Source organism: Somniosus microcephalus, chromosome 9 (genome assembly GCF_052327205.1).
Source record: "Somniosus microcephalus isolate GS21.2 chromosome 9, FLI_Smic_1.0, whole genome shotgun sequence".
Classification (NCBI taxonomy): Eukaryota; Metazoa; Chordata; class Chondrichthyes; order Squaliformes; family Somniosidae; genus Somniosus; species Somniosus microcephalus.
In genome coordinates, this window is record NC_140995.1 from 120,921,676 (window position 1) to 120,993,764 (window position 72,089).

Genomic DNA, 72,089 nt, shown 5'->3' on the forward strand with positions numbered 1-72,089 from the left:
TCTGATTAGCAAATAACCATGACACACTTATTTTTCAGGACAGTGAATTTGCTGTGACTCTCTTTGTCAGGCGCCCAATGTCACATATCCAAGCTCATTTGTTTGTTAAAGAGTGACTGCTGTTATTAAGTAATCTATTGAATTGCTGAGAGGCCATTTATGGCCTGAAGTTTCATTAGAATTGCAGCAGGTGTTTCAGGAATTTAAAAATCTCTGCATTATTCAATGAGAACCTTTGAAGGATGATTAAAGAGTCACCCTGATAGATGATGGAAGGTTGGAGAAGACAGCTTATAGAATACAAGAGATATAAAGGGTAGGCTTGTGTAATAAAGTACAGTACAAGAATCCATGTGTCAAAATGATTAAAGGCGAGAGATGGCTGAGAGACACAATTATACCTCAGACAAAGATTGGCTAAATGAGGAGACAAATTGAAGTCAGATATGGTAGGTGTTATGAATCATATGATCCATGAAGAAAGACTCATGAAATAACACTGGACGGCCAGCTGGTGGCGCCATCCAAGGAGTATAAATACTCGGGCGTGGGCGCAGCTTGCCCAGGACATTGTGTAAACAGGAACTAGTGAAAGATAACTAGACCTCCATGTTCTGAAACAAGTTGATTAAAGCATTGCTTTATACTCAAACCAAGTGCGTAGTGAGTTTTATTACGTCAGTAGGGGTAGAAAAAATACACACTTTAAAAATGCTACATTATGACTATACAAAATAAAACTGTTGTTTGTAGAACATGACCAGTACACTATGTACATAATTATAGAAACAAAACAAATCTGAAAAGTTCCCGCCAGAGAAAAGATTGAAGTATTGCACCAGATTGAAATTTATGTCCAACAATAAACATAGCGGGGGGAAAATTCAGTTGGTTAGTGCCTCCCGTTAGCGCCTGCAGCAGGCGCTAACGGGGCACTGATGCAGTAGCGCTGGGGTGAGGCAAATCCGGTGGTGCATGGCAAATCCAGAACCACCGTTGCACCGCCAGTACGAGGTACCACCGGGGATTTCAATGTCAGGCAGATCGTGACGACAGTGCAATGCTCACTGGGCACCTCATCTGCCAAATTCATTATGGACACTCACCTTTGTGCCTCAACCAGACAGCGACAGGAAGAGGAGGCACACAGCTGCAGGACGCCGACTCCAGGGACGTTATTTAAAGGCACCCGCATTAATCACTCCCAGCTGTCATGGCAGGTTAGTTTCTGTGGTCTCTTGTCAGTTTCAGCTAGTAGATGAGGTTCCATGAGTAATTTCATGGTTCTTTTTTAACAGCATTGTTCTGGCAAGTGCAACTGGCTACATTTGTTAAAGATTCAAACTGCTACACTTGGTAACATTAATGGGGGCAGTACCGGCTATTACGTCCGTGAATGATTGAGACACAGACAGCAGGAGTTGAACAAAACAAGTCTTTACTGATGGAAGTCAATAGTGAAACTGAAACAAGAGGCTCACTAGCGCCTTTTATACAGGGGTGGTCACTGCCGGTACTGCAGTCAGAGACCAGTTAATCTCTTAAAGGTACATACACAACAATTCCTCCCCTTTTAGATAAACAGTACATAACATTCATTTAACAACTAAATGATAACTAATTACAATCACAATTACGGTTGCTAGGTACATTGGTTAAGTTTAAGCAATTATAAGTTCAGTCTTTGAGGAGGCTTCCTGATTCTGTCTGGATAACGCCTCTTTGGGGTATCAGGTTCTTCTGGCAATGTTGAGTCGGGATCAATGTCGTTGTTTGGTTCATCTGCTTCCAATATTACTGGTTCTGCGGTAGCTGCAATTGGTACGTCGATTTCATTACCAGGTGTATCAGATCGTGGTGTGGAGTTGACGTTTTCCAGTGACTCTAGAATCTGGTCAGCATGGCGTCTTACAATGCTCTCTCCAACATCCACGGTATACATGAGAGGTCCTTGCTGTGTACAAATCGTTCCTGGCTGCCATTTCTCAGTGCGGTAGTCCCGGGCCAAAACTGGTTGACCTATCTTAAAACTCCTGGTCGGCCTTTCATTCATATTCTGAAACTGCCTGTTCTCCACATCTCATCGTAGACGTTTGGCTTAACCAAATACAAGCGGCATCGTAGTCTTCGATTGAAGAACATCATGGCTGGAGTTTGGTTGGTAACCGCATGTGTTGCATTCCGGTAGGCAAACAAGAAGTTGTCCACCTTGTGTTGTAGGGGTATATCTTCATTACACATTGCCTTGATAGCCTTCTTGAATGTTTGGACAAACCTCTCGGCCAATCCATTAGTGGCTGGATGATATGGGGCAGATGTGTAATGCTTAACACGATTGTTCTTTAAGAACCTCCGGAACTCTTCAGACACAAACTGTGGTCCATTGTCAGAGCAAATCTGTTCAGGCAGCCCATTCCTGGCGAATATGGTTCGTAAAACTGTGATAGTTTTTTCCGTGGTGGTTGAGGACATTTTTATTACCTCTGGCCACTTTGAATGTGCATCCACCGCAATTAAAAACATCGAGTCCATGAAGGGACCAGCAAAATCAATGTGCACCCTTTGCCATGGAGATGAGGGCCACTCCCATGGATGCAGAGGAGCTTGTGGTGGGGCGTTTTGGACCTTCTGGCATCCTGCACAGCTCTTGGTCATCTCTTCGATTTCTCTATCGATTCCCGGCCACCACACAAACGCTCTGGCAAAGTTCTTCATTTTTACCCTGTGGTAAACCACTGTTTGTATTCCACTGTGTACATGCCTGTACATGCCTCGGCTGACTCCTCCCACGAATCCAGGTATAAAGGTGACTGCTCCACAGCCCCTTTGTATTCTGGACCGGTCGACCACTCGAGGCACACCTTCATTCTCTTGTTAATAAAAGCCTGTTAATTACTCGCTTAATCTCAGTCTTTTGAGTTATTGATAGCGCATCAATTTTATTAACAAGATTTTTATAATGGAGAAGATCCTCACACCAGCATGCCTGGACTTAGATCATCGGGAGGCGGACTCATCCACCAAGTTTACTCACTGGCTTAGGTGTTTCGAAAAATTCCTGACCGCCTCCGCTGCAATCAAATCGGACGAGGACAAACTGGATGTCCTGACCTCCAAAGTGAACCACCGAGTGTACTCGGTCATCCAAGATGCGACCTCGTACGCGGATGCTATCAAGCTCCTCAAGGACCAGTACACGCGCCCAGTGAACGAAGTGTACGCCAGCCACCTTCTGGGGAGTCGTAAACAACAACCTGGGGAATCGACCGAGGAATACCTTCAGGCACTGTCTGTGCTTGGCCGGGCCTGTGGTTGTAAGGATGTAAAGGCCGCCGTGTACACAGAGGAACTTATCCGGGACGCTTTTGTAGTGGGCCACAGGTCCAATTACACCCGACAGCGACTGTTGGAGCAGAGTGACCTCGACCTCAACAAGGCCTCTGAACTCGCACTATCATTGGACGCAGCCGACCGGGGCATGGATGCCTACTCCTCTGCACCGTGGATGCTGCGGGGAACGACAGCCTGGGACACGGTAGGACCGTCTCATAGCGCCGTGCCACCCCAGCCACATCCCAGCAACGGCCCAACTACCGCAGCAGTGTCCCAAGGCCAGACAGCAGTGCCCCAAGGCCAGAAATGCTACTTCTGTGGCCAGGCCAAACACTCCAGAGCGCGCTGCCCGGCGAAAAATGCGATCTGCTCGGGCTGCGGGAAGAAGGGACACTATGCCAGCGTCTGCAGGGCCAAAGCCACCCCGAACCCCAGCAACGCCGCGTGTGGGCCGTGCGGGCCGCCATCTTGGGCCTCCCCAGCCATGTGCGAAACACCGGAACAGCAGCCATTTTGGACGCCTCCAGCCACATGGGGATCATGGACGCCGCCATCTTGGACGACAGCCGGGACGCAGCAGGCCCCCAACACCACCTCATCGGATACCCGCAGCGACACACCGACCCCTACGCTGGCCTCCATTACACTGGACCAAGCGAGACCGCACCAGCTGGCCAGTTCCACAATGGACATTAAGGTAAATGGTCACGAAACAATCTGCCTTTTTGACTCTGGGAGCACGGAGAGCTTCATCCACCCCGACACGGTGCGGCGTTGCTCTCTCCCAGTCCTGCCTGTGCACCAGCGGATTTCTATGGCCTCCGAGTCCCAGTCGGCGGACATTGGCGGCTACTGCGTGGTGACACTCGTAGTAGACGGGACTGTGTATGATAATTTTAAACTTCTGGTCCTGCCCGACCTCTGCGCTGCTGTTCTACTGGGGTTAGATTTTCAGTGCCACCTTAAAAGTGTTACGATGGCGTACGGTGGACCCCTCCCCCCACTCACAGTCCGCAGCCAGCAGCTTCCAAATTGCCCGCCGCGCACCAGGTGCAACCTCTCCACACTCAGAGTCACCCCCCCCCCCGCACTGTTTGCTAACCTCACCCCCGACTGCAAGCCCATCACCACAAAGAGCAGGCGATACAGTGCCGGGGACAGGGTTTTCATTAAAACCGAAGTGGAGCGGCCCCTGAAGGAAGGGATTATTGAGGGCAGCACCAGCCCCTGGCGAGCCCAGGTTGTGGTCGTTAAGACCGGCGAGAAGCAGCGCCTGGTCATCGACTACAGCCAGACAATAAATCGCTGCACCCTGCTGGACGCTTACCCACTCCCCCGCATAGCTGATATGGTCAACCAGATCGCGCAGTACCGCGTCTTCTCGACCATTGACCTGAAATCAGCATACCACCAGCTCCCTATCCGCCCCGAGGACCGCCAGTATACTGCCTTTGAGGCAAACGGCTGCCTCTATCACTTCCTTAGGGTTCCCTTTGGCGTCACCAACGGGGTCTCCGTCTTCCAAAGGGAGATGGACCGGATGGTCGATCAAAATGCGTTGCAGGCCACTTTCCCATATCTGGACAATGTGACCCTCTGCGGCCATGACTTGCAGGACCATGACGTAAACCTCAAAAAATTCCTCTGCACCGCCAAACTCCTCAACCTGACATATAACAAGGAGAAGTGTATATTCCGCACAACCCGCCTTGCCATCCTTGGCTGTGTTGTGGAACACGGAGTCATCGGGCCCGACCGCGACCGGATGCGTCCCCTTATGGAACTCCCACTGCCCCACTGCCTCAAGGCCGTGAAGAGGTGCCGAGGGTTTTTCTCTTATTACGCCCAGTGGGTCCCCTACTATGCGGACAAGGCCCGTCCGCTGATCAAGTCCACCTCTTTTCCCGTGACGGCAGAGGCCCGCTTAGCCTTCCACCGTATCAAGGAAGACATTGCCAAAGCCACCATGCACGCAGTGGACGAATCCATCCCCTTCCAGGTGGAAAGCGACGCGTCCGACTTTGCCCTGGCTGCTACCCTCAATCAGGCGGGGAGACCCGTGGCCTTCTTTTCACGAACCCTCCAGGGCCCGGAGACCAGACACTCCGCTGTTGAGAAGGAGGCCCAGGCTATTGTGGAGGCTGTGCGTCATTGGAGGCACTACCTGGCCGGAAAACGATTTACCCTGCTCACTGACCAGCGTTCAGTTGCTTTTATGTTTAACAACAAGCAGAGGGGCAAAATCAAAAACGACAAGATCTTGAGGTGGAGAATCGAACTTTCCACCTACAATTACGAGATCTTGTACCGGCCCGGGAAGCTCAATGAACCCCCGGATGCTCTATCGCGTGGCACCTGCGCCAGCGCGCAGATCGATAGACTGCGGGCCCTCCACAATGACCTCTGCCACCCGGGGGTCACCAGGTTCTTCCACTTCATCAAGGCCCGCAACCTGCCTTACTCCATTGAGGAGGTCAGGACCATGACCAGGAACTGCCAAGTCTGCGCTGAGTGCAAACCGCACTTTTATAGACCAGACAGGGCTCACCTGATAAAAGCCACTCACCCCTTCGAGTGCCTGAGCGTTTATTTTAAAGGGCCTCTCCCTTCCTCCAACCGCAATGTGTACTTCCTCAATATTATTGATGAGTACTCCCGTTTCCCGTTCGCCATCCCCTGCCCGGACATGACCAGTGCCACGGTCATTAAATGTCTAAACGACCTCTTCACCCTGTTCGGTTTCCCCAGCTATATCCATAGCGACCGGGGCTCATCGTTTATGAGCGACGAACTCCGCCAGTACCTGCTCGCTAGCGATATTGCCACAAGCAGGACCACCAGTTACAACCCCCGGGGGAACGGACAGGTGGAAAGAGAGAATGCGACAGTTTGGAAGGCCGCCCTGCTAGCCTTAAAGTCTAGGGGCCTTCCGACCTCCCGCTGGCAGGATGTGTTCCCCGATGCGCTCCACTCTATTCGGTCACTGCTCTGCACTGCCACTAACGCCACCCCTCATGAGAAAATGCTTGTCTTCCCAAGGAAGTCCACATCGGGGACATCGCTACCGCCATGGCTGACGTCCCCAGGGCCGGTCCTACTGAGAAGACACGTGAGGACCCATAAAATGGACCCCCTGGTCGAGAGGGTTGACATCCTCCACGCCAACCCCCAGTATGCTTACATTGCGTACCCGGACGGGCGGGAGGACACAGTCTCCATAAGAGACCTCGCACCCTCGGGGGCCGCAGTAACCCACTATCCACTACCACCCCCCCCCCACGATCTGATATCCAGCCCCAGCAGACGGCAGGCCTGGGCCCCGCGACCCGCTCGACATCTACGAGGACTACACACCAGTGCCCCAGCCTACGCGGGACTCGACGCCGGAAGCTTCACTACCCCTGCCGTCGCCACGTCGATCACAGCGGCAGACAAGACCTCCGGAGAGACTCCAATACACTAACTTTTAATACACTTCACCCCGCCGGACTCAATTTTAAACAAGGGGTGAATGTGGTAAACCACTGTTTGTATTCCACTGTGTACATGCCTCGGCTGACTCCACCCACGAATCCAGGTATAAAGGTGACTGCTCCACAGCCCCTTTGCATTCTGGACCGGTCGACCACTCGAGGCACACCTTCATTCTCTTGTTAATAAAAGCCTGTTAATTACTCGCTTAATCTCAGTCTTTTGAGTTATTGATAGCGCATCATACCCCACCCAGATGACCCTCATGAAGCTCATTGCGCACTCTATCCGTCAACATAGGTGGAATTACTACTCTGGATCCACACATCAAGGTTCCTCTGCACACTGACAGCTGTTCTCTTCTCGGTGAGAATGCTGGCAGCAGTGGTTCGCCATGTGCTGGCCATCCCTTCACCGTTAAATCATAGACCCGTGATAGCGTCGGGTCATTCCGTGTTTCCTTTTCTATGTTTGCATTCGTCACAGGGAGACATTCGACTATGGTCGAGTGGAATAACTCCATTGGATCCACTGCAAGGTCTTCTTCTTCCACCGTCGGCAACGGTAGGCGTGACAATCCATCAGCATTTCCATGCTGTTTAGTTCCTTTGTACTCGATGTCATATTGGTGTGCCCCTAGGAAAAGGGACCAGCTCTGCAGCTGTTGTGCTGTCATTATCGGTACGCCCTTCTGAGGGTTGAAAATGGAGACAAGAGGTTGATGATCGGTTAGTAGAGTAAATTTTTGACCGTGCAGATAGTGATTGAACTTCTTCACCCCCCACACTAGGCTGAGGGCCTCTCTGTCAATCTGGGCGTAGTTACGCTCGGCAGAAGTTAACGAGCGTGACGCAAAAGCTATCGGCCTCTCTAAACCATCAAGGAATTTATGTGTCAGTACCGCCCCAATGCCGTAGGGAGACGCATCACACGCCAGTCTGATCGGCAGTGCTGGGTTGTAGTGAGCCAATATTTCCCTTGAAGTGATTAAGTCCTTACTCTTCTGAAAGGCCCGCTTACAATCATCGCTCCATTTCCATGCTACCCCCATTCGTAGCAGGGCGTTCAGTGGGTGCAGAATTGTCGACAAATTCGGCAAAAACTTATGGTAGTAATTCACCAATCCGAGGAATGACCTCAGTTGCGACACATTTTCAGGCGCTGGGGCCTTAACAACCACTTCAATTTTGTCAGGGGACTTATGTAACCCCTCTTCATCAATCACGTGGCCACAATACGATATCTGTTTCTTAAAAAATTCGCACTTGGGGCGGTTGGCTCGCAGCCCATGTTCCCGTAGTCTAGTGAGCACCTGTTCTAGGTTGTTAAGGTGTTCACTGTCATCTTCACCTGTCACAAGGATGTCGTCCAAGTAACACTGAGTCCCCGGAATCCCTTGCAGGAGTTGTTCCATCGCTCTTTGCCATATCGCCGGAGCCGATGCTACTCCGAATACCAATCGATGATACTGGTAAAGACCTTTGTGAGTGTTTATCGTGAGATACTTCCTAAAGGATTCTTCAACCTCCATCTGCAAATATGCTTGTGCTAGGTCAATTTTTGTAAAATGCTTCCCTCCAGACAGTGAGGCGAAGATGTCTTCTATCCTTGGAAGAGGATATTGTACTGTGTGAAGGACTGGGTTCACCGTCACCTTGAAATCCCCACAGATGCGAATCTTCCTTGGCTCCCTGGACTTATTGCTTAACGTTTTCTTCATGACAGGAACGATGGGTGTCGCCCACTCGCTCCAGTCGACCTTAGACAACACGCCTGCCTTTTCCAGATTCTCCAGCTCTGCCTCGATGGCTGGGCGAGTTGCATGTGGTACCGGTCTTGCTTTGAAAAACTTGGGAACTGCATTCTTTTCTATTTTTATCGAGGCGGTTATGCCTTTAAGCGTACCCAGTTCTTGTTGAAATACCTCTTTGGCGTTAGCTAAGATTGTTGACAATCGTCCAGGAGTGACGTCTTCATCTTTTTTACCGTCCACCGTCATTGCATGAATGGAGTGCCAATCTAAGTTTATCTTCCTGATCCATTCCCATCCCAATAACGGTGGTCCAGCATTTGGCAGTATGTAGAGATACAATTTCCGTATTTTCTTGCCGTTGTATTTGACAGGCACCCTTATTTTTCCTCTGGGGTATACTTTTTGCCCCGTATACGTCGTCAAGATGATGGATGTCTCTCTCAAGGGTATGTGTGAAAATAGCCGCTCGTAGTCTCGTCGATTCATGACGGTTAGCGCTGATCCTGTATCCAGTTCCATTTTAACTTGGGACCCTGCTATCGTGAGGGTGACCCAAATGGTTCGGTGATCCTCTTTTGCGATTACATTGTCAAGTTTGAGACAGCTTAGTCTCCTGTTCCCGGATTCACTATCGTTCATCTGGTCTTCAGAACTACTGTCCGTCGTCTTTTGTACTTTCTTGTACAGTTCCTTAGTAGCCTTTTTGTTGCTGGTCTTCTTCCCAGACCTGCAAACTCGTGCAATGTGTCCCATCTTCCCGCATTGCCTGCATATTTTGTCTTTGGACCAGCAGTCCTTCTCGTCATGGTTAGTTCTGCCGCAGCGATAACATTTTGCAAATCCCCATGTCATTTCGTGGGTGCCGTATTCCTGTGGTTTTTGTTGAATTTCTGCAGCTCCCCTGGCTGCTGCTTCATACGATACTGCCATGCTGAAAGCCTTATCTAGCGTCAGCTCTTTCTCTGAGAGTAACTTCTTCTGTGTTCCTTCACTCAGGAGTCCACAGACAAATTTGTCCCGTAGGGTATCTGCCAGTCCTGCTCCGAACTGGCAGTGCTTTGATAGCTTGTGTAGTTCCGTAAGGTACTCAGCATTGCTCTCATCTTTGTGCTGAGTTCTCCTCTGGAATTTAAATCTTTCTGCTATCAACAGCGGTGCAGGGTTTAGGTGTTCCTGTAGGACAGCAACAATTTTGTTAAAACTCTTCGCCTTCGGTTTGGCTGGCGTAATCAGGTCCCGCAATAGGCCGTACGTTCTAGCGCCCATTAAGTTTAGCAATATCGATGCCTTTTTCTCCTCCGCTATTTCGTTTGCCTCGAAATATACCTCGACTCTTTCCACATACGTGGTCCAGTCCTCTATTGTATTATCAAAAGCAGTGATACAGCCAATCTTCGGCATTTTGCAAATCTAAAATGGCGCCTCCCGCGCTTTGCCTTCTTCCCCGATTTAACAAAATGGCACCTCCCGCGCTTTGCCTTCTTCCCCGCTGATTAAGATGGTGCCTCCCGCGCTTTGCCTTCTTCCCCACTGTTGTTAGCGCTGCTTTCCGCGGTTCCCGTTGCAACCTGCAGCTCCTCGCAGTTTCTTGCGCGTTTAATATTTCTTTTTTTTTAAATTATTTTCCCATCGTGGAATAACTCTGTGGGACTCTTGCCTCCCTCTTCGCGGGTCTATACGCAGCCCGGCGAGTGACTCACCTCCTGACTCCCCAAATGTTTCCACTGTCTACAAGGCACAATTCGGGAGTGTGCCTGGATGAGTGAGGCTCCAACAACATTCAAGAAGCTCGACACCATCCAGGACAAAGCAACCCGCTTGATTGGCACCCCATCCACCATCTTAAACATTCACTCCCTCCACCACCGGCATATCGTGGCTGCAGTGTGTACCATCTACAAAATGCACTGCAGCAACTTGCCAAGGCTTCTTTGACAGCAACTCCCAAGCCCATGAACTTTACCATCTACAAGGACAAGGGCAGCAGGCGCATGGGAACACCACCACCTGCAAGTTCCCCTCAAAGTCACACACCATCCTGACTTGGAAGTATATCGCCATTTCTTCATCGTCGCTGGATCAAAATCCTGGAACTCCCTCCCTAACAGCACTCTGGGAGCACCTTCACCATACGGACTGCAGAGGTTCAAGGCGGCGGCTCACCACCAACCTTCTCAAGGGCAATTAGAGATGGGCAATAAACGCTGGCCTTGCCAGCGATGCCCACATCTTAAAAATGAATTAAAAAAATTAGTGGCAAGGAACTTAATCATTCATCTTAGCTTATTAAAATGATATGTAGTGGTAGAAATTTTGTGAACAAGGCCTAGAAGCTTCACTGGCTAGGTGCATTTATATGGAAGTTGGTCACAGAGACTGGTAAGGCCCCCAGATTTGTAGGCAGAAAGTTCTGTTGGACCCACTGATCTTTGCCCCTGAATCCACGATGTATGCATCTGGTGAGTGAAGTTCCACACTGAAAGCACAAAGTCATAACATTTACCCTTACTGATCAGAATGATGTGTTGCATCTATTTTATGAGACAGAAAAGGATTTGCTGGGGATGAATAAAATCAAAATCCACTACCAATTAAACATGCACTATAAAAAGTTCATTTGTTGCAATGAAACCAATTAAATCTTGCTGCCGACTTTTTCACTGCAAAAGGGCTGTTAATTCTGCTATTACTCATTAAACTGATCCATTTCCTTTTAAAGGTTACACATGAGCTTTTTTCTGCAAACTGCCATTAATAGTTTATTTTGAGCTGTGACATCCACTGGATGCCAATATGACTGGAGTTTTTTCAGAAAGATGTGGCACTTCTGATCTGGTCCAGAGGAATCTGGATAGATTGGGAAGTTTGCCCGATAACTGTTGAATCAAATTCAATGTCAACAAATGTCGAGACTGAGGAAGAAGGAGAAACATTGGAAATATAAACTAAACAGTGTTAGTCTACAAGATACAGAACAAAAATGGACTTAGGGGTATTGGTGAACGGATTGTTCAAACTGTGCACAGTGTGGGCTAGTGATATCTAAAGCAAATAGGATCTTGTATATTGCATGCAATAGAACATAAACCACAACATATAAGGCTGAGCCCATACATGGCATTAGTCTGTCCCCAACTGGGAAACCCCATGCTGTTATGGTCACCATATTACAGGAAGGAGATCATGGCTCTAGAAGAGTGCAGCAAAGATCTCGCTGTCTGATACCTGGCATCAGACACCTTGGGGTACATTTTGACTTTGTGCGATTTGTGTAAAACGGGTGATAGCAAATCGGCAACCCGTTTTACATCTCTCCCCAGTTTTACTTCCATTGACACAAATTCAAAATCTATCCCCTTACCCACAAGGAGAGATTGCAGAAGTTGAGTTTGTTTACACTAGAGAAGACGGAGAGGGGATGTTACTGAGGCATCCTTAAGGCTATCGACACACACACTGATGTCAATAATTTTAAGAGAAAGCTGGGCAGACATCTGGCATGAAAATCAATTAAGGGATGAAGGATTTTGGACTTTTAATACTTGTCTTAAAGGAGTCTAAAATAATGGACTTGGAATGAAACCCTCACTTTTTTGGTTAGAACACAGCTGTCAGCTTGACCGAAGGTGCTGAGCAAGAGAAATGTATGTGTTCGCCAGGTAAATATGAGCATTTGTAGGATTATACCTGAAATAACCGATAAGAAGAAACAAAGCAGTCAGTTACAGAGACAAGGAAACAAGGCCTGCAAACTATTAAGAGATTTTTGATGTTTGATAATTATACAGCAGATTTTGGAAAGGAAACCATATAAAACAGCTCATTTTACCAGGGATTTCAGGAGAACCACGGACGACATCAGAACAAGATGCCATAGGAATGGAACCTTCTTTTTCTCCCGAAGACAAAGAATCTGATCAATTCTTTGTCTTGAGTTGTACTTGCTAGAAAGAAAAAGGTTGTATGAAAAGTTACTACTTTTGTTTTGGTACAAACTGTTGTGCTATATGTCACATTAATTTCTTTGAAGTTAGAAAATAACCACAGTGTCTCACTTGATTTCTTGGCCATTTGTATTCTGAACAAGGGAGAAAATAATTTTGCTGGGATTTAGTTGGTGAAATATGTGTTCTGTTTTTGCACTCTGGAATCGGCCATATGGATCTGTATATTTGTCTTTTTCTATGGCAAATATTTAACTAAACTTTAAAAGTGCTGATTGATCATCTACTGATTATGTGCTGCTGCACCCCAGTCCCAATGCACGTAAAGATAGCACTGGGCGAGACCCTGGTCCCTGGCAGCACTTGTAGGAAAAAAGAGTGGGCTTGAGAACAATAGAGTTTTGGCTCAAGACACTAGAGAGTCATTTGGACACTGGATGAAATAAAAGACTCCGTGTCCAGGGCGTAGCAAGAGCAAGAAAATCCAAAGAGTGCCTAAGAATGGGGCTTGAAGAGGTTGGGGAGGGATATTGAAGTGACTGGCAGGCATGACTAATGCTAACTAGAACTGAGGTCAACATGCTCACAGCAGTTAGGACACTGATGGTGTGCTTATGCATGGAGGCCCAAAAAATATCACGAGGAAAGACCAAGCTCTCAGAGCAGAGTAGAAGGCAATTCCAAGGCATTTGAGAGAGGAGGATTTTGGAGGGAAAAGGGTTTTTAGAAGAAGACATGAATAGGTTTATGGAAAGTTTTCTATTTTTTAAAGAATTGTTGAAATTCTTTACGTTTATTTTTCTGATAAATTTAATTTTATGGCACATGGCCCCACCCATCACTCGTCCGATATGGGCTTGAGATGAAAACCACCCCAAGGTGTTTTGAAGGTTTGCGGTGTAGGTTTGCGGAAGATGTATGGAGAAGGAAAGATATGTAGTGTGGGGAACTTGGAGATTAAAAGAACAAGAAAGGAAAGTGCAAAGAAATATTAGCCATAATAGTGTTGATAAAATAAAGACATGAAAGGTTGTACTAGGGACCAAAGTTGGACCTTAGATTCCCCATCAGATTTCAAGCATTTTCCAGTAGTGCAACAGAAGTGATAAAGAAGCCTTCCACACATGAAAGGATTATTCAAGTCTTGGATAGATTTGAGTTTTAGAAAGTGTTCAGAGTTAAGTTTAGAGTGTTGACACAAGAGAGAAAACCGAGCTTCATGGAGACAGTTTCAGTAATGGAGAAGATGTTGGGGTTCCACTTGTGGTCAGAGAAGATCATGAGGTAAAGAATGTCAACACACAAAGGACTAAAAGTGAAGTCAACAAAGGTATTTTCTTTCCAGTTTTGAAGAAGGGTTTCAACCCGAAACGTCAACTCAAATTTCTCTCCACGGATGTTACCTGACCTGCTGAGTTTTTCCAGCATTCTCTGTTGTTATTTTGGATTTCCAGCATCTGCAGTATTTTGCTATCATACTAGTGTTTGGTTCACTGCCACACCTCTTCTAGGAATGCCTACCTTGAAGAAGTTCTGCTCTTCTCTTCGACGGGATCTCCGTTTGGCTCTTCAACCTTGTTCATCTTCATTACTTTCAGTCTCCCTTCTCGTGTTTGATCAGGTATCTGCCAAGACTCGGTTTCTCATCTGGCTTCTAATACCTTTTATTGTCTCCTTTTCTTCTTTTCTTCGATCGCAGCTTTGCCTTTGATCTTTTTATTTTCTTTCCAGTTTTGAAGAAGGGTTTCAACTCGAAACGTCAACTCAAATTTCTCTCCACGGATGTTGCCTGACCTGCTGAGTTTTTCCAGCATTCTCTGTTGTTATAAAGGTAGTAGCTGCTGGTTAGACTTGCAGCAGATGTGAAGAAGCTATCTTTGAAGAACCAAAAGGAAGAAGACTTTCAATGTCCCACTAAAGGCAATAGAGGCCGAGAAATTCGACTTGCAGCAAAAACTGGTGTAAAATCGGCAGAGTGATGGCTCCAACACAGGTCTGTGCTGGCCCGAGACCTGAGTCAAATTTGTCTTCGGGCTTAATTTAAATGCTACCAGGAAGCTGCAGGTACCAAACGGGTGACCTGCTACAGCTCACCAATTGGGGCAGCCAGGAAATCGGCTAATTTTTGCACTGAGATGGGGAGATGTTCGAATGTGTCAGTGTTGTGACTAAGATTTTTCATGGACCAAGAGGAAAACTGTAAATTTCCTGAGCTATTTTTTGTGTGGCTTTCAGCAGTCCCTTTAAGGATCACTGGTTAGAGCGTTCAATGCCTAGTACAACTAGGCGAAGCATGCGCGGCACAAACTCCACCCATTTCTACCTGAATTTTGCAATCGACGTAGGACTCCAATTTGCATATTTAAGGAGCCTGGTGGGCGCTCTGGACAACTAAAACTTGCCTGAGGCAATATGGCATCTGGCACAATTCGGCATAACTTAGGAGATCTTACACCCATTTTACTCTTGGAAAAACAGATGGCCGTGAGCTGAATTTCTCCCCCAGTGTTTCAGTAAATGCACCATGAGATGTTGGGTAGTTGTGAGTGCTGAGGGTATGTAATTTAAAGCAAATCGATGATCGTAAAGTGAAATGATCAGCCAAATGTTGATAGCATTGAATAATGAGTGGAGAAGATCATTGATATGAAGCAGAGTGGAAGTGAGGGCAGATTTCAGGAAATCTCTGAATCAGTGGAAAAAATGTAAAGGAGGAGCCACTATCCTCAGCACTGACAGAATGATTTGGGAGGAAATTAGAGGAATGATTTTTCTGCTATGTGCTTCTGACAGGTGAGGTCCTGCTCTGGGAACATGCCTTTGGTAAATTGACCCTCAGATAGCAAACCATCCTGCCCCTCGCAGTGTCAGGTCAGGGAAATGTTATCTCCTGGGCCTCATTAATGGCTTCTGCCTGAATTTGGCAGGAATCGCTGGCAGGCCAATACCGGGAGTGGGAATTTGGAGGAGCAGGAGACCACAGCAAGGGAATGGTTCCCAGCATAAGGTAAGTGGTTGGAGTGGGGGCAGGGGTCCAGAGGCGATTGTGGTCGGGCGAAGGATGTATGAGAAAGGTGAGGCCCAAGGTTTCCTGGTATGGTTCAGAGGAGCACTTGTTCACAAAATAAAATTTTAAACTTACTTGGGCCTCTTCTGGCCATGATCCTGCTTTCTCTGGTGACCCCAGCACTGGGCGTCACTGCCACGATCAGCAATTAAAATCGCATCAGAGTCCAAATGATGTCATTGGACCCTGACAATTTAATGTTAATGAAGCCCCGATACTGCCAAAAACTCAGCAGTTCAAATGGCGGAGGGCGCAAATGTAGCGGGAACGCAGCTGGAAGCACCCAATCACCATTTTAATCATTTGCCTGCCCCATCCCGCTCACTGGGAAGGATTAAAATCGGGCCTAAAATCTTTCTTTAACAACTGTAAAAGTTTTTTTCATGCAGCAGTTACTTAACCCTACTCAAATGCAAATAACTTCCCCAAATACCTGGATTGACACATGAAATTATTTTATTAAGATTTTCAAATATCTACTCAAACAAAGTTTACTTACTTTTCATCCATAAAATATAAAACTCATGCTCTGATGTGTAAACTATTTTATGAAGTCCCTGGGAAAAAGTTACTGTTTTACTTTAGCAACACAAATGTGGTGTGAATGGTTTTATTTGGATCACATCAACCAATCCAAGCTTTAATTCTCTTGTGACTATTCATCTCACATCTTCCACTGTTTGCATTGTTTGGCTTGAATGAAAATGAACGTATGTGATTTATTAAATCTCATGTAAATTAGATCTGGCATCTGTCGTGTTTTCCTTACCACCTGTTTCATTTCTGTACTTTTCTATCCCTTTCCAGCAGTTTTGGATTAATTTCTATTTCTAACAGCTGCAGGAGGTGAAGAAGCAGGTTACTGGTAACTATTTTCATCAGAGTACGCAATTAGCCTCAGAATTATAGCTTCCTAAAATAGAAAGGGCCATCCCACCAAAGGAAAGAGGCCTGTAATCACATTAGCTTTGGCTGACAGAGTATGGAACTGGTGTGGAGCAAGTTAACAAAAGTATTAAAATATCTACTGGAATACAGTCCAGTACAACAAATGAAAATTTGGACCCTTTAAAAGAAAACCATAGCCTCGATTTTAACTCGGAGTGTGAACTGGGCGGGGTAGGGGGTGGGTAGGTGATGGTGAGAAACAAGCATACACAGTCATGCTGGCATGAAGCCTGGGCCATTTTAAACCCCGAACCTCACCACCATATTCCAGGAAGGACTTCTGCCTGAACCTGGTGGGAGTGACGAGGAGGCCGGTGGCCGGAAACGAGATTTCGGGCAGCAGGAGGCAGTCATTGGGGACCCAAGGGAACAGTCCCTGGCACTAAGGCTGGGTTGGGGGGTGTTCTGGACATTTTACATGCAGTAGCACCCTCTGGTGGTGGTTATTGTGTTAGCAGTGTGTTTGTATGAAACAGAGGTCATTTGACCTTTGTTCCTTTCTTCCTGTGTGAGGTAATTTGACCTTCGTACCTTTCTTCCTGTGAATCCCAGGAAGTAGAATTCCAGGAAGAACCTGGCAGTAATGGAGGATTGCATAAGGGTTTCACAATCCAATGTAATCTGATTTCATATGTTAGGCCAAGCGCAATATCTGTGAGTATCTTTGTTTCTTAGCATAATAGCAACGTTGTCAGAGTAGTATTTTGATAACACTATGTTTATAAAAGGTTAATATTTGATAGTTATAGAAGTTAGTCCAAATGTTATACAATTAGTCTATTCTACTGTTGTAAATATGTTTATATCTTATGTAATATCGAATGTATAGTACTCAGTTTATGTACAAAACATACTTTATCTTTGTTTACAGTTTCACAAATTTGTTCAAGTAAAGCTTCAAAACAGCAAACGGCTTCACGAAGAATTATTTTTGAATAAGTGTTTAACTTGCGGGATAACTAGATAGGAGCACGTCTAGCGTGGCCAGTACAGGGGGGGGGGGGTGGAATTGAGAGGTGATTGCGGTTGGAGGAACAGGCGAAGTCTGGGCTAGGAGTGTGAGTTTCAAGGTTTCAAAATGTAATTGTGGTCAATTACTAAAACAAAATGATATGAGAATGTTGCAGGAGAACCGGTACGCACAGCTTTGTGAGCACAAACCAAAATGATGGATGTGCTTAATAATTAACCTCGTGGTTCACAACTTCTTTACATATTGGGCGAAGCAATAACAAAAACGTTAGTGCCAACAAATGGGGATCCGTTTTCACATTAGAAAGAAGTTACAACACGGAAACAGGACATTTGGCCCAAGCAGTTTGTGTCGGTGTTTACCCTTCATGTGAACAACAATTCTAATCACATTTACCCACCTTGTTTCAATATCCCTTCATCTTCCTATCCAACCTAATCTTGAATCTTGACATTATTTCCGACTCAACTACTAACCCTGGATCTATACTAATCTATGGCCCCTTGTTCTAGATCCCTCAAACTACTGGAAACAGTCTGCTTCTATCTATCCCATCCTTTTATAATGAAAAACATATATCACCCCATAATCTGTGTTGTTCTAACGAAAAGTATTTCTTTCATTCCAAGCAGCATCCTAGTTAATGTGCATTATACCTTCTCTAAAGCAATATCCTGGCCAACGAACAATGGGCGAGGCTGTTACACACAGACAAAAGCTCTGGAAACATTCAAGAGACAGTTGAATGCTGTAATGGGAGGGATTATGGGTTTCTATGGAGGATGAAGTAGACAAGTCAAATGGCCTGCCTTACCTGTGCTTATCTTTGTGATCTGTAGGCCTGAACATTAGGATCACAAATTGATTGCCATTACTAAACAAAAAGGATATTGACATTGCACTATAATATTTGATAAGGTTCCATAAGAAAATGTATAACACAAAAAGAATTATGTTCTGGAACCAGAAGTGTGAGGGAGGGGAGCATCTTATCTACAAGCCATGCCTTCTTTCTGGTTTTCCTCTTAGTGGTGCAATCTCTGCTGAGACGGTGAATCCAGCAGCAGCAGCAACAGCAGCACTGCACCATTGGGTTTCTGTCAGCCGTTGACCAACTCTGGTCCGAGACAGCAACCTTCCCTCCCAACTTCTCTCCAGGCTCCCACTGCTGACTTAGATATAACTGGAGCCAATACAATGGGCCAGTAATTCTGTTCCCAACGCGTGAGTACGAACGGTGTACTCACGCGTGTGGCCGGAGGAATTGTCGGATTCCAGCATGCACAGCGCATGTGCGGGAAACCGGCATTTCCTCTCAATCGAACTAAGGGGTTAAGAGGTCCAATGCGTGCGCGCAGGACTCTGCGCGCACGCGTTGAACTTCCTTCGTTTTGACAGGTTTGCGCGTGTGCAAGGGCCTGGACATTTTGGAAATGAAAAAAGGAGGCGTAAGTAGTGGATTCTTGAAGGTAAGTGGTCTATTATTTAAAATTATTACATTTTTTCCACAGCTTCATTGTTTTTAAGGACTGTACAGTAAGGTAAGTTTATTTTTAGACCCGAATTCGTAAAAAATTAATTTTTCAAAAATTTTATTAATTGTTTTAAATAGTTTTTTTAAGTTATTTATAGTTTATTTAATTATTGGGATTTTTAAAAATTTTTAATTAAAGTTAAACTAGTCTTTTGGGCGCCCGTACTTTTCATGAGTTTGACAGTCTTTACTATCAAACTCATGAATGAGTTTCCCCTCCCCTGATTGGCTGCAGAGTGCTCACCTGATCCCAGCCGGCACATCGCACTAACTACGCCGCTGGATCAGGTAAGCACATCGCACCGGCATCTGAACCGGGCCAGTGACAGGAAATGCAAGCAGGCCCGGGCTTCAGATGTCAGCGCGCAGGGTGAGTGCACATCGGGGGCTTGCACGCGCGGCAAGCTCCCGATCCTAATTTCAGGGCCAATAGAATTGTTACAGGGAGAGCAGATTTTAAATAAGCAGCAAGAGCCAGGGCTGAAATGGGGAGGGAAATATCCATTTAAATATCACAGGCCTGGAGGAATGGGGCTCCACTGAATTGGAATGCTCCAACTGAACTAAGAAAAGTATAGAGAGAAAACGTATACATGGATGTAGCTTACATGAAAGTAAGGATTTTGGGAGCAGCTCCGTGAAAATTCCTGGCCATACATTCCTATAAGTTTACATTTCACTTTTTGTATGCCAATTGACTGCAACGTTGGTGTCTGTTCAGCTCAGTCCTCTCATACTTTTACAGCTCTGCTGTCAAGACAGCACGAATCAATTCAATGCAGTGAGGTTTAACTCCATTAAATTGTTGAATAGATTTTATTACTTTTAAAAGTAATGTTTTCTGGCAATTCCGACCCTTTAAAATCACCTTGTGAATAAATAAACCCACCGTTCAGCTATCATGACATCAATTATATTACATTAATCACTACACACTGTAACTTAAGCAGCAATACATCATTTTTATGTGTTACTGTTAAAGTAGAGTCATATGTGAAATATTGAAGCTGTTTCATGTATATATACACATATATATAGTACTGATTAATGGGCCATATATTACGATCCCTACGGGTGTGTACGCGCTGTGTACACATCTGTAGGGGCATTGGAAATGCCTGTTTCAGGCATGCCAAGCACATGCGCTGAAAACCAGAATTTCCGATCTGTCAAGGATGCCCTTGACAGATCGGATGCCTGCCCTGGAGAAAGGCCTCTGTGGGCGGATAGTTCTTCTTTCTGGAGAACCTCCGCCTGCAGAAAACACTTAGAAATCTTACGCCTGGTAAAAGCTTTTACCAGCATAAGAGTGAAAAAAAGTTAAAAAAACATTTTTTCCCACTCATTTATCATTTAAAAATACTTTTAAAAAAGGTAAGTTTATTTTTAGCCCTGTAAAAAACTTTAATTATTTTTTTCAGAAAATTTAATTTTTGTTTAAAATATTTAATTTATTATAATTTCAACTCATTTTAAAATTGTGATTTAAAAAAAATTTATTTAATGTTTTACAGTGTTTTTGGGGTGATCTCCATTCATATATTTGACAGGTCTATCTGTCAAGTGTATGAAGGGAGATTCCCTTCTCCTATTGGCTCCCCATGGCCCACGTAATCCCAGGGACGTTTGCGAACCGCATGCACCTCTGGGATACGTGGGCCCTGCGCATTTCAAATTGGAGAGGCCCAGGAGCGGAAGTATATGCACCTCGGGAGCACTCGGGTAAGTCCGTAGATTTTTTTCCAGATTGGAGGCCTCCGCACGGAGGAAGCCTCCAATCGGAAAATACGGCCCAATATCCATAGGCACAAAGCCTTCTTTCATTTATTCGGAGGCAGCTCTTGACACTTGGGAGTTAAACAAACAAAATTAAGTTTATTTTCAGATTGTTTGTATTTTCAGATTGTTTGTAATTTTACTATGTACTAACTACCAACAGAAAGAAACTGCTAAGGTTGCTGTTAGTGGTGTTAATGCTGTTCTATAATTTCTGATAAGTGTTTAATGCTGCGATAAACCTTAACAGCAGTGACCTAACCTCACCAGTTTAGCAAATTACAAGAGGAATGATCATATCAACTTTATTTAGTCTGCAAGCTTTTAATATTTTAATCTAATTGTACTATCAGTACTATGAGTCACAATCCAATTGGTTTTCATTACTTCAATCAGGAAATGATTCAATACAATTTTGTGTTATGACAGGATTTGCAATATAAAATGAGAGTTAAGGCATGTGATAGACCGTAAAATATAAGTAAAATTAAAAATAAGGTTAATGTTAATACTTAACGATCAATGGATGAGTTATCGCCTCTTCCATTATTGAGATCAGTGCGTCTGTAATTTTCCAATATTCGCTGGCGGCAGATGAGGTTCCCCACTGTCAGTGCGTACTGGGGAAACTGGCCCCATGGAGCAGACTTAGCAGCAGCAAATATCAGGCTGTTGTCTTAATTCTCAAGTCCTAGGATTCAATTAACTGAGACGTCTGATTCATAGATGCATAACACAGAACCAGTCATTAGAAGTCTAGAAATATCCATGCTAATGAATTGAGATGTTCAAATTCTGATTCATTCTGATGAATTTGCTAGTTTCCTGCTTTCAGGAGCCAGATTAAGGTCCTCACCCATTACTTGAATGGTTAAATCATTGTTGCACTATTTGTCACAAGCATTCTTGCTCCTCCTGGCCCCACAAGGAATGTAAAACACAGTGAAAACAATGTACCTGTTTGTGCCCCATCTAGCCCCAGATCCTTTTCCTGTTATTTTCACCTGGTGGGAAAGCCACAGCAGCTTCCCCACTCAGGCGACCAGGTAAAATTTAAGGAAGGGCCCTGTGGTTTTTGGAAGAAGAGCAGGCTAAAATTCAACACAGTGCCATCATTGAAGGACGTCAACAGGTAAGTCTCCAGGATGATTTTAACTGCCCACTCGTCCGGTTTCCATTGGGCGGGTAGGGTTAAAGTTGCCTCTATTTTAATATTAAGATTTGTTAATGGTTTGAGCTGATTTTTAATCATTCCCCTTTCAATAAGGAGCAAAGTATTTGCATGGCTTCCAGCTAGAGGTGTCCAAGATATGTGGAGACCAGGGGAGGTCCTGGAGTTTTCAGGCTGCCTCGTAAGGGGTAGAAGTTCTGTCTGCCACTTACAAAGCAAATGTTGGCTGGGGGCAGAGCATGGAATGGGCCAGCAATTAAAACTGGTATCTCACCGGGGACCTCAGGGAGAATAGAATGCATAGTGAATATTACCATCAACATACAAACTCACTTACCTCTTCCTGTCCATAGAGGTTGTGAAAGGTACCTGTAAATGCCAAACAAAAAAATATCTCCAAGGGATATAACCAGAGCATTAACACTAAAGTTGCTTCACACTTTTGATGGTGATGTTGGGTGCACTCATTTATTGCCTCTGGTTTCACTAAAGTTCAGGCTGCGATAGATGGTACTCGCGTTGAACTCCAACAGTCAACTCTTTGAACATTCTAAACACAAAGGGATACCACTTGTTTTAATGTGCAAGTAGTCTGTGACCAGCAATAAAAAACATTCTGCATGTTTATGTCAAATTTGCAGGCTGTTGTGATGATGCCGTGGTGCTCAGGAATTCCAGCCTCTTGGCCTATTCTGGGAAGAGAGCCAACTGTCCAGATGGCTTTTGGGAGATAAGGCTTACCCCTGGCATCCATGGATGATAACCCCTCTGAGTGGCAAGAACAGACGCTGAAGCACACGACAACAATGCCATTCCTCAACTCTACTGGTCATTGAGATTATTATACGGATCCTAAAGAGTAGGCCTAGTGGTTGGACAGATCAGGAGGGGCACTGCACTATCCCTCCATAGTGGTAACGTGCTGTGCCCTTCAAGACCTTGTTCATTCTGAAAGATCTGGACATGAAGCCTCCAGAGAAGGTGGCCCCGGCTACTTTGGAGGTAGAAGAGTATGGAATGGAGTCTCATGAGGAATGTTACTCAGAGAATTTGTCATTGTCAGCTGCAAAGAAGATCCATATGTGGATTATTAATAAATCCTCCACCATCAACATCCTGGGTGTGATGAAATATTCCATTCACCACTGCCTGTGACTGAGATCGGTTTCAGTGTCATTTCCCTTCCCCCAGTCCTCATTGTATTGTGTACTGGAATGTGCTGTATTGTATACTGGAATGTGCTGGAATGTGCTGTGTGTAGGGCTCCGCCCATACCTGGCCCCGTTTGTAAGCTAGCTTCAGTCTGGCCTCAGTCTCCAGAAGGAAGACATCTCTCTCTCTTACGTGTTACTTTCTAAGTTAATAAAAGCCTTGTTTTTGTTCTGCTAACTTCGAGTCTCAGAATTATTGAGGCACATCAATTTTATTAACTTATTTTTCAACACTATGGATCAACTCCTGAAACCCGAACGTTTGGATTTGGATCAACATGCTCCGGACGTATCAGCACGCTTCGGACACTGGTTTGAGTGTATGGAATTCTTCCTGGACAATTCCGCAGCCGTCAAAGATGCTACGGACGCTGCGAGGATGAGACTCGGAATTCTGCGGAATTGGGTAAGCCACCGGGTTTACCCCCTCATCCAAGACACCGAGACGTACCTGGCTGCCTGCGACATCTTAAAGGCGCATTACCAGCAGCCTACGAATGAGGTGTATGCTAGGCACCTGCTCGCTACCCGCGCACAGCGACCTGGGGAATCGGTGGAGGAGTTCCTAAGCACCCTGAAAATGCTTGGCAAAGACTGCAAGTGCCGAGATATAAAAGCCGCAGTGTACACTGACGAGCTTGTTCGCGATGCCTTCATCACAGGCCTCAGCTCCACTTACATCCGGCAAAGACTGCTGGAAAAAACGGGGTTGGACCTGAAACAGGCTGCGGACACCGCGCGATCCCTGGATGTGGCCCAGAGAAACTCGGACGCCTACTCTTCAGCCCGCGCCGTCCACGCCGCCACGTGTGCACCGAGGGCGCCGCCATCTTGGAAGGCATCTTCCCCGCCCGACAGCCCGACACCGGCTGGGCCCCGCTCTCCCCCCAGAAGCCCTACGACAGCCGCGACGCGTCAGGGACCCAACTGCTACTTCTGCGGGCAGCCAAAGCACACCAGAAACCTGTGCCCGGCGAAAGGCACCACCTGCTTTAAGTGCGGTAAGAAGGGGCACTTTGGGAAGGTGTGCAGAGGGAACCCCGCCGGAAAACCAACCGCCGGAAAACCCGCCACCGCCGCGCCATGGGAGCGGCCATCTTGGACGCCATCTTGCCCGACCTCGTGGGGTCCGCCATCTTGTGAGCAGACAGCGTGGACGCCATCTTGTATCGATCAGGGCCCTACAGTGGCATCGGTCACAGTGGACCAGACCAGGCCGCACCCGCTATCCAGATCAATGGTGGACATCGAGGTAAACGGGTGCCGGGTTAAATGCTTAATTGACAGTGGAAGCACGGAGAGCTTTATCCACCCAGAACTGGCACAACAACTCTCCCTAAAGGTGGTCCCTACTCAGGGTACCATCTCTATGGCTGATAAAACCCAGACATCGACCATTCTGGGTTACTGCACGGTACAATTGGGCGTTAACGGAACTGTATATGATAATTTTAAAGTATTAATCATGAAGAACCTATGTGCGAGCGTGATCTTGGGCCTGGATTTCCAGTGCAACCACCAAAGCATCACGCTCAAGTACGGTGGGTCCCAGCCGCCCCTCACAGTGTGCGGTCTGGCTACCCTGAAGGTAAAGCCGCCTTCGCTATTCGCGAACCTTACCCCTAACTGCTGGCCAATAGCGACCAAAAGCAGGAGGTACAGCTGGGAGGACAGGCGGTTTATCGCGACCGAGGTAGACAGGCTCCTGAAAGAGCGCATTATTGAACGCAGCAATAGCCCGTGGCGCGCCCAAGTGGTAGTGGTAAGGGGTAGCGAGAAGAAACGGATGGTGATCGACTATAGTCAAACGATCAACAGGTACACCCTACTAGACGCCTACCCGCTACCCCGCATATCAGAAATGGTGAACCAAATCGCCCAATACCGGGTGTTCTCCACCATCAACCTCAAGTCAGCGTACCACCAGCTCCCTATCAGACCAGAGGACCACCCGTACACCGCCTTCGAGGCGAACGGACGCCTCTACCAATTCCTCAGAGTCCCCTTTGGGGTGACGAATGGGGTCTCGGTCTTCCAGAGGGAGATGGACCGCATGGTCGATGACCACCACTTGCAGGCAACCTTCCCCAACCTCGACAACGTCACCATCTGCCGTCACAACCAGCAGGATCACGACTCGAACCTCGAGAGGTTCCTGAAAACCGCACAAAAACTCAACCTCACCTACAACGAGGACAAGTGCGTTTACAACACCACGCGCCTCTGCATACTAGGCAGCGTGGTGGAGAATGGGGAAATCGGGCCAGACCCCGACCGATTGCGCCCCCTACGGGAGCTGCCCCTGCCCAACACTCCCAAAGCCCTGAAAAGGTGCCTGGGGTTATTTTCTTATTATTCCCAATGGGTCCCCAACTACTCCGACAAAGCCCGCCCCCTCTTGAAAGCATCCTCTTTCCCACTCTCTGCTGAGGCCCACGCCGCCTTCAAAAGCATTAAGCAGGATATTGAGCGGGCCACGCTACAGGCAGTGGACGAGAACACTCCATTTCAAATGGAAAGTGATGCGTCTGACTTCGCCTTGGCGGCCACCCTCAACCAGGCGGGGCGGCCCGTAGCTTTCTTCTCGAGGACCCTCCAAGGGCCCGAGATCAGACACTCCTCCGTGGAAAAGGAGGCCCAAGCCATCGTGGAGGCAGTGCGCCACTGGCGCCACTACCTAGCCGGCAAACGCTTCACCCTACTTACCGACCAGCGGTCGGTAGCGTTTATGTTCAATAATAAACAGAGGGGGAAGATTAAAAATGATAAGATTCTTAGGTGGCGGATCGAGCTCTCCACCTTCGAGTACGACATCATTTACCGGCCAGGGGCCCTTAACGAATCCCCTGATGCCCTCTCACGAGGGATGTGTGCCAGCGCCACCGGGGATCGGCTACAGACCCTCCACAACGACCTCTGCCACCCAGGGGTCACGCGGCTGTTCCACTTCATAAAGTCCCGTAACTTACCCTACTCGATTGAGGAAGTTCGGTCCCTGACCAGGAACTGCCGCACTTGCGCTGAGTGCAAGCCTCGGTTCTACCGCCCAGATAGAGCCCACTTAATCAAAGCTACACGGCCCTTTGAGCGGCTCAGCTTAGATTTCAAGGGCCCCCTCCAGTCCGTCGACCGCAATGTTTACTTCCTGAACATTGTGGACGAATACTCCCGGTTCCCATTCGCCTTCCCCTGCCCAGACATGACCAGCGCCACGGTCATTAAATGCCTCAACAGCCTGTTCTGCCTGTTCGGTATGCCGAGCTACATCCATACGGATAGGGGGGCGTCCTTCATGAGTGAAGAGCTACGCCAGTACATGCTGTCCAAGGGGATCGTCACGAGCCGTACCACCAGCTACAACCCCCGGGGTAATGGCCAAGTGGAGCGAGAGAACGGGACAGTATGGAAAGCAGTCACTCTAGCTCTAAGGACCAAGGGCCTCCCTATCTCCCGCTGGCAGGAAGTCCTCTCGGATGTGCTCCATTCAATACGGTCGCTATTGTGTACGGCCACTAATACCACGCCTCATGAACGAATGTTTGTCTTTCCCTGGAAATCCACCTCAGGCGTATCCATGCCGTCATGGCTCTCCACCCCAGGTCCGGTACTCGTGCGAAGGCATGTGAGGGGCCACAAGACGGACCCTCTCATGGAGCCAGTACACCTACTCCACGCCAACCCCCAATACGCATATGTCCAGCACGCCGACGGAAGGGAGGACACCGTGTCCATAAAAGACGTCGCCCCAGCCGGCATCGACAACAACCACGGCAATAGTGGCAACGACGATCACAGCAACTCTTACCCACCCACTACTCTTTCATCACCCCCGGAAGAACACCGACCAACGGCACCCCCACCAACTACCCCTCCAACAACCCTGGCGGTACCCCCGGCAGAGACCCAGGAGGCTACCGGGGACACCCAGCCGACACCCGCGGCACCGCAACAGCCACGTCGGTCGCAGAGGACTATCAAACCCCCGAACAGACTAAATCTATAGAAGGGGTGAATGTGATGAAATATTCCATTCACCACTGCCTGTGACTGAGATCGGTTTCAGTGTCATTTCCCTTCCCCCAGACCTCATTGTATTGTGTACTGGAATGTGCTGTATTGTATACTGGAATGTGCTGTGTGTAGGGCTCCGCCCATACCTGGCCCCGTTTGTAAGCTAGCTTCAGTCTGGCCTCAGTCTCCAGAAGGAAGACATCTCTCTCTCTCTTACGTGTTACTTTCTAAGTTAATAAAAGCCTTGTTTTTGTTCTGCTAACTTCGAGTCTCGGAATTATTGAGGCACATCACTGGGTATTGTCATTGACCTGAAACGCAACAGGTCCAGCCACATAAGTGCCATGGCTACTAGAGCAGGTCAGAGGCTGGGTATTCTGCGGCAAGTGACTCACCTCCTGACTCCCCAAAGCCTCTCCACCACCGACAAGGCACAAGTCAGGAGTGTGGTGGAATACGATCCACTTGCCTGGATGAGTGCAGCTCCAACAACACTCAAGAAGGTCGACACCATCCAGGACAAAGCAATCTGCTTGATTGGCACCCCAGCCACCACCTCAAATATCCACTCCCTCCCCCACCGGCAAACCGTGGCTGCAGTGTATACTATCTATAAGATGGACTGCAGCAACTCTCCAAGACTTCTTCGACCGCACCTCCCAAACTGCCGACCTCTACCATCTCAAAGGACAAGGGCAGCGGGTGCATGGGAACACCATCACCTCTAGGTTTCCTCCCAAGTCACACACACCTGACTTGGATGTATATCACCATTCCTTCATCGTTACTGGGTAAAGATCTGGAACTCCCTACCTAACAGCACTATGGGAGTAACTGCAATGGTTCAAGAAGAAGGCTCACCACCACCTTCTTGGGGCAACTAGAGAGGGGCAATAAATGCTAGCCTTTTTAGCGATGCCCATAGCTCGAGAGGAAATATATTTCTTAAAAATGCACTGTTTAAGTATCTCCCTTTGTCACCACTGCCATTTCTTAATTTCTGCTGTGTTTAGGTTAAGTCCAAACCTTCAATGTAGAACAGAGCAAAGGCGGGTAAATGGAGTTAAGATACAGATCAACTATGCTGTAATTGAATGGCGGAACAAGTTCAATGGGCTGAATGGCCTACTCCTGTTCCTGTGTTCCTTAGAACCTTACTACAAATCATACCTCTTTTCCCATAATAGACCCTGCAAACCACTGTAAACGCTGAACACCTGCGCAACAAAAAAGTGAATCTCTTTTATTACAAAGTTTATAAGTATAAAAATTATACAGGCTACTCCTTCTTCACACTGTGTTTTCCCTGAATGTATCTCCTGTAAGACGTTCTGATTGTCTGACAGTTTATAGAGTTCAGACCCATGGAACAGACAACACAAAACCCAATGAATCTATGAAACTTCTTTTACTTAAAAATCAGCAAGAGGTTACAAGTAATTACCAGAATACAAACTGTACTCAATTCAAGTACTTATCACAAGCAAGCATCTAAAATCATTCACTTTAATCTCAGGTGATCTAAGCAAAACCACATATATGCTATTCACCAGATGAGAGGTCAATTCAATCATGACGAGACGTATGACTAACTTTAATTGGCAACTGACCAGGTCACCATCGGCTATAGCCCCGAATGTCAGTGTCCAATGACACTAGTATCCCAAAACTTGGTAACTCGCCCACAGCATTCATGTTTCACACTGTGGGTAATGTTGTTTTCCTCTCCCTCTCTCTCTCTCTGTTTTGACACAATTGTTCACCAAGGCCAGACTCCAAGGACTGGAGAGAGAGTCATTGGTCTCGATTTTCCAAGCCCCGAGGAGGCGGGCATGGAGGTGGGACAGCACGTAAAATCGGAGAAATTGGGGGCAGGTGGCAAACCCACCCCCATCCCGCCTCCGTGCCCTTTTGCTAGGAGGCAGGAAGATGTGTAGCTTCGGGTCCCGTCTCCTGGAGGTGGGAAGGGATTTTAATCCTTTTAACTGCCTGTTAACAGGTAGTTAACAGGCAGAAAAAGGGATTAGTGCCATTTTACCTTCACAGGTGAAGGCTTCCCGACCTCGGAGAACCCCGCTGGAGATGTGGAGGAGGTCTGCGGTGGTCGGAGGCACCTGGAAGTAAGGTGTAGAGGTGAGCGATGGGTGCAAGTGTGGAGTGGTAAGTATGCAAGGTGCGTGATAAGTTTAAAAAAGTGTTCACTTACCTTTTTTTACTTCTGTAGCCTTTAGCCGTGCTGGATCGGGAGAGCGGACATCCACCTTGTCAATTTCAGGTAATGGCTGATGGACCCTCCGATCCATCAGACATCTGAAATTTACTTATTTTCAATGTTTTTTCAGCCCTCACCACAAAAATGAATCAAACTCAAGAGAATGTCAGTGTTTGACAGCTTCACAGAGCTGTCAAACGCTCTCATTTCTTCTTTCAAGAAGTCGTGACAGATAGCACGTCTGACGTTGATGTGACCTGTCAGTGAATTCCCCCAAATTGGCCTGCTGAGCCTGCCGGGCGGGCTTAGCAAGCTCAATCAGGGGAAAATCCCTCTGAATGGTCAGGCGAGGATGGAGGCGGGACATTGACACGACAAGCAGCAGTCCCGCCTCCAAGTCGCCTCCATTGACAAAATCCAGCCCATTGTTTTCCACATCTGCAGGATTGTTGACTCGCGGTTCTCACAGAATTTTCAAGATCTTATCTTCTGAAGGAAAAGTACCAGCACATCACTTATTTTGCCCTCTTGCCCTCAAAGCTTGTCGGTACATTTGGTCACTTTTAGATTCAGTCAAATGGAAATTCAGTCAAGTTTACCATGACAGTGTTACACTCCTATTCTTGTGTTTCTTCTGGGTCAACCTAAGGCCTGTATCGAAGAGGTGGTCGACTTTATCTCTGGTGCAAAAGGCTAATGGGATTGGGGTGATTCTCCTTTTGTGACTGCTCAGTTCTGGAAACAACCTGTTGTTGGCTGCATCTCTTGGCCATCTGCCTTGGCAGCCTGGTGTTGCCTTCTTCATGCCAGTTGAGCAGAGCTCTGAGGTGATAGGCACGATACCTTGTATCTTCTGCAGCCTAGATAAACAGAAGGCTCATGCAAGTCAACTCCAAACATTGTCATTCTACTCATCTCTAGGTCAGTGTATACACTAAGCACAGGTTTTGTGCATTTCTTTCTGTCTCCTCACAGTCACAGAAATCACAGAAACCACACAGTGCAGATAGAGGCCATTTTGGCCCATCGAGCCTGCACCGACACATATCCCACCCGATCCCCGTAACCCCTACACCAACACATATCCCACCCTATCCCCATAACCCCACGTATTTAATCCCCCTAACACTAAGGGTCAATTTATCATAGCCAATCAACCTAACCCGCACATCTTTGGACTGTGGGAGGAAACCGGAGCACCCGGAGTAAACCCACGCAAACACGGGGAGAATGTGCAAACTCCACACAGACAGTCGCCCGAGGCTGGATTCGAACCCGGGTCCCTGGCGCTGTGAGGCAACAGTGCTAACCATTATGCCACAGTGGACCTTTCCTCTGGCTGCTCCTGCAGTTGAAGACATTCTTAAAAAAAATCATAGATATTCTCAGGTTAGATATCTATGGCTTTCAATCCAAGCTGCTAGTCTATTGCTGTTCTTCTCAGTGGCTGCATATTTCCAACACCACAAGCACAGCACTCCTGTTTTATACAGGACTGGTCCTGCCTCCACATCAGTGAGTATTTAAATTGGCTGACCCTGGGAATTATGATGGAAATCGGTGCTACATTGCATCAGCGGGCAGAAATGCTGCCTCTGGAGTGCAAAAACATCATAAATGACCCTGTGGATTTTTGGGACCTGTGTCTTTAGTTTATCGCTGTGCAGTATCAGAAATAATGAAAAGACTTCAGTGTGTTGTTTGACATATATGGGACTTTGGCAACTTGCATTTTCATTTATGCATCATTATTTTAATAAAAAGAAATGCTGAGAAACTAAAACCTCCCAGTGGATAATATGGCAGGAGGTGTCGATTCATCTGATGGATGATTATTGTTCATAACATTCTGATTGATTCAGAGTCCAACTACAGATTCTTAATCTGTATCATTGCAATTATGAACCGATCACAAACTCCCAACAAAGACAATCCATCAAGGGGATCATCAATAGTGCTTCTAGGACAAGGGAAACATTGCAGTTTCTCAACTAATTAGCAATTCAAAGTGGAATGATTGATGATCTTGGAAACTTTACAATACATAGTAAAATTAATGACAAACAAAAAAGCATTGCTGCTATATCTATCTACATCTATATATATAAATCAGTACTTCTGTCTGTCTGTCTGTCTGCCATTCTGTCTGTCATCGCCTGTGCGTCTGTCGGGCTATGCGCTCGAAAGTTACAGGGCGTACCTACGCGCACGTTACCTCCAAAGAAAGCTTACGCTTCTGAGACGGTTTTAAGCGTATTTACGTTTCGGCCGGGCTAAAATCCCACCCACGGTATCCCATAAACCTTCAACGTTCCACTCATTAGCATCTCATTATCCGCTCATTAGCGACAGAGTGACCTCGAGCTCGACCAATCGTACGCCGGGTTGCTGGCGTGTGCCGCCGGGCCAATCGGTCCGTGTGTGGCCGGGCCTCATCATTCTGAACCGAGGTGAGTCGCCACCATCTTGATTCCAAACTTTTCCTTTCTTTTTCCCGCTTTCTGCGTCTTAAAACAAAAACGTTGCTTTTAAAACACCTAGGGCTAGATTTTCAGTTGCTTGCGCCAGCAGTTAGCGCCTTAAGAGAAGTGATTTCCGGGCGCTATGCGTGTAGCGCCCGGGCGCAGCGCAGTTTGCGCCCCGCCCCAAATTAAGTTGCCCGTTAGCGCCGGCGCAAAGTTTAGCGCCCGCCCGGATGCGCGCGCAGAAAATGACGTCACATCCTCGTGCAACGCCCTTTGGCCGCCCCGATTCCAAACTTCAGTCGGACCGCCCCATTGTGCGGCGGGCGGCCGGAGCGTTTGGAAAAAGGAACGCAACACAACCAGCGCGGGCCCCGGGGGGCGCTAATTAAAGGGAACGTCCTCTCCAGTATAAAGGCCATCCTTTTTTCAGAAAACAGTCTTGTGCAACGCATTTCTGGAGACACAACAAGGAGGATAGCTAACTGGTTTCAAGCAGCAAGAGCCAGGTATTTTTGGACTCAGGCAACAGCGCTGCAAGTGGCCATTTGGAAATTAGAGTGTTTGCCAGGATTTGATGGGGGTTGCATGGGGTGCCAACGCGGAGCTGCAGCTCCATGTCCGTAGGGCTCGCAGACGCATTGTGAGAGGGGCAGCCCTGGCTAGAGGCAGAGGGGGCTACAGGCGTCGGCCACGCAGGCCTTACCCAGTCAGGCTATACCGCCAGCAGCGCTCCTACCTAAACATGAGTGCCGCGCGATGTGTTAAAAGGCTCCGATTCCGAAAGGGGGTGATTGCAGAGATCTGCCACCTGCTTCGCCGAGATCTGCGGCCAAAGCTCAGGTGCAGGACGTCTCTGTCGGTGGAAGTGAAGGTGACGGTGGCATTGAACTTCTATGCCACCGGCTCCTTCCAATACGCTGCTGGGGACATAGCAAACATCTCCCAGTACGGCGCGCATCGCTGCATCCGCCAGGTGACCGAAGCACTGTTCAGAAGGAGAAGCCAATTCATCTCCTTCCCCATGGCCCTGGAGAGCCAGCATCAGCGCGCATTGGGATTTTCCAGACTCGGGGAATTCCCCTTGGTGCAGGGCGCCATTGACTGTACGCATGTGGCTTTGCGGGCCCCTCTGGAGCATGGCGAGCAGTATCGCAACAGGAAGGGCTACCATTCTCTGAATGTGCAGCTGGTCTGTGACCACAAGCAGCGCATCATGGCAGTCAATGCCAGCTTCCCAGGCAGCAGCCACGATGCCTTTATCCTGCGGCAGAGTACTGTGCATGACATGTTCCAGGCACAGCCTCCCCCAAGAGGATGGCTACTCGGGGACAAAGGCTATCCTTTGTGCACCTGGCTCATGACCCCGCTCCGCGCGCCCAGGACCGCTGCTGAAGAGGCCTACAACGAGAGCCATCAAACCACCCGCAACATCATCGAGCTAACTATTGGGGTCCTCAAGCAGCGGTTCCGCTGCCTTGATCGCTCCGGAGGAGCTCTCCAGTATTCGCCGGACCGGGTCTCCCAATTTGTGGTGGTTTGCTGCATGCTACACAACCTGGCTATTCGCAGGACTCAGGCACTGCCACCTGACGTTGGACCAGCACCTCAGGAGGAGGAGCAGGAGGAGCATGAGGAGGAGGAGGAGGAGGAGGAGCAGGAGTACGTTCCCAGGAGGGAGCGACCAGGGCCAAGGGCCACACGACGCCACCTTATTACACGGTACTTCTAAGCCCCCTGTCAGGGAATGGCCAGGGGCCATGAGGGAAGATGAATGCAGCCGCTCCGCAAGCCCTCAGCCGGTGAAGCCAACAAACACTAAGAAGAACAACCATGGAGACTGCATGAATAAAGATAATTTTTTATTAAACAAAAATGAAAAGCCCTTCCCACATGAATCCCCAAAAACCATAAACGGGCCCCACAAAAAGCCCAACAAACGACTCACTCCCACAAACTGGGGAGGAGCCACTCCACCTTTATTGAAACCGGGCCTCAACGTCGGCCTAACGCAAAAAAAAAGCCCTCCAAAAGCACAACCATGGGCAAAATAAAGATGGCCACCGCCATATTAAAGGAAAGCTGGCCACACCCTCTACTGAGTGGCCCGCGAGGGCGAGACCTTGGCCAGCATTTTGCCTCCCCTGCCCTGCCTGCTGCTCCTTCGCAAGCTCTGCCCAGTGGCTGCTGCGAGGCTGGGGGAAGGCGCCTGAGGCTCAGATGCCCTTCCGCCAGATGCCGCTGGGGGGCGGCCTACACGGCGTTTGGGCCTCGAGGGGCCGTCTCCTGAGTGGCGCACCTGAGCCTGGCCACCATCAGCTGCAGCCGCTTGCCCTTGATGCCCCAGAGGGGGAATGGCGGCGACGGATGGCGCAATGTGGGCCAGCTGGCGTCTGGGATGCGCTGGCTGGTGCTGTGGCACGGTGGCACTCGGCCGGGCCCGCACTGCAGGATCCGCAGCAATCAGCCGACGGCCGGCTTGCTGGGATGGTCCAGCGCGGCGCCTGCCCTGGCGATGCCTGCCTGAGACAGCGCGTGTGGCAGCAGTGAGTGGCCCTGTGGTCCTGGTGTGCGCGCGCATCACATCCGCCAGGGTCTTGACGGCATCAGTTAGCATGCGGCCAGTCGCGGCAGTTGCTGCCCCGAACTCGCGCACACTGGTCGCCAGCGACTCGATGGCCTCAGGCATGCGCCCCACCACGCTCATGAGCTCCGTGTGGCGCCGGTCCGAGTCGTCGGCCATCTGATCGAGCTTCCGCACCTCCTCCGAAGTGAAGGTGTCCGGACTGGAGTCGCGACTCTCCCGCTGGGGAGGAGGGGGCCGAACTAGGGGACCCTTGCCGCGTTGGTGACGGCGAGTGTGCCGAGCAGCAGCACTCCCCTCTGATCCTTCCCCCCTTTGGGGGGAAGGCCGCGGGCCACGCGCACGGCTGCTGGGTGGCTGGACGCCACTGGTCCCAGAAGCTGCATTGCCCTGCGACAGTTCCTCCAGGCACTCGTCCAGTGAGGAGGTGTCGAGCATTTCCTCCTCTCCTGCGGGACGTGACTGTTCCCCCGAAGGTCCGGCTTGCTCCTCCTCCTCCTCCTGGTTGGAGGTGCTGTCACTGGCAGCCTCAGGGTCCTGGTCGTCACCAGCTGAAAGCAGGAATGCACAAGAGTAGCTTCAGAGTGAGGAGACGGCGTCAGCGAGGGAGTTAGGACTGGTGGGATTCAGCGCATTGGTGGGACAGTGGCAAAGGAGGTAGCTCGGATGGGCCAGTGCGACGCGAGAGGGCCAAAAGGCGAGGTCCTTACCATTGCCGGGCAGTGGAGGGTCGGATACACCGCACGCTGTGGGGACAATCACACGTGCTCCCATGAGCACACACACGCGCTCCTCCAGCCGAGTGAGCTTCTGCAGCTTGGCGCGGCCACCCCTGGCACGGGCCTGGCGATTAAACGCTACTTTAGCCTGCAAGAGAAAGGACGGGCTGTAAGTGCGCAGTGAAGCCCTGATGTAGTGTGCACTGCCTCCCATGGTGGAATAGCTTGGACAGAGTGAAGCCCTGATGTAGTGTGCACTGCCTCCCATGGTGGAATAGCTTGGACAGAGTGAAGCCCTGATGTAGTGTGCACTGCCTCCCATGGTGGAATAGCTTGGACAGAGTGAAGCCCTGATGTACTGTCCACTGCCTCCCATGGTGGAATAGCTGGGCCAAAGTGTAGAGTGCCGAATGGCCATTTGATGCTCATGACTGTCCCAATGCTGCTGGCTGAGGGCTGGCCAAAAGGACTTTCAGGTCCCTTTGCCCATCATGTCAGGTGTACATGCAAGAATGAGGAGGAGACTGGAAAGGCTACTCACCCTCACAATCCTGGTCAGATCGTTGTATTTCTTACGGCATTGTGTGTGGGTCCTGGGGGCCTCGCCGGTGAACGTCACCCTCTGGGCGATCTGCTTCCAGGCTTTGGTGTAGTCGTGGTGGGTTGGATTCCTCCCACTCTCTGGAAACAAGATCTTGCGCCTCACCTCCAGAGCTGTGACCATTATGTCCAGATCACCCTCTGAGAAGCGCAGGGCACGCTGACGGGCCTTCTCTGGCGTTGCCATGACTCCCTGGGGCTGAGCAGTAGTGTTGAGGCCTCTTTGCAAGGCTGCAGTGTGCAGGGCGTGGCAGCAGACCAATTCGTCCCTTCCCCCTTTAAGAGCTGGTCGGCACCACGGGGTCTGCTGTCAGTGCAAAAATGACCGCACCCGTGCTGCGCCCCGCCTGGGCGCTATCCCTCTGGACCGCCGGCTTAGCGCCTAAAGAGAGTAGTGGAACGCCTCTTTTAGCGCTCCACCAACCTCTTAGGGCGAAGCCACTGAATTCCCGGCAACGGGGCGCTACTTTGGGGCGGGCGCTAACTTCGGGCGGGCGCTAAGGTTAGCGCCCCAAAACTGCCTATACTGAAAATCTAGCCCATATTGTTTTAAAAAAAAATGATTTAGAAAGTAATTAACTTATCTAATCTCATTAATTTTCTTACCTTTCCCCGTTTTTCCAGGTAGGCCTAGAAGCCTCGGCGTCTCCTCCGCACCCACGCCCGAGCTAGGCACCTCCCGGCCCCACTCGAAGGCTGGAGGGCCGAGCCTCAGCCCAGCGCCGCTAGGGTGCGCGCGCAGCAGGAGCTGAGGCGCGCTGTCTCTCTCTGGCTCGGCCGGGGGGCGGGGCTTGCTGACCGTCAAGCGTTACCCTGGCAACCCCGGCCGGCCGTCTCGCACAGCCGCAATCGGCGGTCTTCGCCTCGGGGGGGGGGGGGGGGCCGCGACCCTCGGGGGGGGGGGCCGCGAGCGCAGCAGGAGCAGCTGAGACGCGGCGTCTCTCTCTCTCTCTCTGGCTCGGCCCGGGGGCGGGGCTTGGTCAGCGTCACGGTTACCCTGGCAACCGGGCCCGCCGGCCGAGCCAGAGAGAGACGCCGCGTCTCAGCTCCTGCTGCGCGCACAATCGGTGGTCTTCACTTCGGGGGGCGGGCTGCGACCCTGGGGGGCCCCTCCGCCCTCCCTCCCTTCCCCCCCACCCCCTTTTTCCCCCCTTTACCCCCTCCCCCTCCTCCCTCTCTTTCCCCTACCCTCCCCCCACCCCTCTCCTCCCTCTTTTCCCCCCACCCCCTCCTCCCCCCACCCCCTCCTCCCTCTCCTCCCCCCACCCCCTCCTCCCTCTCCTCCCCCCACCCCCTCCTCCCTCTCTTCCCCCCACCCCCTCCTCCCTCTCCTCCCTCTCTTCCCCCCACCCCCTCCTCCCTCTCCTCCCCCCACCCCCTCCTCCCTCTCCTCCCCCCACCCCCTCCTCCCTCTCTTCCCCCCACCCCCTCCTCCCTCTCTTCCCCCCAGTCGCTCTCTCTCTTCCCCCCAGTCGCTCTCTCTCTTCCCCCCAGTCGCTCTCTCTCTTCCCCCCAGTCGCTCTCTCTCTTCCCCCCAGTCGCTCTCTCTCTCTCTTCCAACAACAACATGCCCTCGAAAAAGCCTCGGCACCGCCGGGCACTTCAGCTAGTCTATATATATATAAATCGGTACATCTGTCTGTCTGTCATTCTGTCTGTCATCGCCTGTGCGTCTGTCGGGCTATGCGCTCGAAAGTTACAGGGCATACCTACGCGCGCGTTACCTCCAAAGAAAGCTTACGCTTCCGAGACGGTTTTAAGCGTGTTTACGTTTCGGCCGGGCTAAAATCGCGCCCGCGGTATCTGAAAAACCTTCAACGTTCCGCTCATTAGCATCTCATTATCCGCTCATTAGCGACAGAGTGACCTCGAGGTCGACCAATCGTACGGCGGCTTGCTGCCGCGTGCGGCCGGGCCCTCCTACGGTCGAGTGACGGGACGATTGACCAATCCTACGCTTTGGTCACCTGATGGTCGACCAATCGGTGCGTGTGTGGGCGGGCCTTATCGTTCTGAACTGAGGTGAGTAGCCGCCATCTTGCTTCCATTCTTTTTCCTGCTTTCTGTGTCTTTCTTTTCAAATATACATTTCCAGCAAAATAAAATTCAATTTATTAAATTCTTTTAAAATAAATCACTCATTTGTAAATATTTTATCTCACCTGAACATTCTTTTTCCTACCTTTGCCCATTTTTTTCTTAGGCCTGAAAGCCTGGGCTTTTCTTGCCCAGCCAGGCCCGAGCTAGGTAACTGGGCTGCTGCTAAGCTCCTCACCACCCCCCCGCCACATTACCCGGGGCTACGGCGTCAGCCATGAGGGTCAGGGTGCGCGCGCAGCAGGAGCAGGTGAGACTCTGTTCCGCGCTCGGCTCAGGCCTCGGAGAGCGCGGCTCTCGGCAGTGCGGGGCGGCAGTGTTACCGGGCATGGCCGTCTCTCTCTCTCTTTGTGTCTCTCTCTCTCTCTCTCTCTCTCTCCCCAACAACATGCCCTCGAAAAAGCCTCGGCACCGCCGGGCACTTCAGCTAGTGTCTGTCTGTCTGTCTATATATATATAAATCGGTACTTCGGTCCTTCTGTCTGTCATCGCCTGTCGGGCTATGCGCTTGAAAGTTACAGGGCGTAGCTACGCGCGCGTTACCTCCAAAGAAAGCTTACACTTCCGAGACGGTTTTAAGCGTATTTACTTTTCGGTTGGACGAAAGTTGTTCGCGCCTTATGCAAAAAACCTTCAAAATTAAACTCATTATCTGCTAGCATTGATTGACTGACGTCAAGGTTCCACCAATCCTGTTCCGTCACGATTAACCAATCCTACAGTACGGTCCCCTGATGGTTGGCCAATACCGGTGTGTGTGTGGGCGGGACTATTCGTTTTTATCTCAGGGATGTGGCAGCCATTGTTTCACTACCAGCTCTGTTCAGCTTCCAGCTCAAATGACTTCAGCTTCCAGCTAAAACTACTTTGAAAGTTAGTATCTCTTTTAAAAATAACACAAGATTTACCAAAAAACGTTTTATAAGTACTTTCACTTTCATTTTTCAAGCTTTTAAAAAGGTAGACAGACAGGGACACAGACAGGGCCCTAGACAGGGACACAGACAGGGCCCCAAAGCCTGGCACTCGATTTAAACCACCTGCCCCAAAACAGCCCTGGCAACGCCGGGCTCTCCAGCTAGTATAGTAATATGTTAACAAGAACATCTGCTCAAGATATTGGTTTAAAATTATTTAGCATATATACATTAAAATATTACAATAGTCTTAACTTGCACAAAGATGTGTTTTGATTGCTAAAATGTAATTTTGAATTCTATTTCTATTAGCATTTAACCAGTGCTGGGGAATCGGAGCTATTCTAAGTCACATAATCACAAGTTAGCTCCAATGAAGAAGACCCTACAGGGCATGTAAATTCATCCTTCCAGAATACCAGCTGTACAGTTTTCCCATTACAAGATCTAGCTGTTGATAAATTAATCCAGGATCCTGGATTCAACCACCTTTCCTAAAAATCCATTCTAGGTGTTGGTTACCCTCTGTGTAAAAAACAAACCTCCTGGCCTGTGTCCTAAACTTGCCCTTTTACCTTCTTATCCTGCTGCCCTGATATGTCTGAAAGTATTGTTCTGGGGTTAATTTCCTTATCCCATTAAATATTTATATACCTCTATAATGTGCTCTCAGAGACATCTCTTTTCAAGATTGAAGAGCCCTAGTTTATTCTATTGGCCCTCATAGGTCATCTCTCTGCAGCAGGAATCAACCCTTTGCTCTTCTGTGCACTGCTGCTAGGCCTAGATGGTACCCTTATTCCAAGCCAACCAATAATATACACAATATTCCAAGTGTGGCCTGACCTGGGAACTGTACAGTTTCAACATAACTATTAGCGATTTGAACTTAACTGATTTGGCAATATAACCCAGTAACCTACCTGCTTTTTTTATTGCCATCACCCACTGCTTGGACATGATGAGCAACTAATCAACTAACACGTAAGCCTCTTTCAACTTCCCCTTGAAATGCTTTATCATATCCATGGAGTATGCATATCTCTTATTTGAATTTGTCAGTTGTGAACTTCATTTACCACTTACCAGCCCAGTATATATACTGTCCAGCAATCTTGGTAAGATCTTGGTTGCCCCTTAGTTCACAGTCAGCCCTGGGAGATTTATTGGTTACTGCTCCCTCAGTTTATCTGGAACTTCTGTTTTGATAGTATCAAAATCTCAGAACACACATATGTTTGATGTTATATAGTTTGCAGTGTCTTTCCTAGTAAAAAAAAACTTTGAAGAAGTAGTCATTCAAGATGTATACTATATGTTGTTTATCCTCATGATCAATTTTATATGTATCCCTTAGGGTTTTAACTTATTTCTTGAATATCCACTTGCTGTTCTAGTATCTAAAGAATGTTTTGTATATTGTGCATCTGCTGCCACATCCCTTTCCACCTCTCTTGGCATCCCAATCTCTTTGACCTGCTTGAGTGTGTGATTGTCAGTCAGCAGGGTAGGGGGAACCAAGAGGACATAGCGAAGGAGGTCCCACAGACACTGGTCCTATCCAACAGCTACGATGTACTTGGTACCTGTGAGGATAAGGATGAAGGCTGCAGGGAGGATGCTAACCATGGCACCATAGAGTATGGGACAGTCCAAGGGGGGAGGATCATAATAGAATTGTTGTAGTTATAGGGGATTCTATATTTAGGGGGATAAATAGCATCCTCTGCAGTGCTGACCAAGAGTAGAGGAGGTTGTGTTGCAAGGGTAAAGCATATCACAGAGCAACTAGAGAGGAATTTGGAAAGGGAGAGGGACGGCCCAGTTTCCGTGGTCCCTGACAGGACCAATGACATAAGGAAGAACAAGGAAGAGGTCCAGCTAAGGGAATATCAGAGGTTAGGAACTAAATTAAAAAGCAGGACCTCACAGGTGGTAATCTCAGGATTACTATCTGAGCCACACGCTAATTGGCATAGAGACAGACAGATGAGGAATGCATGGCTGAAAGATGGTGTGGGAAGGAAGGATTCCATTTCATGGGACACTGGCACCAGTGCTGGGACAGAAAGGAGCTGTACCGTTGGGGCGGGCTCCACCTGAACTGGAAGGGGACCATAGTTCTAGTGAAAAGGCAAAATAGTGCTGTGGATAGGGCTTTAAACTAATAAGATTGGGGGAGGGATATGGTAGAAATAAGATAAGCCTCAAGATAAAAGAAACAGGAGATGATAGTAAAGGAATAAAGATAACATAAATGGTCAGGGAACAAATACAGTTATAGAAGAGAATTATAAAAAAGCTGTCAAAATTAAAGTGAGAGGAGTGACTAATAAAACAAATTAAATTACCTTTACAGGAATACACACAGAATCTGAAATAAAATGGGAGTACAGGAGGCAATAATTCGTACTGAAGAATTGATATTAGTAGGTATAAATGAAATGTGGCTAGACAAAGAACAGGACTGGCATTTAAATATTGCAAGTTATTGTAGTGTATGTACCTTTAAGGGGAGAACTACTTTTTACAGCTCCTGTATACTGTAGTACCGGCAGTGATCACACCTGTATATAAACCCTGAGTAGGGATCTGTATGTTTGGTTTTAGAGTAGCCCTCATCCAGTAAATATCTGTTGATTGTTCCCTGCAGTCTCGTGTCTAGTTATTGAAGGACACACAACATCAAAATACACAGATCTAACATTGGCGACGAGGCAGATTTGAACCTACCTGCAACTCTGCATTACCTCCCAGGGATTCGCTCCTAGAGAACAGTGGAAGAAAGTTGAGGCCAGAAGCACGGGCGTCGACCACGAGCAACCGCCCAGTCATCCAGCGGAGATTTGAGCATCGCAGGGGAGGCTGTTGAGAGCTGGGCTTGGTTCTCCAGTCACGGTGGTCCAGCGAAATGGGCTGGCAACAGGTACGGCGCAGACCCTACCCGGACAGCGGCGGCTAGAGCCGACCGACGGCACAGAAAAGGCCGAGCAGCGTCGATGGGAGAAGAGAGAGGGTAGAGCGCACAGGGCGCAGCCGGTGTTCAGGACCGAACGGCGTCGACGGGAGAAGAGAGAGAGGCGCAAAGGAAAACATGCAGAGCGCAGCCGGTGTTCAGGGGACGAGCAGAGTCAGCGGGGAAGAAAGGGAAATGTGCAGAGCGCAGCCGGTGTTCAAGGGCCGAGCAGCCGCAGCGGAGAAGAAGGGAGAGCGCAGGAAACGCCATTTTGAGCCACAGCAGAGAAGGGAGAGCGCGGAAAACGCCATTTTGAGCCGCAGCGGAGAAGAAGGGAGAGCGCGGGAAAACACCATTTTGAGCCGCAAGAAGAAGGGAAAGCATGGGAAAACACCATTTTGAGCCAGTCTAACCACACCCAAGGATGCCGAAGAGTGGCAGTATTACAGTGTTCGACAATGAAGTCGAAGATTGGACGACATATGTCGAATGCATAGAAGTGCACTGCAAGGCAAATGAAGTGCCAGATGAGAGGAAAGCGCTGGTATTGTTGAATTCCATGGGTGCAAAAACGTATGGCTTACTGCGAAACCTAGTATATGGGCGGATAAATGGCAGATGCACTATAATGTGGACAAGTGCGAAGTTATCCACCTTGGGTGCAGGAACGGGAGGGCAAATTATTATTTAAATGGCAATAGATTGGGAGAGGGGGAAGTACAGAGAGACCTGGGTGTTCTTGTACACCAGTCACTGAAGGCGAGCATGCAGGTGCAACAGGCGGTCAAGAAGGCAAACGGTATGCTGGCCTTCATAGCAAAAGGGTTAGAATACAGGAACAGGGATACCTTGCTGCAGCTGTACAGGGCACTGGTGAGACCACACCTCGAGTACTGTGTACAGTTTTGGTCGCCTCATCTGAGGAAGGATGTTCTTGCCATGGAGGGGGTGCAGCGGCGATTCACCAGGCTGATACCAGGAATGGCGGGAATGACCTATGAGGAGAGACTATGTAGTTTAGGGATGTACACACTGGAGTTTAGAAGATTGAGAGGGGACCTCATAGAAGTGTATAAAATTCTGACAGGTCTAGACAGACTGGATGCAGAAGGAATGTTTCCCTTGGCGGGTGAGAACAGAACTAGAGGACATAATTTAAGGATAAGGGCTAAACCATTTAGGACAGAGATGAGGGGGAATTTCTTCACTCAGAGAGTGGTGAACCTGTGGAACTCATTGCCACAGAGGGCAGTGTACGCCAGCTCATTAAATATATTTAAGAGGGAATTAGATATATTTCTACGGGCAAAAGGGGTTAAGGGTTACGGAGAGAAGGCGGGGACGGGATACTGAATTAAAGGATCAGCCATGATCTCATTAAATGGCGGAGCAGGCACGAAGGGCCGAATGGCCTACTCCTGCTCCTATCTTCTATGTATCTATGTATCTAGTAACCCCAGAGAAGCCAGTGGAAAAGGATTTTGGAAACATAGTGTCAATCCTACAGAACCACTTAAACCCCACACCACTGCTGATAGCAGAAAGATTTAAGTTTCACAAAAGGAACCAGCATAAAGATGAAAGTAATGCTGAGTATTTAATGGAACTGTGCAAGCTATCGAAACACTGCCAGTTTGGAATGGGACTAGCAGATAGGTTAAGGGACAAGTTTGTGTGTGGGCTTCAAAGTGAAGGAACCCAGAAATGGCTTCTATCAGAAAAGGATCTTACGCTGGACAAGGCTTTCAGCATGGCAGTATCACACGAAGCAGCCGCACAGGGCGCTGCAGAGATACAACGGAGACCGCAAGAATATGGCACAAATGAAATGTCATACGGAACAGTGAAGTGCTATCGCTGCGGCAGAACAACACACGACCATAATGATTGCTGGTTTAAGAACAAAGTGTGCAGACAGTGTGGAAAAGTAGGACACATAGCAAGAGTCTGCAGGTCGGGAAAGAAAACCAGCAGCAAGAAATCTCCACAGGAGAAGTACAAGAAGGTACATAAGGTGACGGAGAGTAGTTCAGATGAACAGAAAAGTGATACAGACTCCGGAAGCAAGGAGCTGGGTTGTCTGAAACTACATAAGGTGATCCAAACGGAGGATCACCAAACTATCTGGGTCACGCTCAAGATAGCTGGAATCCAAGTGAAAATGGAATTGGACACAGGACCAGCCCTAACAGTCATAAACCGAAGGGACTACAAGCGGCTATTCTCACATATACCCTTGAGAGATACAGAAATTGTCTTGAAGACGTACACGGGGCAAAAAGTCTACCCTAAAGGAAAAATAAGGGTGAACGTTGTATATAACGGTAAGGAAACACCAAAAATGGATCTATATGTATTGCCAGATGGAGGACCACCAATACTAGGACGTGAATGGATCCGGAAGATATAGCTAGTTTGGCATTCCATACAAGCACTGACTGTAGATGCCAAAAAGGATGACGATGCCACACCTGGACGACTGTCAAAAATGCTAACTGACGCACAAGAAGTGTTCCAGGAGGGACTTGGAACACTAAAAGGCATAACAGCGATGATCAAAATAGAGGAAAATGCAAGCCCAAAGTTTTTAAAGGCCAGACCGGTACCTTATGCGATCCGCCCAGCAGTCGAAGCAGAGCTGGAAGGCTTGGAATGTTCAGGAGTACTGTTCAAAGTGGACTGAAGCGAGTGGGCCACACCCATCGTTCCTGTAATGAAGAGGTTGTTGAGCAATACGCCTGGGGAACCAAAGAAAGTTTGCATCTGTGGGGACCTTAAGGTGACAGTGAACCCAGTCCTTCACACGGTACAATATCCGCTTCCGCAGATTGAAGATATTTTCGCCTCGCTATCTGGAGGGAAACGCTTCACTAAGATTGATCTGGCTCAGGCGTACCTGCAAATGGAGGTAGAAGAAGCCTCGAAACAGTACCTCATGATCAACACTCATAAAGGTCTCTACCAATACAACCGGCTGGTGTTCGGGGTAGCATCAGCTCCGGCTATTTGGCAAAGGGCAATGGATCAAGTCCTGCAAGGGATGCCAGGGACCCAGTGTTATTTGGACGACATCCTGGTCACGGGCGAAAAGGACAGTGCTCACCTTGCCAACCTGGAGCAGGTGCTCACTAGATTGAAGGAATATGGGCTCCGAGCAAATCGCCACAAATGCGAGTTTTTGCAGAAGCAGATCTCGTATTGTGGCCACGTTATTGATGAAGAGAGGTTACATAAGTCCCCTGAAAAGATTGAGGCAGTAGTCAAGGCTCCAGCACCGGAAAATGTGTCACAACTGAGGTCGTTTCTCGGGCTGGTGAACTACTACCATAAGTTCTTGCCGAATTTGTCCACAGTACTACACCCACTGAACACCCTACTGCAAACGGGGGTACCATGGAAGTGGAATGACGAATGTAAACGAGCTTTCCAGAAGTGCAAAGAATTGATCACATCAAAAGAGGTGTTGGCTCATTTCAACCCAGCACTACCAATTTGGTTGGCGTGTGATGCATCACCCTATGGCATTGGAGCGGTGCTGTCGCACAAGTTCCCGGACGGCTCGGAGAGGCCGGTAGCCTTTGCGTCTCGGTCACTAACCTCAGCCGAGCGTAACTACGCCCAGATTGACAGGGAGGCCCTCAGCCTAGTGTGGGGAGTGAAAAAGTTCAACCACTATCTGCACGGGCAGAAGTTCACCTTGCTGACTGACCACCAACCACTTGTCTCCATCTTTAATCCAAAGAAGGGCGTGCCGGTGATGACTGCGCAACGGCTACAAAGATGGTCCCTTTTTCTAGGGGCAAACCAGCATGAAATCGAGTATAAGGGCACGAAACAGCATGGAAACGCTGATGGGCTATCACGCCTGCCACTGCCTACTGCGGAGGAAGCACCAGCAATGGACCCCGTCGAAATATTTTATTCGACTATAATTGAACGCTTGCCAGTAACTAACGCTGATATAGAGAAAGAGACCCAAAATGACCCGACACTGTCTTGGGTATATGACTTGAGGGTGAAGGGATGGCCAACACATGGCGACTCACTGTTGCCAGCATTCTCATCCAGAAGAGAACAGCTGTCAGTATGCCGGGGACCTTGATATGTGGATCCCGAGTGGTAATTCCATCCAAGTTAAGGGAGAGTGCTAAATGAGCTTCACGAAGGCCATCTGAGGGGTGAAAATAAAAAGCCTTGCTAGGGCTTATGTGTGGTGGCCAGGGATCGATCAGCAAATTGAGGACCTGACAAAGAGCTGTTCAGGATGCCAGAAGGTCCAAAATGCACCACCACAGGCCCCTCTACACCCATGGGACTGGCTCTCATCTCCATGGCAACGGGTGCATATTGATTTTGCTGGTCCATTCATGGACTCAATGTTTCTAATAGCCGTAGATGCGCACTCGAAATGGCCTGAGGTGATCAAAATGTCGTCCACCACCATGGAGAAAACTATTGCAGTCCTACGGACCATATTTGCCAGGAACGGCTTGCCAGAGCAGATTTGCTCTGATAACGGACCACAGTTTTTGTCCGAAGAGTTTCGAAGATTCATGAAAAGGAATGGGGTAAGGCATTACACATCTGCCCCGTATCATCCAGCCACAAATGGATTGGCTGAGAGGTTCGTACAAACCTTTAAGAAAGCAGTAAGGGCCATGTGCAATGACGACATTCCACTGCAGCATAAGGTGGACAATTTCCTGTTAGCCTACAGAAATGCGACACATGCAGTCACCAACCAGACCCCAGCCATGATGTTCTTTAACCGAAGGTTGAGATCTTGCCTGGATTTGCTCAGACCAAATGTACGAAGAGATGTTGAGAATAAGCAATTCCAGCACATCAATGAGAAGCCAACAAGGAGCTTCAATGTAGGGCCACCAGTCTTGGCCCGCGACTACCGAACAGAGAAATGGCAACCAGGAACGATATGCACACGGCAGGGGCCACTAATGTACACAGTGGATGTTGGGGAGAACATTGTGAGACGCCATGTCGACCAGATCCTAGAGTCACAGGAACGAGTCAACCCCATGTCTCGCACACCTGGTGATGAACCCGACATACAGGTAGCATCTACCCCAGAAACAGTAGCATCGGAAGCTGCTGAACCAACTGACGACAGGGGGCCTCCGCACCAAGAACAAGACACTCAAGAAAGGCGCTATCCAGAAAGGATCAGGAAGCCGCCCCAAGACTGAATTTATAAATGGACTATTTGCAGTTAATGTGCATGTTAAAAGTGTTAATTGTTAAATGAATGTTATGGTACTGTCAATCTAAAAGGGGAGGAATTGTGGTGTATGTACCTTTAAGGGGAGAACTACTTTTTACAGCTCCTGTATACTGTAGTACCGGCAGTGACCACACCTGTATATAAACCCTGAGTAGGGATCTGTACGTTTAGTTTTAGAGTAACCCTCATCCAGTAAATACCTGTTGATTGTTCCCTGCAGTCTCGTGTCTAGTTATTGAAGGACACACAACATCAAAATACACGGATCTAACAGTTATAACCTATTCAGAAATGATAGGGAAGGAAGAGGGGTGCGGGTGCAGTAGCTGTACAAATTAGAGATAACATAATGGCAGTAGAAAAAAGGGACATAACTAACAGAAAAATTGAACAGAATCCATATGGATTGAGATAAAAGATAAGAAGGGATAGATCATGCTAATAGGGGTATTGAACAGACCACCTAAAAGTGGAAAGGAGGTGGAGGAAGAAATATGTAAGAAAGTCAATGAAATGAGTAAAAGACATTGAATAATTTCTTCTTATCGTGTCCACGGACAGTCTATACATAGCCCAGCCAGAACTGGACACATTTATGCGCCTTGTTGTTGGATTCGGCAAGATCTGCAACAGTGCAGGGTTCCTCTAGCAATGGGCATTGCAGGAGATGTTGCATAGTCTGTGCCTCAGTTCCACATTCACAAGTTGTCGGGCTGGTTGAATATCCCCATTTGCTTAGTGACACCTTTGAGCAACCTACACCGGTCCTAAGTCTGTTACGGCACTTCCAGATTGCCCAGTTGCAATTAGCTCCTGGGGGAAGGCTTTCATCAGGTAACATTTCCATCGCTGGGGGTTGTTCAAGACTGGCGAGCCGGTCTTTCCACAAGGCGATGCGGGCTTCAGATGAGGTTGATTGTAATGGAACAACACTGTTCATGAAGCTCTTCCTTGACTTTAGGCAGCTGGGTGTAGGTGTATGACAATGCAGAGCGTGCCTCTCATCTGATGTTTGACGGAGTCGCTCTTTCTTGCTGGATACCGTTCTTCTTATATCAGGGGGAGCGATACCCGCCAGGATATATAGGCTGTTGGTGTTTGTTGGTTTTAAGCAACCTGTGATAAATCGGCAGCTTGCATTCAGAACGGCATCCATCTTCTTGGCATGAGTAGACCTTTCCCATGCAGGGCAGGCGTATTCAGCAGTGGAATAGCAAAGAGCAAGTGCACTGGTTCGCAATGTTTTCGGGCTTGCTCCCCATCTTGTGTTAGGTGAGCTTATTCAGGATGTTGTTTCGTGCGCTCACTTTTGCCTTTGTCTTCTCGATGTGGTTCTTGAAGGTGAGGCATCGGTCAAGGGTGACTCCTAAGTAGATAGGGTGCTCGCAATGCGTCAGTGTTGCTCCACACCAGATTACTTTCAACTGGCGTTTGGCTTCACGGTTTCTGAGGTGGAATGCACAAACTTGCGTCTTTGATGGGTTTGTGTGAAGGTGGTTTTCTTCATAGTAGGATTTTAGTCGCTCCAAGGCCTCAGAAAGCGTTTTCTCCATGGTGTTAAAATCAGTGCTTTGGGCAGTGACACATAAGTCATCAGCATATATAAAACGGCGTGTGACACCGTCTATAGGTTGGTCATTCATGTAGATGTTGTACAGCAGCAGTGCAAGCACGCTTCCCTGAGGAAGTCCATTCTTCTGAATACGCCACCTGCTGCGCTTCCCACCTAGTTCAACATAGAACCGGCGATTCTGAAGCATGCTTTCCAACAGCTCTGTTAAGTGAATGTCTTTTGTCATCTCTAGAATCTTGCAGAGGAGACGTCTATGGTTCAGTGTATCGTATGCTGTTGACAGGTCTACTAAAACAGCACCTGTTACCATCCATTGCTCAAAACCATCTTCGATGTGTTGTGTGAGGTTGAGCAGTTGGCTTGTTGTTGATTTGCCGGGGCGAAAACCTGCTTGCTCTGGAATGATCTTCTCATCTACAGTTGGTGCTATCCTATTTAGTATCAGGCGTTCAAACAGCTTATAGGCGTGGCAAAGCAGTGAAATTGGCCGAAAACTCTTAGGCCTAGAAATTCAGTATAGCCACGTTTGGGGCGCTACAGCCAGGCGGCCGCTAAAGTTTGCGCCCAGCGCAACTTAGCGCCACGTTCGCCGATATTCAGTTGCATCGCCCCAAGAGGGTGCTGCTGCGCTAAAACAGGCGATGCACGACTATCATTAGGCGCTAAGCCGGCAGTCCGGGGTGATACCCCCGAGGGCAGGCGCAGCGCAGGTGCGGCGAGTTGCTGATTGAAGGCAGACACTCTGGCGCCGGTCAGCTCTTAAAGGGGAAGGGTGGATTTGTTTGGCTGCCACGCCCTGCACACTGCAGCCCTGAAGCAAGGCCTGACCACTGCTGCTTGATCTGTTCAACGCCCAGGACAATGGAGAAGGCCAGGGAGAGAGCGCAGCGCTTCAGCGAGGGTGACCTGAGGGTGCTGGTTGGCGCAGTGGAGCGCAGGCGCCATGTTCTGTTCCCTGAAGGTGGCAGGAGGCCGCTGCCCAGTGCCTATCGGAAAGCCTGGAGGGAGGTGTCAAACAGGGTGACCTCCAATAGCGTGGTTGCCAGGACTCCTGTACACTGCCGAAAAAAGTTCAACGACCTCACTTGGGTTGTCAGGGTGAGTACCCTTTCCAGTGTCCTCCTCATCCCTGCATGTGCACCTCAGTTTATGGGCAAAGGGACCTGAAAGCCCTAATGCCCAGCCCTCATCCAGCAGCTATGGGACTGTCATGAAAATCACTTGCACATTCAGGACTTTACACACTGTCAGGGCTATTCCACCATGGGAGGCAGTGCAGACAAGATCAGGGCTTCACACTGTCAGGGCTAGTCCACCATGGGAGGCAGTGCAGACAAGATCAGGGCTTCACACTGTCAGGGCTAGTCCACCATGGGAGGCAGTGCAGACAAGATCAGGGCTTCACACTGTCAGGGCTAGTCCACCATGGGAGGCAGTGCAGACAAGATCAGGGCTTCACACTGTCAGGGCTAGTCCACCATGGGAGGCAGTGCAGACAAGATCAGGGCTTCACACTGTCAGGGCTAGTCCACCATGGGAGGCAGTGCAGACAAGATCAGGGCTTCACCCTGTCAGGGCTAGTCCACCATGGGAGGCAGTGCAGACAAGATCAGGGCTTCACACTGTCAGGGCTAGTCCACCATGGGAGGCAGTGCAGACAAGGTCAGGTCTTCACACTGTACTTAGAGGCCGTCCTTTCTCTTGCAGGGCAAGCTGGCGCACAACCGAAGGCAGCAGCGTCAGACCGGGGGAGGCCATCCTGACCTCAAACAGCTCTGCGACCTGGAGCAGCGTGTGGAGCGCATTATGTCAGGCCGGCTGATTGGCCCCGTCGCCAGTGGAGATGCCGACCCTGCTGTGGGCCCCAATGGTAAGGGCATCACCTTTTTGACCTCTCTCTTTCCACTTGCGCCTCAGAACAGCATCCTTTGCCACTGTCGGACCAATGCAGTGCATAGCAGCACTCATGCCTCCCTCGCTGCCGCCCTGTCATCACTCCAAAGCAACTCTTGTGCCTCCCTGCTTTCAGATGGTGACTCGCCAGGTGAGGAGGCGGCCCCTCAAGCTGGCACTGTGTCCGAGTCAGACAGAGGAGGAGGAAGAGGATGCCAGACCATCAGGGACACCCTCAGCCGAGGCAGCCCATGGCCATGATGGTGACACGTCTTCCCTGGAGGGGAGCAGGGGGGAAGGTTCGGAGGATAGTGAAGCTCCGGGGACCAGCGGGCTGCAGCAACGCGGGAGGGGTGGGGAAGCTCGGTGGCCTTCTCCCCGGAGGGTGAGTGCGGTCTCCAGTCCTGCTACGGTGAGCGCAGAGGAGGTGCGGATCCTAGCGGAAATGGGCGCCCAGGCTGAGCGCAGGCACACTGAGCTCATGGCTGCAGTGGCAAGGATGCCTGACTCCATAGAGTCACTGTCAAGGAGTGTGCAACAATTCAGTGCAGCACAGGCCAGGAGTCTGCAGGACTTCGCTGCAGCACAGGCTAGGAGTCAGCAGGACTTCGCTGCATCACAGGCGGCTTCTAGCCAAGTGCTCAGTCGTGCCATGCATTCACTGGCTGGTGTCATGCAGACACAGACCAGGGCCACACGGGCACTAACTGCTGCCACCCTCGCTGGACCGGCCAGGCATCGCCAGGGCACTCGCCGCGCCGCAGCAGCCCAGCAGTCTGTGCTTCAGCAGATTGCTGCGCATGCTGCAGTGCTGGCCCATACGAGTGCCAATGTATCAGCCGACCAGGGAGTACCTGTGATCTGTCAGGTTGGCAGCATTCCTGCAGGCAAAACTGTCACTCCTCCATTGCAGCTGCCACCAGCCGCTGGACAGACTGCTGCCGCCCAAGCAGAGTTGGAGCAGTCAGCAGCCGGCCCCTCCAGGCCCAGAGCTGGTCCAGGCAGACCCCCAAGGGCATCTGCCGTCTCACCATCTGACCCTCAGCAGCCTTCCCCCAGCCTTGCTGCAGCCACTGGGGTCCCATTGAGGAGGAGCTGCAGGGCGGGTAGGGGCCAGTCACGGATGCGAAACGCATCACCCTCGCAGGGGAAAAAGTAGAAGGTGTGGCCAAATGTTTTGTTTTACTTGTAAAGGCCGATACTGGTGTATTTGTTTCATATATAAAAGCCGAGACTGGTCTATTTGTTTTACTTGTAAAGGCTGAGACTGGTCTATTTGTGTTTTTGGAAAGGCCGAGACTGGACTATTTGTGTTTTTGGGGGGGTTTCTCGCCATTAGTTTATGTGGGAAGGGCGCAGAGGTATCATAGTAATAAATTTTCTTAAATCGCACTGTCCATGCTTTCTTTTGGAAGTCCTGGTTGCCCTGCTCGGCTGAGGGCTTGTGGAGCGGCTACATTCATCTGCTGACATTGGCACAAGCCATTCCCTGAAAGGGGGCCTAGAACCAACGTGCAATAAGCCGCCGACGGCCAGCCCTTGCACTTTCTGCCTCCCTCCTATACTGGTCCTCCTCCTCCTGCTCTGGTGGTCCTCCAATGTCTGGTGGCAGTGGCTGAGTCCTGCGGATAGCCAGGTTGTGCAGCATGCAGCACACGACAACGAAATGGGAGACTCGCTCAGGCGAGTACTGTAGGGCTCCTCCGGAACGATCCAGACAGCGGAACCGTTGCTTCAGGACGCCGATTGTTTGCTCAATGATGTTCCTGGTTGCTTGATGGCTGTCATTGTATCCCTCTTCAGCAGGGGTGCTGGGCGCACGGAGCGGGGTCATCAGCCAGGTGCACAAAGGATAGCCTTTGTCCCCGAGAAGCCATCCTTGTGGGCGAGGCTGGGCCTCGAACATGTCTGCCACAGAAGTCTGGTGCAGGATGAAGGCATCGTGGCTGCGGCCTGGAAAGCGGGCATTGACAGCTAGGATGAGCTGCCTGTGGTCACACACCAACTGCACGTTGAGCGAATGGTAGCCCTTCCGGTTGCGGTAATCCTCGGCATTCTCTAGAGGTGCCCACAAAGCCACATGCGTGCAGTCAATGGCGCCCTACACCATGGGGAAGCCCGCTAATGCTGCAAAGCCGATTGCACGCTGTTGCTGCTTGTCAACGGTCATGGAGAAGGAGATGAACTGACGTCTGCTTCTGAAAAGGGCATTGGTCACCTGGCGGATGCAGCAATGTACCGCAAACTGGGAGATGTTGGAAATGTCCCCAGTAGCGGATTGGAAGGAGCCGGTGGCATAGAAGTTGAGAGACACCGTCACCTTCACTGCCACCGACAGAGACGTCCTGCTCCTCAGCTGTGGCTGCAGATCTCCGCGAAGCAGGTGGCAGATCTCAGTGACCATCGCCCTTCTGAATCGCAGCCTCCGAACACACTGCTCCTCAGACATGTTCAGATATGAGAACTGCTGGCGGTATACCCTGGGTGGGTAAGGCCTCCTTTGCCGACACCTGTTGCCCCTTCTCCGTCTGGCCATGACTGGCACTCTCTCACGGCGTCTCTGAGCCCTTTCAATGCAATGGAGAAGCCCAACGTTTCCACCCATTGCAGCCCCCATTATATGTTTCCAATCAATGCTATGGCTCTGAAGTTAAAGACAAGTGCAAAGCTCTGGCCTGAAGCCACAAGTACCTGTGCGAGTGTTGAGCCAAACCAGAAAGCTCACTACCTTTGACTCTCTCCAAAGATCCGTCTCTCACAAAGAAGGAGTGGTGCAAAATGGCTGCCATTTATACTGCAGGAGGAGTGCCCTTTAATTAGCAGCCCCCGCGCCCCGCAGCGACTGGGAACTGTTCCCCTCTACCAGTCGCTAGGGGCGCCAGGCGCACAATAGGCCGGCGCCACCGAATTTCCGGTTTGGGGTGCACAAAGGGCGTTGCACCATGAAATGACGTCAGGATATGCGCGCGCAGCTGAGCGCGCGCAAAGGCTTTGCGCCGCCGCTAAATCTTAACTGAAGTTCGCGAGAGGCGCAGATCGCGCTGCGCCCGGGCGCTAGCCGCTTAGCACCCCACATCTCCTCCTCCTAAGGCACTAGCGGCTGGCGCAAACCACTGAATTTCTAGGCCTTAAGATCTGAGGGATATTTTCCAGGCTTTAATAGTGCTATTACATGTGCCTTCTGCCAGGTATTAGGTGGCTTGTGTGTTGCCAGACAGTGGTTGAACAATTGTAGGAGCCACTTCTTTGCTTGCTGTCCAAAATGCTTTATCTGCTCCGTTGCTATGTTGTCAAGACCAATTGCTTTCCTGTGTTTTAGATTAGATGTACCAGTTTCCAGCTCTTCCATGGTGAATGGTCTAGTGAAGCCAGGATCATCGCTGTACTTCTTCCTATCTAGTTGTGCTCTTGGTTGTTTCTTGTTGATTTTTCCATTTAGGAGCAACTGGTGTGCAACTTGGTTAGCAGACACATTTGGATGTTGGGCAGCTTTCTTGGGATCACCTCCAAGTTTGCGTATGAGAGACCATGCCTTCTTGCTGTTTTTTGTAAGATCTGTTGTCTCTATCAAGGTGTTCCAGGTGTTTTGACATTCTTGAGAGATACTTAACATCACCCTCTCACCGGTAGATATTGTTTCCTCTGAGAAGGGGTCAGATTCAAACATTGAGACATACTCCCAGTAGAGTTCAGCATTCTCCTTGGTGAGACCAGGGATGTAGTGTACTCTGCAACCTCAGGGGATCTTCCTTCTAGCTGTTTTTTGGACAGCTTTTGCAAAGAGGTTGTAGTGCTCAGGTAGTGGTTTAATGCGTTTAACCTTGCGGTCAAGTGCTCGTGTGAAACCGTTCCAATCGGCCTTCTTGAAGTTGAAGCGCCTTTTGAATGGTATGACGGTTGGTAACTCTGCTGCATTTACCTGGATACTAATAGGACAGTGCTGTGTCTGTGGTATTGGGTCTGTGACAAGCTTCTTGCAGAGGCCAGCGATGTAGTTGCTGGCAATGGCAAGATCTGGATTATATCTACACTTCCAGCGGGCACTGTGGAAGGAAGCTGGCAATTTAGGATCGTGGATGAGACTAAGCTGGTTAGCGTCTATCCATTCTTCGACTGCTTCTCCATCGTTGTTAGTCTCCTTGTACCCCCATTGGGTACTGTGGCTATTAAAGTCTCCAATGATGATCTGTGGTTTCTTGTGCAGGTTGGGTACAGGGTTAGAGAAGCTGAAATCTCTGCCTGGTGGCTTGTACACTGAGGTCACTACTTTGCTCAGCTCTACGGTTAGAATTTCAATGTTGTCCTCCTCTGTTTTAGAAGTGGCTTCTACAACAGAACCAGCTCTAACAAATACAGCACTGCCATATTGTCGATGAGGTCTTTCAATAGCCAGGACCATTCCTGGTATTTTTGGGCGGATGTTCTCACTTCCTCTATGTGTCTCCTGCAGGCAGAGGACATCACACTCCAACTCATTGCATAATGTAGCGAGGATGCTTTGTTTAGCTATAGAGAACCCTTCAACATTAGCAGATATAACAGTCAATGCCGGTCTTGAAAAAGACCCGTGTTTCTGACATTGACGACTACTTCCGTCTTCAGGCATGATGTTGGTACTTGATCAAATTAGCGGTACGAAATCGATGTATACACTACTTGCTGTGCGTGGTGGTGGTAGAATTGGTTGAAACAGGGCCGCGACGTGAATGCTTCTACCTTGACCCCATTGAATAATAATTATCGTAAACTTCAACTAACCACAAATAAACTGGCAAGAAGCGGTAGGCAAAGGCGAAAAGGGAATTGAGTTTTTTTTACAATGTGTACAGGACTCAATTCTCACCATAAGAACATAAGAATTAGGAGCAGGAGTAGGCCCTTCGAGTCTGCTCCACCATTCAATAAGATCATGGCTGATCTTCGACCTCAAATCTACTTTACTGCCTGGTCTCCACATCCCTTGATTCCCAAATATGTAAGGAGCCCAACAAGAGAGGAATCACTGTTGGAGCTAGTAATGCGAAATGAATCAGAGCAGAGCAGAAGTAAGTGTAGGAGAACATATAGGCGATAGCGATCAAATATAATAAGGTTTGAGATAAAAATTGAGAGGGGGAGAAATTTGTGTTAGACAGTAAAGTTGTTGGTATCACCGGCAAATGGAGTTAATGGCCACTGAAAATGGCCGCAATGCTAACGGAGCAAAATTCATCTGGGGGGATGGAAATAAAGTGAGAGGAGTGACTAATAAAACAAACTAAATTACCTATATAGGAATATACACAGAATCTGAAATAAAGTGGGAGTACTGGAGGCAATAATTCATAGTTGGCGAAGTGCTTACCTGTAATGCAACACAGTCCTGGTGGCATTGCTGGAGGCATCTGATCCAAAATTTGTGCATAGGTGCGGCATTCAAGCCTTGCACAGCCTCTGGAAACAAAGCTGTGGAATTGTGGGCAATGAAGAGGCCTGAGACTTAAAGGGGCCATGCACACTGAAGCAATACAAATTAAAATGAAGTGAAACAATGCCGGTTTCAACCCTTTCTGCCTTTAAAAAAAAATTAACATTAAAAAGTCCCAAATGTGAATATTCAGCTCTTAAAGCTGAATTCCCTTCCTAACCTCAAAAATGGGAAATATGCCACAGCACTAACAAAAATGGCTCAGCAAGCCAGGGAAGGGGCACCCAGGGTCTCACACGCATCACTCCAGCTTTGAGCAGAGGGTCAACACTGCAAGACCATCCCTCTACCCACAGGAGCCAAGAGGCCCTTCAGAAAGAATGATGTGGGAGTACATTACCGAGGCCGTTAGTGTCACCCCCACGACCTGATTCCAGTGCCCAAAGAAGCTTCATGACCTCAGACCACTGGTCAAGGTCAGTGAATGCATCTTCAAAAGCTGTCTCCTACCAAGTGCACCACTAGCCTCACACACTTCTCAATGCACAACCCCCAATCACTCACCTACCAAGAATCTGCACTAATTATGAGGCACATCTCCCATTCCTAGCCTCATCTCACCTCCTTGGAGGATATGGTACAGGCCATTCTTGGCAGGAGCATGGCTGAGCCCTTGGCCAGCAGCGGGGCTGAAAGGATACAAAAGGCTGGTATCCTAAAATGTTATCCTCCTTCTGGCATGCATCTCATGCTTTTCCGCCCTCCCATCACTACAACTCCAGCACTCATTTCACACACCCAATAAATGCAGTCGGCTCAGCCAGTGGTTGACCAAGAAGAGGGAGAGGAGAGTGAAGAACAAGAAGAGGATTGATTTGACACTCCCAGCCACCAGCTCCTCAAGGACAACCAGCAAGGCCATTTGCAATGCCCCCCACTGAAAGTCAGCAGCCTTCCAACAGTCATGCTGCAGCCACTGGGATAGCACTGTGTGACATCTGTAGGATAGGCAAAGGAAAACACACAAGACAGTCACTAAGAAAATGCATACGGGTGATATATAGGTGGATTGGAAAGTTTGCTTTGTGGTGGCTTTTATTTCAGCATCGTGGCCAAGAGGATATTGTGATGGTCAGTAACAGATGGAAGGTAAGGTATGGGACTAATTTTGAACTGGGAATTGGGGTTGTGGTCACTGGGACTGCAGGTTGATGATTCCATCCCAGCTATGCTAGCCATGAAGGGGCTGTTTGGGATGCATCCTTCCATTTGATTCCTCCTCCTCTGCTTCCACCTCTTCTGCTTTCTCCTCTTCCGCTCCCACTTCTTTGGCTTCCTCCTCTTCTGTGTCTTCCTCTTCCCTCTCCAAGCGGATGCTGTAAATGTGAAATGACAGCATACAATGCTGTAAATACTCAACTGATCAGGCAGCATCTCCACCTGAGACGTGAAATCTGTTTTGCTTTTAATGGATGTTGCCTGACCTGCTGAGTACTTGCAGCATGTTCTGTCTTCTCAGAAGCCTTCATTTACCACCCAAGCCCTTGCAAGCATCCAGCAGCACTCCCTACACACTTAAAAAAACTTTTCACATCTATTGCAGAAAGCTACCACTTCAATAAAATCAAAAAAATCCAGTCCAAATTCTTAAATCCAAACTTACCTTTGTTGTATCCGTGTGTTAATGGAGACACGGAATGCAGGAGTTGGTTTAACAGGTGTTTACTGAACAAAGTCTGGAGGTGAACTAAAAGATACAAGACGCTATACAGGCTTATATATCCGAGTGGTCACTACCGGTATTACAGTACACAGGGGCTCTTAAAGGTACATACACTACAATTCCTCCCCTTTTAGATAATTAGTACATAACATTTTAAGTAATCATTAATTAACATGTTTACAAGAACAATAATCTACACATTTGCTGCAGTTAATCAATTATAAGTCAGTCTCTCTGGAGGCTTCCTGACTCGGTCCGGATAACGCCTCGGTGGTGTAGTAGTTTTTGGTGGTGTAGTAGGTTCTTTTGGCAAGGTCGATTCGGCTTGAATGCCAGTGTCGGGTTCATCTGGTTCCAGTATCACCGGATCGGAGGTAGATACTATGGGTATCTCTGCTTCATCATTAGGCGTATAGAGTTGTGGTGTAGGTTGTCCCTTTTCGGATGACTCTATGATCTGGTCAGCATGGCGCCTTATTATGCTTTCACCAATGTCCACGGTATACATCAGCGGTCCCAGTCATGTGCAAGTAGTTCCAGGCTGCCATTTCTCGGTACGGTAGTCCCGGGCCAAAACTTGTTGACCTATCTGGAAGGTTCTAGTTGGCCTTTCATTCATGCCTTGAAATTGCCAGTTCTTTACGTCCCTTCTGATGTTTGGCTTGATCAAATCCAGCCGGCATCTTAGTCTTCTATTGAAAAACATCATGGCGGGAGTTTGGTTTGTAACCACGTGTTGCATTCCTGTATGCAAACAAGAAGTTATCTACCTTATGTTGTAGATTTATGTCTTCATTACCCATGGCCTTTATGGCCTTCTTGAAGGTCTGGACAAACCTTTCAGCTAATCCATTGGTGGCGGGATGGTATGGGGCGGACGTGTAGTGCTTAGCCTCACTTTTTTTCAGAACTTCCTGAATTCTTCGGACACAAATTGCGGTCCATTATCAGAACAGATCTGTTCAGGCAGCCCATTCCTGGCAAATATGGTCCTTAATACTGTGATGGTTTTTTCCGTGGTGGTGGAGGACATCTTTATTACCTCCGGCTGCTTGGAGTGTGCATCAACCGCGATTAAGAACATTGAGTCCATAAATGGACCAGCAAAGTCGATGTGTACCCTTTGCCATGGAGATGAGGGCCACTCCCATGGATGTAGAGGGGCTTGTGGTGGGGCGTTTTGGACCTTCTGGCATCCTAGACAGCTCTTGGTCATTTCTTCGATGTCTCCATCGATACCTGGCCACCACGCAAACGCTCTGGCTAGGTTCTTCATTTTCACTCCACCCAGATGCCCCTCGTGAAGCTCCTTTAGCACTTTATCCTGGAGTTTGGGTGGAATCACCACTCTGGATCCACACATCAAGGTTCCTCGGCACACTGACAGCTGTTCTCTTCTTTGCGAGAATGCTGGCAACAGTGGTTCGCCATGTGCTGGCCATCCCTTCACCGTTAAATCGTAGACTCATGAGAGAGTCGGGTCATTTCTCGTTTCCTTTTCAATGGTAGAATTTGTTACTGGTAGACATTCTACTATGGTTGAGTGGAACATCTCCACTGGGTCCACTGTAGGTGCCTCTTCTACCATTGGCAACGGTAGGCGCGATAAACTGTCAGCATTCCCATGCTGTTTTGATCCTTTGTATTCTATGTCATATTGGTGTGCCCCTAGGAAAAGGGACCACCTCTGTAGCCTTTGCACTGTCATAATGGAAACGCCCTTTTTAGGGTTGAATATGGAGACGAGAGGTTGATGGTCAGTCAACAAGGTAAATTTTTGTCTGTGTAGGTAATGGTTGAATTTCTTCACTCCCCACACCAGGCTGAGTACTTCCCTGTCGATCTGGGCATAGTTACGCTCAGCTGAGTTCAATGAGCGTGACGCAAAAGCTAATCGGCCGCTCCGAGCCATCAGGGAATCTATGCAATAATACCGCTCCTACGCCGTAAGGGAATGCATCGCACGCCAGTCTGATTGGCTGTGATGGGTTGTAATGAGCCAACACTTCCTTGGACGTGATCAAGCCTTTGCATTTATGGAAGGCACGTTTACAGTCTTCGCTCCATTTCCAAATTATTCCCGTTTGTAGCAGTTCGTTAAGAGGGTGCAGAACAGTTGACAAGTTCGGTAAAATTTATGATAGTAATTTATCAATCCCAGGAACGACCTTAATTGTGAGACATTTTCAGGTGCTGGGGCTTTTATGACCGCTTCAATTTTTTCAGGTGACTTATGCAACCCTTCTTCATTAATTATATGGCCACAATATGATATTTGTTTCTGGAAAAGTTCGTACTTGGGGCGATTTGCTCGTAGGCCCCGTTCTCTCAGCCTAGTGAGCACCTGCTCCAAATTGGCAAGGTGCTCGTTGTCGTTTTCTCCTGTTACAAGGATGTCGTCTAGGTAGCATTGAGTCCCTGGAATCCCTTGCAGGACTTGCTCCATAGCTCTTTGCCAGATAGCTGGAGCTGATGCTATTCCGAAAACCAGTCGATTGTACTGGTACAGGCCTTTGTGTGTGTTTATCGTGAGATACTTTTTAGAGGCCTCCTCAACCTCCATCTGTAGATATGCCTGTGCCAAGTCAATTTTGGTAAAATGTTTCCCTCCTGATAGTGAGGCGAAAATATCTTCTATCCTTGGAAGAGGATACTGTACCGTGTGAAGGACCGGGTTTACAGTCACCTTGAAGTCCCCACAGATGCAAATTTTTCTCTGTTCTTCAGATTTATCATTATTCAACGTTTTCTTCATGACCGGGACGATGGGTGTTGCCCACTCGCTCCAATCTACCTTGGATAACACGCCTGCTTTTTCCAAATTCTCCAGCTCTGCCTCGACTGTTGGACGAATTGCATATGGCACCGGCCTTGCCTTAAAAAACTTGGGAATTGCCGCATCTTCCACTTTTATTGAGGCGGTGATGCCTTTCAAGGTGCCTAGTTCCTGTTGAAACACTTCTTTGGCGTTAGCCAAGATGTCTTTTAATAGTTCAGGTATGACATCATCATCATTTTTTTTCTTACTGGTCACCGTCAGTACCTGAATGGAGTGCCAGTCTAAGCGTATCTTCCTGATCCATTCACGTCCCAACAACGGTGGACCACCATCTTGCAGAACGTATAAATACAACTTCTGTATTTCCTTGCCGTTGTATACAACAGGCACCTTTATTTTCCCTCTGGGGTATACTTTCTGCCCCACATATGTCTTCAAGATAATGGATGTGTCTTAAAGATATATGCAGAAATAGCCGCTCGTAATCCCGTCGACTTATGACGGTCAGAGCTGATCCTGTATCTAGCTCCATTTTAATTGGGGACCCCGCTATCGTGAGGGTAACCCAAATGGTCTGGTAATCCTCTTTGGCAATTACATTATGTAATTTGAGACAGCTTAGTCTCTTGTTTCCGGAGTCGCTATCGCTCTTCTGGTCTTCGGAGCTACTGTCCGTCATCATTTGTACCTTTCTGTACTTTTCCTTATTGATTTTTTTTTCTGTCAGTGGATTTTTTGTTTCCAGATCAGCAGACACGTGCAATGTGTCCCATCTTTCCGCATTGCCTGCATGCTTTGTCCTTGAACCAGCAGTCCCTCTGGTCATGGGTGGATCTGCCGCAGCGATAACATCTCTCGAAACCCCGTGTCATTTCATGGGTGCCGAAGTCCTGTGGCTTTTGCTGTATCTCTGCAGCTCCTCTTGCTGCTGCTTCGTATGATACAGCCACACTGAAAGCCTTGTCCAGTGTCAAATCTTTCTCAGAAAGTAGCCTTTTCTGTGTTCCTTCACTTAGGAGACCGCAGGTGAATTTGTCTCGTAGAGAATCTGCCAGTCCTGCCCCGAATTGGCAGTGCTTTGACAGCTTTCTTAATTCGGTGAGGTAATCAGCGTTACTTTCATTCTTGTGCTGATTCCTCCTGAAGAATTTGAATCGTTCCGCTATCAGCAGCGGTGTTGGGTTTAAGTGCTCCTGTAGGGTATCAACAATCTCCTTAAAATTCTTGTCCATCGGTTTGGCTGGAGTGATTAAGTTTCGTAACAGCCCATATGTCCTTGTGCCCATCAGATTTAGAAGTACCGATGCCTTTTTATCATCCTCTACTTCATTCGCTGTGCAATATACCTCGACTCTTTCCACATATGTGGTCCAATCCTCTATATCACTATCGAAAGCAGTAATATTGCCAGTCTTAGGCATCCTGAAAATCAAAAATGGCGCCTCCCGCACTTTCCTTTCTTCCCTGCCGAGAAAAATGGCGCCTCCCGCGCTTTCCCGCCACTGCCGCTGCTGACAACGCTATTCTCTGCGGTTTTTTATTTACCCAGATATTTTTAATAGTTGGAGACTCGTTCCCGCCGGACTCTCTGGGACTTTTCCCTCCCTCTGCTTGGTCCGAATGCCGACCTGCTTTGCAGCGCCGGCCGTCTCCCGAGTGCTCCACCCTCTGTCTCTGTTTGCCTCCGCCTTCCGACTCGCTGCTCGGCCCCGCTGCAGAGCCACCCAATCGAGCCCCAGCCCGCCGCCCAGGAAGGATTAGTGCAGTACCTGCCACCAGCCCGGCTCGCTGGTGAAACCACAGTTTTTTTCTTCTTTTTTTTTCTTTGACCTTCGTCTGAGGAATCGATCTCCTTGAGGTGCTGCCGAATTGCAGGTAAGTCCGTTTCCAATTCGTCACCACTGTTGTATCCATGTGTTAATGGAGACACGGAATGCAGGAGTTGGTTTAACAGGTGTTTACTGAACAAAGTCTGGAGGTGAACTAAAAGATACAAGATGCTATACAGGCTTATATACCCGAGTGGTCACTACCGGTATTACAGTACACAGGGGCTCTTAAAAGGTACATACACTACAACGTTAACGATGTGTGTGTCCGTTTAAGAGGTGCAGACATCACCACTGTCAGCCTGCATGAATGCCAGGTTAACCTGAATTCAGCGCTGTGGTTGAAATTCACGCTTGTGACATAAAGTTGGCGTTGCACACTGATTTACATCACAACACCGCTATTTTGTTGGAGATGGTGCTGCCAGTTACCAGCAGCGTAAAGGTAGGGGCCAAAAAGGCAGCTGCCGCGGGACCCGTCAGCAGCTGGCGAAAGAGTGGAGGCCACCATTTTAACACCATTTAATGGCGCTACAGAGTGGCACTAATGCCACAAATTTCTCACTCATAGAAACATAAGTAAGACAAAGACTAAAGTAAAAAATTGGAAAAAATCTATTTTTATGGGAATGAGAATGGAATTCGGGAAAATAAATTCAAAAATAATATTGGCAAACAAAGAGATAGAACAGCAGTGGGAAATATTTAAAACAGTAATCAATAGAGTCCAGGAGAAGGATATCCTGCTAAAAAACAAGAACGAACTAGCCAATAATGAAACACCATGGATTAATAAAGAAATAAGGCCAAAATAAAACTAAAGAAAAAGGCATATATTAAGTACATAGACAACAAAAGAGAGGATGACTAAAAGCAATACAAAAAGGTTAGGAAATAGTGAAAAAAATAATTAGAAAGGCAAAAAAAAACTGCCAAATTAAATTATCAAGGAATATGAAAAGAAATAGTAAAGTATTCTACATGAATAACAAAAGAAAAATCAAGATGGGGATAGCGCCACTAAGGGGCGTACAAGATAAACTTGCAGGCAATGACAGCAAAATGGCAGCAGTATTAAATAATTACATTGCCTTGGTATTTACCAGGGAGCATTAGAAGAAGAGATCAAAAAGGATATAAAGAAATTTAAGATAGAAAGTGGGGAGATAATTGATAAACTAAATCAAACTTAGAGAATTTCAAACCTTTGGTCCGGAGGGATTGCATCCACGCATAGTAAAAGAAGTTAGGGAAGAGATAGCAGAGGCACTAATACATATATATAACAATTCACTAGAAAAGGGAATAGTGCCAGAGGACTAGTGGACAGCTTATGTTATACCTGTATTTAAAAAGGGAGATAGAACAAGTCCAGGGAACTGTAAACCAGTTAGCTTAGCATCGGTGGTAGTTAAAATAATGGATTTTTTACTGAAAGATGCAATAGACAAACATCTAGAAACCGAAAATATAATAAAGAATAGTCAGCACTGATTTCAAAAGAGAAGGTCGTGCTTGACCAACCTTATTGAATTCTTTGAAGAAGTAACTGAAAGAGTAGACAAGGGTAATGCAATAGATGTAATATATTTGGATTTTCAAAAGGCCTTCGATAAGGTACCCTATGGTAGACTCAGGACTAAGGTCAGAACATGTGGAGTCAGGAGACAAGCAGCAGAATGGACAACAGACTTACTACAAAATAGAAAACAGAGAGAGGGGTTAAGGGTAGCTACTCAGAATGGCAAAAGTTACATGAATCACAGAAAGTTGACATGCAGATACAGCAAGCAATTGAGAAAGCAAATGGTATGTTAGCCTTTATATTACATAATGATTGGAATATAAGAGTAAAGAAGGCTTACTGCAATTATATAGGGCCCTGGTGAGACCACATCTGGAGTATTATGTACAGTTTTGGTCTCCTTACCTAAGGAAGGATATACTTGCCTTAGAGAGAGTGCAACTAGACTGAATCCTGGGATGGGGGTATTGTCCTATGAGGAGAGATTGAATAGACTAGGCCTATATTCCCTGGAATTTAGAAAAATGAGAGGTGATCTCATTGAAACGTATAAAATTTTTAAGGGGCTTGACAGGGTAGATGCTGGAAGGATTTTTCCCCTGACTAGGAAGTCTGAACGAGGGGTCACAGTCTCAGAATCAGGGGTCAGCCATTTAAGACTGAGATGAGGAGAAATTTCTTCACTCAAAGGGTTGTGAATTTTTGGAATTTCCTAACCCAGAGTGCTGTGGAAGCTCAGTCGTTCAGTATATTCAAGGCAGAGATTGATAGATTTTTGGATATTAAGGGAACCAAGGGATATGAGGAAAATGCGGGAAGGTGGCATTGAGATAGAAGATCAGCCATGATCTTATTGAATGGCAGAGTAGGCTCGAAGGGCTGAATGGACTACTCCTGCCCTTATTTCTTATGTTCTTATGTTCTTATGAAATGGCACAAACAGCTTTTTTTAGCCATTTTTCAATTTCTTCAGGGGTTTTGCCCTCTAACTGGAGAAACCCTGTCGAAATTCCTGGCTCATGTCTCAGAGCAACATTGCCTGTAAGACCGTAAAAGTGGAAACAATTGGCAGATTTGGAAAGAAGGTCTTTAAAAGTATTATTGGGTAAATTATTTAAAAAACACACATGTTGTTTAATGACCTCTGGCACCATATTAGTTAACATGTTGTTGCTTTTCAGCAGTTGTTAAACCATTTATTTTAAATTGGTTAATGACGTTATTAAATAGCATAAAAATGAGTCTCACTTGAACATGTTAACCATTATCACCAATCAAACAGTTCATGACAGTTTGATTTTATTCGAGGGTGCAGTTTTGTTTTTTATAGTTTTTAGTGAATTTTACAAGGGATGTCAGTGCTGGGGAATGGAAAGTTTTGCATCAGCATCAAGCGTTTTCAGGTCAGGGATTCCATGGGAAGGAGAAGTAAATCTCCTTCCACTCGGCCCCAATAATGTGCCTCAAGCCAGGAGTGTTCAATGTTCTGTCAATGTGAATTTTCCAGTTCTCATATCAACCATTATGATCGGCTGAAAATTCAGTAGCCTTAGCGCCTCATTTGAGGCGCTAGAGGGCCTTGCGCCGGAGTTATGGCCAGTAGTGAAATTCCCTGGGGCCCTAAATCGGCGTTGCTCCGGTAGCGCTGCGCTGGCACCGATGACGTCATCGGTGTGCGCAGCGTCCCGGTTGCCGTGGTAATCCGCCCGAACTCCGAAATTGAGTTGCGGCCGCCTCGCCCGTGGCAGCCGCAACCAGCGTTTTGTCAGAGGTGCCTTACTGCAGTTAGCGCCGGCGCATTAAAGGCCCCGCGGCGGCCGGCCGCTTTCCCGCCGGCCGCCTGCCCGCAGCTCCCTCCCCGGACTTCTCTCTCCCCCCCCCGGAACAGATGCAAGCCCGGCACTTGTCCGAGGTGCCGGGCTCATTTTTAAGCAGATTTGCGCGGGCCGCGGCCGGGTGAAGGCAGCTCCTCCTTAACGGAAGGAGGAGGCCTGCACTTCCCCAGCCTGCCGCACCGCATCGGGTGCTGCAGCGCCGGAATTGCGGCATGAAACGGCAGTTAGCGCCCTTTTCCAGGCGCTAAGACCCTTCAGTAGCGCCGGCAGCCGTTTGGGCGCGGCGCCACTGAATTTTTGGCGCGCGCAGGGGACTTAGCGCCGGCACTAATTTCCGGCGCTAAAGCCCTGGCTAAGCCAAAACCCAATTTCTAGGCCTATGTCTTTTGCATTGTAATTTAGTTCATTTACTTCATTGTTGTTCTCTCCGTGACAAGCTTCTTCTCTGGCCGAGAGAAACCTGTTCCCGAACATTTGCCTCCCTTTTACCCTAATTGTGATTATCCAACTTCATTCAGCTCTGACCTTTACAACAGAAAAACAGCACATCAAATTGTGATGGTGCCAAAGATTGAAAACAAGTGTCCTAACCAACTGCAACACCAGGAATAAACTCTTGAATTAAAGTTACAGAAAATACTTGAAATATCTTTACGGATATTACTTGGGCTTGATTTTCATATGATGGCTAATTTGTACCAGTTATGTTGAAAAGGAAGTTTCGCAGTTCAACCCTTCAGCCAAATGATTTAGAAAAATAATTATGCAGTGACAATGACAAATGAATACAAGGGTGTGAACCTTTCATGTTAAGTCTTGCAGCAGGCAGTGAATTTCCAGGTGCAGTGTTGTAGGGCTAATTAAATTGACTTCACTGTGAAATAGGCTTTGAATACTAAATTATATCCTAATTAGTACTTTAACAAAGTATGATTGAGATCTTATTTTTCTTTTAACTTTCATTACTTTACTGCCATTTAAAATATATTTTGGCTGTGCTGTCCTTGGACGCATATAAAAAAAAATGTAGATCTGAAAATTACTGAGAACCTGGATTTAACGATTGGTGGTGAATAACCCTAGTCCTGATTGGGTGGGCAGGGGTCGGAGAATCAGGCAAGTGCCCTAGGTGTATTTATTGTCCAATGTGCAGAGAGTGTTATTTTCCTTGACATGCTAGATGTCCAATCTCACATACTAGCCTTATTCACCACCAATTGTTTAATCCAGGTTCTCAGGTGAGGAGCCTGGCAATTTTGTATAAAACTACAACCTGCCCATGACATTCCTTACAAGAGCGAAAGTCAGACCCTTCCATTTTGACTGCTCTGCGGGTCTCCAAAGTTCCGGCTGTGCACGCCAATTGAATCCAAACAGCTATCTTATGAGCCACTGATATCAACACTCTCTAGTTTCAGATTCACAAGGATAGTAACTACAAAAGCTCTCTGGAGTATCAGGGCTATAACTGTGTCAAATAGAATCCTATTCACCACCCTCCAATGTCTGGTCTCAGTACAGTTTTCCAAGAACATTGCTGTTTCTCCCCACTCCCTCGGACCTAGAGCAACTTTTAAGAATTCTGCAGGATTACCTTCCATGCCTGTTGCCCTAACAATTCCTCCCATCGAGGCTCATGAAGACCTTTTATCTGTGCAGCAAGCTTCATGGATTTTCCCAGCCTCCATGCAGCTGGATACTTACTATGGCTTGTTGGGTCAGACAGCAACTCAGTATAATGCTCTCTTCAGACACTGAGGGGAGAATTTTAACCCCCAAAACACCAGTGGATTGGGGTCTGTTACGGGTGCAGTAGTGGGCCCAAGCGCAGGGAGCCAACCAGCGACTAGCGATATGGTAAAACACAATAGACGCTCCACCAGAAGGTTCCCCAAACACGGGGTGCAGTAGAGGGCCCAAGAGTAGACCGCCAGCCAGGGACTTGGGATGGAGCAAAACCCAAAAGAGGCTCCACCAGAGGGTTCCCCAAACACAGGAGGCCCAGGGAACTCCCCAAACAAAAGAACAAAGAAACAATTCAAAGAACCAAAAGCTGGTATACCAAACGCAGGGCAAGGACTATAAACTAACCTGTGACTTGCAGGCAAGAGAACTCGAGACAGAGTGCCTGGGGCTGAGACTTGCAGGCATCAGAACTCGAGACTGAGTGCCTGGGGCTGTGACTTGCAGGAATGAGAACTCGAGACTGAGTGCCTGGGGCTGTGACTTGCAGGAATGAGAACTCGAGACTGAGTGCCTGGGGCTGTGACTTGCAGGAATGAGAACTCGAGACTGAGTGCCTGGGGCTGTGACTTGCAGGCATGCGAACTCGAGACTGAGTGCCTGGGGCTGTGACTTGCAGGCATGAGAACTCAAGACTAAGCCCTGGGGCTGGAAACAGTCAGCTTAAATAACAGGTCTAATTACTCTGATGAAGCAATTACTCTAATGAGACACAGGTGAGGAGAGAAGCACAGAGACATGGCAGAAGTGTACTGAGGCATCCTAAACCGCCCTCTGGTGGCCAGCAGAGGAACGTGTAGCAGGGGCCCTGACAGGGTCGGGTGGGAAATTAGATGTTATCCTGACTAGAACATGCCTCCAACCCGCCCACTTCTGGTTTTAACAGAGGTGGGTCGGGGGGCGAGCAGCCAACCTGCTCCCAGGAGGTGGGCCACACATTTAAATATTATAATGAGGCTGGCGTGCCTCAGATTTAACCAACATTTCAAATGTAACTCTGGCTGGTCAGTTTTCACAGGCCTCAAGAAACCGGACAGCTAATGGAAAGCGAGGACTGCTGGATACAGCTGGTAGGTGACTTTAAACTTGCCTCCTGGATCCAGCATCCCTGCCTAACCCACCCCCCGTGATCAGAGACCCCCCCCCCAATGAGGCCTCCAACCCCCCCACGAGGCCTCCGATTCCTCCCCTCCCCCAGGCCTCCGATCGCCTTCCCGACCTCCCCCCGCTACCAATCAGGCCGGCCCTGATGTTCTCCCCCCACCCCCAATCCTCTTCCAGCCCCGATGTTCTCTCCCTCCCACCCCCGATTCTCCTCTGGCCTCGATGTTCTCTCCACCCCCACTCCCACCCCCAATTCTCCTCTGGCCTCGATGTTCTCTCCACCTCCAACCCCCACCCCCACCCCCGATTCTCCTCTGGCCTCGATGTTCTCTCCACCCCCACCCTCACCCCCGATTCTCCTCTGGCCTCGATGTTCTCTCCACCCCCCCACCCCCGATTCTCCTCTGGCCTCGATGTTCTCTCCACCACCCCCACCCCCGATTCTCCTCTGGCCTCGATGTTCCCTCCCTGCCTCCCCTCACCCCAGATTCTCCTTCAGCCCCCGATGTTTTCTCCCTCTCCCCCAGTGCTCGAGTTGAGCCCCCGACCATGCCCCAGCACTCACTCGACCCCTCCCTCCCTCCTCTCCATCTGGCCGGCTGCGGGTGGGAAACAGATGTTTCAAATGCAAAACTGGCCCTGCCGGGAAATTCAGCAGGGTCTGCGGGAAATCCATTATCCCGGGTTTCCCAACCGTTTGCTAGCCCCCCCCCGCTCCCAACCTGCCTCCTGATTAAAATTCCAGCCCAAGTATTCTCCCACAGGTGTGCTGGAGAGCACTCCCTTTTGACTGAGTACATCGCACTAATTCTGCTTTCTGATCTTGCTAGCCTAAGCATTCATTGCATTACAATTTACCTTTGAAGTAGCTCTTGGTTGCTCTGACGTGGCTTCAAGTCTTCCTTTAAGGGCCCTCTGCATTCCTTGGGTTGGCCTGGTAGGAAACTCACTGCAGCTTCTGTAGTGTCCGAGTATAAATAATACACGGACTGCAGGAGAACAATAATAACAGGTATTTACTGAACAGAGGGTACTCTTTTTGTTTGGACCCAAAAAAAACCAATTGGTCTGTAAATAAACAAAAGTTCAACTAAAACATAACAAATCAAATTAAAATTTGGTTGTCCGGGTTGATAATGCACTCCAGTCCCCGCGGCGCCCACCGGTCGCGGAAATACTCAAGCGCGCCAGCGGACACCGCGTGCTCCATCTCCAGAGCCACCCGGGTGCGAACATGGCCGCGGAAGAGAGGCAGGCAATCCGGCTGGACGACCCCCTCGACCGCCCGCTGCCTGGACCAATTGATGGCTCTTTCAGCCAGGCCCAGGAGCAGGCCCACAAGGAGGTCCTCCAACCTGTCCGCTCCCCTCCGCACCGGGTGACCGTAGATCAAGAGCGTGGGACTGAAGTGCAACCAAAAATCGAGGAGCAGCCCCTTCAAGTAGTGAAAGAGGGGCTGCAACCTCTCACACTCCATATAAACGTGAAACACGGACTCCTCCAGGCCGCAAAAAATGCAGGAGGCCTGGGAGTCCGTGAACCTACTTAAAACCTTATTGCACGGGACCGCTCCATGCAACACCCTCCAGGCCAAGTCCCCGATGGAACAACGGAGGACTCCCGCGTAGAGAGCCCTTCATTGGGGACCTCCGGCACCGCCAGTCGGCAAGACGCCACGCCAAGGCGTGTCCGGACGGTAGACGAAGATGGCAAAGTGGAGAGTGTGCAGGAGCAGCCCATACAGGAAACCCCTCCGCGCGGAATGAAAAGGCACGGAGGGCATTTCCTCGAGACGGCTCAAGTTGTGAGGCGCCGGTTCCCGAGGGGAGTTTCGGGGCCGGGCACCGATGAGGAATTCCGTCCGAATGGGGGTAAGCTCGGACGGGACCGCCCCACGTGCTGGAGCCGCCTTGATACACCTAGTGGAGTCGGGGCCCAGTGCCGCTTTCACCGATTCGATGGCTTCGACCGCGAGCCGGACGTTGGCCCAGGACAGGTGCCGCGCCAGCTCCTCCGGCGCCATCCAGCCCGCTCCTCCGCCATCGAGCAGGTCCCCGACTCTGGTCACCTTGCCAGGCACAGCCCTGCCCTCCGCCAGCCGCCCGAACCCGCGTTCGTGGAGGTGCGGATTCCTGAGCAGCGGCTCCCGAAGGAGAGCCGCCGCTCCTGACGGGGGAGAGCTCCGCCTGGAAGCGATGTAGTTCTAAACCCATAGTGGTTCCTGGTAGAAGACAGGCAGCTCCTGCAGGCCGGCACACCTGCCCCCCACTTTCGCAAACAGGAGCTGCGTGTCGTAATTGAGGCCGTGCAGCTGGCGGAAGAAAAACGTTGCCAGCGCACACCATCTCGGAGGATTCTCGATGTACAGGTATCTCTGCAGCGTCTGAAGACGGAAAGTCGCAGCCTGGGTGCGAAGGCACACCAGCGCCTGACCGCCCTCCCTAAGCGGGAGACACAGAACCGTGGCAGAGACCCAGTGCTTCCTTTTGTCCCAGAAGAAGTCGATGAGCTTCTTCTGCATCTTGGCGACAAACGCAGGGGGAGGGTGATGCGCCATCAATTACTCAAAAGACTGAGGTTGAGCGAGTAACAATCAGGCTTTTATTAACTAAAGAATGAAGGTCTTGTCTCGAGTGGTCGACCCGTCCAGAATACTAAGGGACTGGGAGGTAGTCACTTATATACCTGGAATAGTGGGAGGAGTCAGCCGAGGCATGTCCAGACCTGTACCTAGTGGAATACACATACCTCTACAGACAGGTATAACAGTGGTTTACCACATTCACCCCTTGTTTAAAAATGAGTCCGGCGGGGTGAAGTGTATTTAAAAGTTCATGTATTGGAGTCTCTCCGGAGGTCTTGTCTGCCGCTGTGATTGACGTGGCGACGGCAGGGGTGGTGGAGCTTCCGGCGTCGCGTCCCGTGTAGGCTGGGGCCCTGGAGTGTAGTCCTCGTGGGTGACGGTCCAAGGCGAGCCGGCTGCTGGGGTTGGATATCGGGTCGTGGGGGGGCGGGGTGGTAATGGGTAGTGGGTTACAGCGGTCCCCGAGGGTGCGAGGTCTTGTATGGAGACTGTGTCCTCCCGCCCTACAGCGGTCCCCGAGGGTGCGAGGTCTCGTATGGAGACTGTGTCCTCCCGCCCGTCCGGGTACGCAATGTAAGCGTACTGGGGGTTGGCGTGGAGGAGGTTGACCCTCTCGACCAGGGGGTCCATTTTATTGGCCCTCACGTGTCTTCTCAGTAGTACCGGCCCTGGGGACGTCAGCCATGGCGGTAACGATGTCCCCGATGTGGACTTCCTTGGGAAGACAAACATTTTCTCGTGAGGGGAGGCATTGGTGGCAGTGCAGAGCAGTGACCGAATCGAGTGGAGCGCATCAGGGAGCACCTCCTGCCAGCGGGAGGTCGGAAGGCCCCTAGACTTTAAGGCTAGTAGGGCGGCCTTCCAAACTGTCGCATTCTCTCTTTCCACCTGTCCGTTCCCCCGGGGGTTGTAACTGGTGGTCCTGCTTGTGGCTATACCCCTAGCGAGCAGGTACTGGTGGAGTTCGTCACTCATAAACGATGAGCCCCGTTCGCTATGGATATAGCTGGGGAAACCGAACAGGGTGAAGAGGCTGTTCAGAGATTTAATGACCGTGGCACTGGTCATGTCCGAGCAGGGGATAGCGAACGGGAAACGGGAGTACTCGTCAATGAT